The sequence below is a fragment of the Apium graveolens genome, chromosome 6, assembly GCF_009905375.1.
Source record: "Apium graveolens cultivar Ventura chromosome 6, ASM990537v1, whole genome shotgun sequence".
Lineage (NCBI taxonomy): Eukaryota > Viridiplantae > Streptophyta > Magnoliopsida > Apiales > Apiaceae > Apium > Apium graveolens.
In genome coordinates, this window is record NC_133652.1 from 15,389,407 (window position 1) to 15,461,495 (window position 72,089).

General features: G+C 34.8%; 7 protein-coding genes and 1 non-coding gene across 10 annotated transcripts; 4 read left to right on the forward strand and 4 right to left on the reverse strand.

Moving 5' to 3' along the window:
* Positions 1-3,200: 3,200 nt before the first annotated feature.
* On the forward strand, positions 3,201-7,890 carry LOC141668138 (small ribosomal subunit protein uS3y-like). 2 transcript variants are annotated; one of them, XR_012552935.1, is made up of 4 exons: positions 3,201-3,504; positions 3,662-3,811; positions 6,312-6,436; positions 7,570-7,890. XR_012552935.1 is itself a non-coding variant. In XM_074474841.1 (4 exons), the coding sequence occupies exons 1-4, from the start codon at positions 3,525-3,527 to the stop codon at positions 7,573-7,575; spliced, it is 330 nt and encodes a 109-aa protein (XP_074330942.1). In that variant the 5' UTR covers positions 3,201-3,524; the 3' UTR covers positions 7,576-7,890. The 2 variants fall into 2 exon arrangements, 1 of the variants encoding a protein (XP_074330942.1); XM_074474841.1 differs by having other exon boundaries at positions 3,201-3,573.
* On the forward strand, positions 5,784-5,941 carry LOC141669742 (U1 spliceosomal RNA). Its single transcript, XR_012554005.1, has one exon. It is a non-coding gene; the product is annotated as a U1 spliceosomal RNA (small nuclear RNA).
* A 2,107-nt stretch (positions 7,891-9,997) lies between the features above and the next one.
* On the forward strand, positions 9,998-14,152 carry LOC141668366 (F-box/FBD/LRR-repeat protein At1g13570-like). 2 transcript variants are annotated; one of them, XM_074475224.1, is made up of 4 exons: positions 9,998-10,134; positions 10,543-11,392; positions 11,503-11,661; positions 14,016-14,152. In XM_074475224.1, exons 2-4 carry the CDS (start codon positions 10,547-10,549, stop codon positions 14,082-14,084), a joined length of 1,074 nt encoding a protein of 357 aa, XP_074331325.1. In that variant the 5' UTR covers positions 9,998-10,134; positions 10,543-10,546; the 3' UTR covers positions 14,085-14,152. The 2 variants fall into 2 exon arrangements, with proteins under 2 accessions (XP_074331325.1, XP_074331324.1); XM_074475223.1 differs by lacking the exon at positions 14,016-14,152 and adding an exon at positions 13,205-13,698.
* A 4,526-nt stretch (positions 14,153-18,678) lies between these two features.
* On the forward strand, positions 18,679-19,792 carry LOC141668698 (ubiquitin-like-specific protease ESD4). The gene is made up of 3 exons (XM_074475680.1): positions 18,679-18,803; positions 18,913-19,278; positions 19,364-19,792. The coding sequence occupies exons 1-3, from the start codon at positions 18,687-18,689 to the stop codon at positions 19,658-19,660; spliced, it is 780 nt and encodes a 259-aa protein (XP_074331781.1). The 5' UTR covers positions 18,679-18,686; the 3' UTR covers positions 19,661-19,792.
* A 2,143-nt stretch (positions 19,793-21,935) lies between these two features.
* LOC141664665 (protein FAR1-RELATED SEQUENCE 5-like) lies at positions 21,936-23,174 on the reverse strand. Its single transcript, XM_074470617.1, has one exon. It carries the CDS (start codon positions 23,172-23,174, stop codon positions 21,936-21,938), a length of 1,239 nt encoding a protein of 412 aa, XP_074326718.1.
* A 1,748-nt stretch (positions 23,175-24,922) lies between these two features.
* On the reverse strand, positions 24,923-26,329 carry LOC141663976 (S-adenosylmethionine decarboxylase proenzyme-like). The gene has a single exon (XM_074469824.1). It carries the CDS (start codon positions 26,160-26,162, stop codon positions 25,083-25,085), a length of 1,080 nt encoding a protein of 359 aa, XP_074325925.1. The 5' UTR covers positions 26,163-26,329; the 3' UTR covers positions 24,923-25,082.
* Positions 26,330-36,013: 9,684 nt separating this feature from the next.
* LOC141664666 (putative mitochondrial protein AtMg00310) lies at positions 36,014-36,649 on the reverse strand. Its single transcript, XM_074470618.1, has one exon. The coding sequence runs from the start codon at positions 36,647-36,649 to the stop codon at positions 36,014-36,016; it is 636 nt and encodes a 211-aa protein (XP_074326719.1).
* A 1,398-nt stretch (positions 36,650-38,047) lies between these two features.
* LOC141664667 (uncharacterized) lies at positions 38,048-39,109 on the reverse strand. The gene has a single exon (XM_074470619.1). It carries the CDS (start codon positions 39,107-39,109, stop codon positions 38,048-38,050), a length of 1,062 nt encoding a protein of 353 aa, XP_074326720.1.
* Between the last annotated feature and the right edge of the window lie 32,980 nt (positions 39,110-72,089).

Consider the following 72,089-nt stretch of genomic DNA (forward strand, 5'->3'; position numbering starts at 1 on the left):
AAGAATGAAGTTGATTCAATTATGCAGAATCATACTTGGGAACTAGTAGACTTGCCAATTGGTTGCAAACCATTAGGTAGCAAGTGGGTTTTCAAGAAGAAGTTGAAAACTGATGGCACTATTGATAAGTATAAGGCCAGACTTGTGATTAAAGGATACAAGCAACAAAAAGGCCTTGATTATTTTGATACATATTCTCCTGTAACGAGAATAACGTCCATAAGGATGATGTTTGCTATTGCTGTAATGCGTAATCTAACTGTACATCAAATGGATGTGAAAACAGCCTTCCTAAATGGGGACATAGATGAGGAAATCTATATGGAACAACCCGAAGGGTTTGTTGTCCCAGGACAAGAAAGGAAAGTTTGTAGATTGGTGAAATCATTATATGGTTTGAAGCAAGCGCCTATGAAATGATATGAAAAATTTGACGAGGTCGTGCTGGCTAATGGCTTCAAAATCAATGAATGTGATAGCTGTGCCTATTACAAGGATAACGAGAGTGGCTATGTCATGATGATGCTATATGTAGATGATCTACTTATTGCCGGAAGCAATGATAAAGTGATCAAATCTACCAAGGACATGTTGAAATCAAGATTCGACATGAAAGACATGGGACTAGCAAATATAATTCTGGGAATTCAGATTTCTAGAACATCAGAGGGTCTTGTATTAAGTCAACCACATTATATTGACAAGATCCTTGAGAAGTTTCTTAAGGATGACTTTGAGAAAGCTAGGACACCTGTGGATATGACTTTGTACCTATCCAAGAACAACGGTGTAGCTGTTTCCCAATTGGAATACTCAAGGATAATTGGTAGTCTGATGTACCTCATGAGTTGTACAAGACCAGACATTGCATACTCAATTAGCAAGTTGAGTAGGTTTACGAGTAATCCGGGAGCTGATCACTGGAAAGCGATCATAAGGGTACTAAGGTACTTGAGGGAAACTCGAGACTATGGACTGCACTATGGCAGATACCCAGCAGTATTAGAAGGATATACTAACATAAATTGGATATCTAGCAAGAAAGCACTTAAGTCTACGAGCGGCTATGTGTTTATATTAGCTGGAGCGGCAATATCATGGAAATCCTCAAAATAAACGGTGATAACTCATTCCACGATGGAAGCTGAGTTTGTGGCACTAGATAAATGCGCCGAAGAGGCTGAATATCTACGTCAGTTTCTGGAGTATATTCCAAGATGGCCAAAGCCTGTAACTGCAATAGGATTCATTGTGATAGTCAATCCGCTATTGGCAGAGTGCAGAGCACGATGTATAATGGAAAGTCTCGTCATATACGATGACGACACAGTTCCATTAGACAATTGATCTCAACCGGAATTATCACTATTGACTATATACCGTCAAAAGATAATATCGCGGATCCACTAACCAAAGGGTTATCAAAAGAAGTGGTTGAGAAATCATCGAGAGGGATGGGCCTTAAGCCTATTGCTTAACGGCATCATGATGGACACCCAACCATTGCTGACCGGAGATCCCAAGAACTTGGTTCAATGGGACAACTAAATCATGATGACCAAATCACTGTGGGGGTAACCCCTGGCCTGTTCTTATGATGAGGAAACAGTGAGACCCGTAAGGTACGAGGTTAAGCTTTGAGCTTTTAATGATCTTTGATGAATACATGGAGTTCAGGAGTGAACGCATGGAATTCAGTTGAGTAAACGCGGGTTACTCTATAAGATAAAGATCACCTATGTGGGAGAGAAGTGGGGCCGCTTCAAAGGAGAATCGCGAGGCACAATTCTTTAAAAACTCCTGCAGAACCAGGACGATGTTCCATGGCCAAAATGGATATAATCATGAGAACTGAATGAGTCAGGAAAGATATAGTGATGAGTATGTCATCGTTTACACAAACGGTCGAACAGTTCAAGGACATCGCGTCATACTGTCTACCAGTAAAGTCGATATACTTATTCGAGTGAAGGTTCAAGGAGCATTCTCTACCTATCGTATGCTATATCTGACCGCCGGAACTATCACCAAGTCAAGCTTCGCGTCTGTCTGTCTATGTGGTGCGTGCTACTGGACCATCAATCTCATTTGTGGGGGATTGTTGGACAAACTTAGTATTTTAGACTAAGTTGTGAATCATTTTGAGACTCTATATGAGTGAGACACATTATGTGTTAGTGGTGTGTATTTATTGAAACATATTCTCCTCTTCGAGGGGATTCCAACGCATATTTACACGCTCAAAATGAGTAAAAGGTGAATGAGAACTGATGTTCCAAAGTTTTACATTTTAATATGAAAAGTGGTTTTGTACCACATCGAGAGTAGCACAAACATATTCCTTAGTTTTTCTTATAAATACCATGTACCACATCGAAAAGAAAAACAAGTCCTTTCAAGCCTCTCTTTATAAATAGAGTCTTAGGGCATCAGTTTTATTAAGTCAAGGGAATAAGAGTCCTCTCTTTCATTCTCGGTCTCTTTAGTCTTAAATTTTCCAATACTCCGGTGATAGCTCTCGGGCTTAGTTCAAGTTCGCTGAGAGTATATTCGATCTATCGATTATACTGGTATCTCGTTTTATCCTGGGAGGCTATCGACTCGCACATACGGTGAGAGGCGAAATAGCTTTAAGGAGACAGTTTTAACTGGACTCGAGGATTTCCATTTGGTTATATTCAACCTTTCTCTGTTTGATTTCGTTTACTCACGCACACACTTATTTGATTTACATGTATTAATCGCAGATTGTTTTCACAGAAACATCATTGATTTCATTCCATATTGTTTTGATATCTTTTTGTTAATTTTCAACAATTATTAGAATAAAAATGTATTATTGTAATTACCTAAATAAACTGTTATTTATAAGTAGCTTAAATAAATTATTTTTTTTGCAAAACAGAGAGGCAAAAGGCTAGTCCTTCACAATACACTCATGCTTGATACAACTTGAACCCTAAAACCCTTTATTTTTACCGCTACTTGTTAAATATATGATCTTATTGGGGCCTTCCTCTAACACCTTAAGGTTTTAGATGAGCTGGTTACTCAACGTGGTATCAGAGCTTAGGCTGGCGGGAGAACTAAGGTTCGATTCCCAGCCACCCCCAATATTCTCACAATTTATTGTGGACACTAAAGACAATTAATATCCCAAAGATGGATGCCGGTGTTCACCGTATATTCTTAATTAGCTTAGATGGATCGTTTGCAATTTTGCATGTACGGGTCTTGAAAAATGTAGGTACATTATAAATTTCTCTTTTAATCTGATTAATCTCGGTGTTATAAATTTTGAAATTAATTTCTTCTGCATTCATGTATTTGAATAATTTCTTTTGCAATTAATCTTGGCTCCTGAAAAGTCTAAAAATGAAGGTATATATAATATTATGAGGGTGTATGTGATTGCATTTGGTTGCTGATGGAGTATTCTTCGCGGAATTGAGTGAATTGTTTACAAGAGAGTTAGCTGATGAGGATGGACACTCGGCCCTGGAGGTTAGGGTTACTCGTATCTTATGCACACTGAGATTATTATCATTGCTCCAAGCTTTCAAAATATTATTGGTATAGAGTACCATCAATTGATTGTAATGTTTGATTTGGTATCTGTTGTTAAGCAGTTAGATTATCTTTAATTAACTTGGATTTGTAGGAGAGAAAGGAAGAAGGCTTAGGGAGCTGACTAATGTTGTTCAGAAGAGATTTAAGGTTCCGGAGCTTTATGCACAGAAGGTCAGTAACAGGATTTTCTCTGCGCAATTGCTCAGGCTGAGTATCTCCGAAGCAAACTTTTCATTCACAGGTATCTTGTCGTTATGTTCAGATTACAAATGTTATTTTGTGGGGAAAAACTGAATGTGATTGATTGGTAATGCAATAATTTGTATGAGCTGTGTTTTGTTGATCAATAGTAATGCAGAAATGTAAGAAATGTGAAATTTGAGGGAAGGTATATATAACATTTTTATGTGATGTATTATATGTATTTATACAATCTCTTCTGCAGGTAATCAAATTTATTTAATTCTAATAGTACTGATGTAGTTACGATTGAAGGTCCGTTGTTTATAATTCGTTATTTTAGCTGATTTCGATCATGTAATAAATTATGTGTAATTTAGATGTAAATTGATTGATTGAAAACACATGTAAATATACAGGTTCAGCTATATAGGACATCATTTTTGTATATATTGTTGTTTACGATCTTGTTACCTATTCTATCTTACGAGATGAAGTTGAACATTTTAATTTTGGATAGATTCTATAAGGTATCTCAATTTTTTTATATATTGTTGTTTACGATCTTGTTACCTATTCTATCTTCAGAGATGAAGTTGAACATTTTAATTTTGAATAGATTCTATAAGGTATTTCAAAATTAATTTCCGTTGTCCTTATCTTGCTCGCTCTACATCATATTGCAGTGGAGAGAAGATAGAAGCTTCAATGAGATGTGTTATAACTTGTTTGATTTTTTTGGTTAATTCACATTGCTGGCAATATTTTTTAAATTTCAATTTACAAATCTAATCTACTATCTACTATCGATTATCGACTATATATATAATACTGCATCTAAGGGGGTTCAGTGAGCCATTTAATACTGTCAGATGCCACATTAGTGCCAGGTAGGTGCCAGGTCAGATAGCATGTAAATACTGTAAAGTGGCGATGTATCCCTCCCACACACTCCTCCGCTTAACTTCCGTCGGGTTATGATCAATAAGAGTGTATGTGAGGTGTCTTCTTGTAGAAGTACGCCTGATTCTTTCACTTTATGATACAATTCCTCTTGGCTCATATTTAGGGTTCAGATTGCTCTTGATTTTAGACTGCCTACTATTAAAAATGGATGCTTGTGTTTTGATGTCAGTTTTCTTGTGAATTTACACGGATGTAAGGTTTAATCACTTGTGAAATTCTTGGTGAAGGTTTGAATTCCATAATTTATTAATTTGTGAGGTTAACACAAATAACTAATCGTATAGATCTGATCGATAATTTGTTTGTACTGTTTTTACTTCAAGGTTTTTGTAAAGATGTAATTCATATTGCCTTCCATTACATGTATCACTATTATCTGTTTTTATTATCTATTTTTACCCGAGGCTTTACAAGGAATTTGGACTCTTTTTTGTCAGGAAGGAATTTGGACTTTTGATCAGTTTATGAATGTATAATTGTACTAACTTCTCGAAAAGTTCCATCATTACAAGTTCTCTGAATTTTAGAAACAGTAGATTATTTGTCATCAATTTTTTATCTTTAGAAACAATATAATTTACATTTACATCATCGGCTTTTATTTGTGTATATCATTTACAATCAATTTGACATTATGTTATTCATAGTTACATATTATGATATACTAGCTTTACAACCCGTGCGACTTCATTAATATTTTTATATTATTTAAAAATTATAATAAATTTTCTTTAATTCATATTAAATAGTATATAATTGATAAAATTTGGACCATTAATTATTCAAGTTTCAAGTTCAATAATATAAATATTTGTTGTTGGCGGGTTTCGAACCTAGGAGCTTGAGAAGTGTTAAATAATAGTATAAATATTTATTGTTGGCGGGATTCGAACCTAGAAACTTGAGTAGTGTTTACTATTTAGTATTTAAATATAACGGTCCTGATCACTTGATTAAAAAGATCCAACGGTCATAAATGGGGATAACCAAACCAACCAAAAAAAGAGGCATACCAAAATATACCTTATTCCGGTTATAATAGTATAGTATAGATTAATGTCACGATCTAACTTACTTGGATGGGGTCAATGGATGATCAGTAATATCCATGGCCTAGGTTAGTGACCTCCATTACACTACGGAGGGGCTCGCCTAAGGTCTACCCAAGTGGTGGAGCCTGCATCATAATTTGTGACTGGGGTGGTTTGCGTCCGCGCAGCCCCTGGTAATTGTATAAAAAAATTGTATTAATAATAAAAATGTCACGATCTAGCTTTATTTCAAACCTAATCGCCTTCAACCTTATTTAAAACCTTCCTTCAGTTTCCTAGGCACAAATCCTTTAACCTCTCTAATTCCATTGTATAATATTTTGACCCAAATAGTTGTCTATGCTGTATCTTTTCCTCTATGCTGTATCTTTTCCTCGTTTTGGCCACATGATTGCATTGCATTTGGACTGCATATGTACTAGAGTCCTCAACTCCAGTCATATTTGCCTCGACTTTGTGAGATGCTTATCTTTTACCTTACATCAGGATCTCTTCCAAAATAAGGTCCACCTGAATCCCTTGCTCTTTTATATGCCTCCGCAGCGTGCATCCCAACTTGGTTCTCTGAATATGTACACAAATTAGTAGTCTTGTCCTTCATGGCGGAGGAAACCTCCCTCAAATTCTGGTCATTAATAAATGTACTCAAGGTGCCGGGGCATGACAAGGTCAGTGTCCTATAATCAAGTTATAATTAAAAATCAGATTGATTATTTACCAGATGTTTTACTTGTTATGTATTTTTGTTTGCTGTGGTTTAAAGTCCTTAATATATGTCAAGTAAATAGGATGTTATATTAATTGTTATATATCGTCTTTTTCTTTTTCTTTAAACGTAAAGAGTCTACAATATTATTGAAATTTTTGATTTACTTTGATATGAGGCGTTTTGAGTTTGTTTTCATATCTCAGTTATATGTCTATTCTGTCTTTATGTGGTAGAGATTTTGCAGATTCTGAATTCTTGCATTTATTCATATATTAGATTTGGGTTGTTTATAATGGTCATTTTTTAAATATTTTCCACTTTAAACTTGAGGGCCTTCTCTGATTTGCAGCTATGTAAAAGATTAGATGAACTTGTGACTCCCTTTTTTTCCTAGACGAAAGGACTCTTTGAAAGGATATTGTCGCATTGGTTTCACAGCTAGAATTAGAGGCTCCTTATAAGAAAATTGTTCGTTTTGTTACACATTGACCACAACAGTATAGGACAATTAAATTGTACTTATCACCCACCTTAACTGAAATGCTTGATAATAGCAATTTGATGACTATTTCAAGTCAGATTTTTGTGTGCTTAGTGATATTTAGTAGGGTCCTGTTCCTTTAAATGGAAGCTGAATGTATCATTGACAAGTTATAAAATGATGCATAGTGACTTAGTGTTGTCGTTGCTGTAATGCGTACAGAGCAATGCAAGTTTGACGCTCTTGCTTAGTATCAAGACGTGATCATCTGAACAAAATTATACAAACATTGTAGATAATCACCCCTTGATATATAGTTATATATGCAATCTCTGTCTTCCACTTAATATTAGTGTTTTGAGCTTATATTCCGTTGTTATAGGACTAAGATAAAGATTCTGAGTTTCTAGCTACCAGAGACTATTACTGCTTTATTTCATATTTAGTTTTTAGAATAACGAATTTGTTTTTTTATTTTTGTATTTTGCTTATCATGTGTCCAAAAGTTATTGATGCTCTTTTTACCGTTTTAGGTAGTAAAATGCGAGTTTAATTTCTGTCTCAATCATAAGCAACTATCATGGTATCTCACACATCATTCTAAACTGCAGGTTTAATGTAAAGTTTGTTTGATGCAAGAACATAAGTTCTGCTATCTGAGATGTTGGTGGGCAAGATTGCAACAAATACAATCAGTTACATGACAGGATCGTATATGTTGATGCTTGACAGATTACTTGTAAACAAAGCTTATTTCATTTTGCTTCTAGTACAAGTTGATTTTCTTCGTCTAATGTCGATTCTGCAATGCCTGTGCCACTGGGCAGGGGAATCCACCGGGGATCATATAGATCCCAGTTTTAACTTTTAGCTTGTCAAGTTATAGACAACTGTTATTTGGTTCATTTGGGGGAAGTGGTGATGTTTCTTTATTTTGTTCCTGAGTTTAAAAGTTAAGGTCCAGAATTTGTTATTCAGATTCGGTTGACCAAGTAATATGCTTTTGCTAACACAAAGTTGAAGAAATTTCACTTTTCTGAGCCCATCATAGCATGTTGCTTCAGGTTTTAGTTATGCTACATCAAATTAGTATATATGAAGCAGTCAGTTATTCGTTAACATTTTCAACAATTTAGCATAAGGACGACATGTGTGATGAACCGGTTCACAAAATCTAGTATAAGTGCTGACATGTAAGATGTACCATCACAATGTCGCTCCTAAATGAATATTCCCACAAGTTTCACTAGAAGAGGAATTCTGACAAGTTGAGGAAAGAAATTAAAAAAATTGAGAGACCAACTTTGCCTTAAAACCTTATGTAACAAAACTCTCAGGCAACTAACGGAAGCAAAGAAAAGATGGAAATAACACTCAGACAACGTCAATTGGCAGAGAACTTGGCGCTCACAAGATAACATATATTGCATTTTCACCCCACCATTCATATATGCACCAAGTCGATCTAATCCAGAGCAGGGGCTATAAAGCTAGTAATGTAATAATTAGGGCTGTCAAAAAAATTCGAAAAATCCGATATTCGTCCGAAAAATCCGCATTCGTATCCGAAATAAAGCGGATATTATCCGTATCCGACACAAAGCGGATATTATCCGTATTCGAATCCGACGATTGCGGATACGGATACGGATATAGGCATATTCGTATCCGATAATATCCGAATCCGAATAAATATATTTTATATTTAAATATTTAAATAATTTGAAAATATATTATATTAAATTTATAGTGTGTTTATGTATACACACACATACAAATATATATATATATATATATTAAATACTATGTGTATACAAATTTTATAGACATATAGAAAAAAATCATTTGAGTTCAACAATTTAAAGATAACGATTATATTGAAAAGAAAAATAAAATTAATTTTTGAAAAATTTAAATATAATTAAATCACTTTATCACTTATTTTAATTTTTAAAAATGAATTTTTATTTTTAACTATATTTTTTTAATTTTTTTTTAATTTTTTAAATTTTTAATATAAAATAAAAAAATCTGATTGAAAATCGGATTTGGATCCGGATATTATCCGTATCCGGATAGTATCCGTCGGATCCGGATTCGGATATTATTTTTTAAATATTTCCGGATTCGGATACGGATACGGATACGATTTTTCGGATTCGGATCCGGATCCGGATATAGGCAGATCCGTATCCGAATTATCCGTTTGACAGCCCTAGTAATAATCACGTTTTCATGTGTTTGGTATTGCTGTTGCCGACAGCAACAGAAGCTGAAAAGCAGTTAAAAATTGTTTGGTAAAATTCAAAAGTTGTTTTTCGGAAAAGTGCTTTTGGCTTAAAAGCTGCTGTTAGAGAAAGTAAATCCCCGTGCTTTTAGAAAAAGCTGCTTTTCAGCTTTTGCGGGAAGCAGATGCTGATTTTACCATCAAACTTTACCAAAAACATTATTATTTTTAATTTTTTGCATCAAAACATATACATATCAAAAAAATTATCAAACAGTCATCTGATTTTTCCAACCGCATTTTTTCTAACAGCACACCAATCCATAATCTGCTAACTTATACTAATATGTTTGCTCTCTTAATCAAACTTATTTTCAAGAATAAATGGTCTTTATCTTTCCATAATTGAAAAAGTGTTGACAAGGCTGAAAGAGCAAGCTTAGGAAGGTAAAACATAAGAATTTATTATTTGTTTTTGTGCAATTTTTGCTTCGGCAAATGTATTCATCTTCAATTTTTTCTCAAACTTGTAGTACCTTTTTGGTGATTTTGTAAATTACATTAAAAATATTAAAATATATCAAATATAACTTAAAATTTTCAATCAGATACAAACTTAAATGCAATCATAAACACAACCAAAATAATTTCCAAAATTTCAGTACATTTTCATAATTTACAAGATGTATTTTTACAATTATTTTCACAAAAAATAAATTCAAAAAAAAGTATTATTTTCATAATTTCTCAAAATTATTTTTAAAGAATCGGATATAAGACCGGGTTCAAAAAACTAAAAAAGAAACAAAGGCGGAGAAGCCCAGACGATACAATCAAATTTAATGTTTAGTGCAACTCAAACCCTAAAAGGCTAAAACCCTTTCATATTTTCCGACCCTCAGTCCTCCAAGGCCGAAGCTGCTACCACCATTGTCATTGAAAAATTCAGGTATACAACTACTTGTTCACAATATGTATATCTTGGGTTTAAATCTTTGCCATGATTTTTGAAGTGACTTTTTAATACTGTTATTTTATTCATTAGTTTGTACAATTATATAAACTATTAAGTAAACGTGGCGCCGCCAACCTAATCAGAGAAATTTATAATTTTAAGTTAATTTGATTTGTAAAATTTGTGTGAACGCGGGGATCTACCATTATCAGTTATTATCAACAAGAACCAAAATGTAATAAAATTATAACTTTTTGGGACACATTATAATAATAATAATAATTATTATTATAGAAAAACCGTTATATAAATGAATGTTGTTCAAATTTAAAACTATTGAGTTGCTGGTTGTTTGTTACTCCTATATCTTTTTCATTTTGGTTGTTAACTCTTTACCTTCAGAAGCATGTCAAGTGATGCTAAAACAGAGCAATTTGATTGTGGAATTGGAACTGATAGAATTAGCAACTTGCCCGGAAACTTGATTGACCACATCCTAAAATGTTTGCCGCTTCGGGATGCAGTAAGAACAAGCACCCTCTCGAAAGCATGGAGAGATAAATGGGTCATGCTTACATGCCTACGTTTTGATGATGATTTTTTTATCCAGCTGCTTTCTAAGATGACTACGAAAGATGAAGAAACTCAAATATCGGAAGTTTTAAGAATCGTCAGTGGTGTTCTTTTAACTCTTAATGGCCCAATTTTGGAGTTTCGTCTTTTTATTCCTGATGATCTGCCTCTTCATAAGTATCCAGCTTTTATTCATTGGATTAGAAACATATCCAAAAACGGAGTAAAGATATTAAAGCTTCGTAATAAAGGAAGTAGTGCCTATGAAATTCCCTCTTATTTCTTCTCCTGTTCAAAGTTAACTCATTTGAAGCTCGAAAGCTGTATACTCAATCCACCCCTAAAATCTGGAGGTTTCTGTAATCTGATTAGGGTTAAGCTTGTGAATGTCACAATTACTACTGCCATGTCATTTGGGACTCAACTCAGTGAATTATATTTGGAATGTTGTGCTGGAATTGAACATTTGGGAGACCATTTTAAATATAAGAACAATATCACTCTGTTGAGTATCTGGAGCTGTGGAGAAGTTGAATGGAAATGGTTTGAATGCACCCAAAAAGTGGAAAATCTCTGTCTCGCGTTCAATGAAGAGGCAAAACAAACCATGGATTTGGACAAGCTAGTTGATGAAATGCCCAATATACATACTCTTCAACTTGATGGACTTGTCCTCAAGGTTAAGTGAACATCCTACAAATTTTATTAATTGATAATGTGTTTTAGTAATTATATTAGCCAATTCAAACAAACGTCTCACATTTTTCAATATGCATAATGTGTGTGTAGTCTTTGGAAACAGGTGCAGCTGTTATGCAGAGGCCTACAACAATGGAAAAATTGAAAGATATCTCCCTTTACGATCTGGAATGTGATTTGCTTCAGATTCAAAATGTTCTTTGCTTAATCAGAATTTCGCCCAAGCTGCGATATTTGTATGTGCATCTGGTAAGAACTGGTTTGCTCAATATAACCATTATTAAATTGTTGTTATATCTAAAGAGTATTCATTTTTAAAAATTTTAAGTTCTGCCTTAAAACTAAGGGTGAGCAAAAAACACAAACTAAAGCTAAAACTTAAAAATCGAAAAACCGAACCATTTCAATTGGTTAAAGGTTCTGACCGAACCAATTATTAGAATAAATAAATAATATATGATATATGAGTTTTCAAAATTAATAAGTACATATTTATTCTATAAGATTAAAATGTACTGACATAATATGTTGGTCATGGAGGTGTATACTATGCTATGGTCTGTTACGATAATTTAATGTGTTTCAGGATTGTATTCTATTTCATTTTTGTTTATGCACTGAGACAATCTATTTGTCGGAGATTATTGCCCTTATGATAAGATAAACTTGTACATGTTTCTATCCCACTGATAAAACCCAGAACAGTGTTTCACCACTTGTTAAGTTTGTCTGGACTTCAAACAAATCTTGCATTACTATATGCCAGTAATTGAAGTGTAAGTACATTCCTTAGACTAATTACCCACACGAGCATTGCAGTGATTTGAAGTCATTGGTATAGGCAATGGCTACAGAGTGGAATAATGCCATCAGCCATCTGACCTTCCCCCTTCCCTTTATACATTGCTCAAGGCGTACAAATGGACAATTTATATCTTCAAGTGACATTATTCATGCTTAAGATTTTCAGAATTTCAGTTATGTAAACTTGGATGGTAGAATAATTCTTTAATGGAGTTTTACTTATTTAATTTATAAAATTTTCTCCTTTTTATTTAATTCAATTTTTTAATCAGAATCAAACCTAGCTTTTTCAAAATCGAAATCAAATCGACTGTTGGATTGCATTTATATTTTGATTTTTAAAACCGAAGACATATGATTCCGGTTGTATTCTAAATTTGAATCAATTTTTTTCTTATTTTTGTGCTCACTTCTATGACAAATCTGAAACTCTACTTTCTAAAAAATGTGTAGTTGTTTTCTAAAAAGCCTTACTTTTCTCCACTTGTAAGTAATATTTTTTTTCTTAATTATGTTTGTAGATGTAATTGTTGTCTTGTTTTTCCTTGTGCAACATCTTTCTTTCACTTTTTTTCTCTTCTAAATTTTGTGTGTACTTTCTATTTAATAATCACATTATATCCAAAATCTTCTCATGTTATCTATAATAGGATTTTATCAAGTCCTAACTAAAATTTGCATGATTTTTATATTCATCAATATATTTCATCGTGATGTTTAGTCTTCTGACATATGAGGCAACTTGTCAATGCTAAAGATTATTTCACCATTTGCTATAATTATTCACTTTTTTTAAAAATATTCTGACAAGTTACAATTTATTATAAACATTTAACTACAGTTATCTTATATCTGTCGTAATATCCCAATTATGATTATGTATATATATGTTTCTCCTAAAATAAGATCTTGTACCGACCAAATTAGTTGAATTTTGCATGTTTATCTATACTTAAATAGTTTGATCTTATTTTTACCATGTATGTAGAATTCCGGGAATTATACGAACGTGGCTCCAAGCATGGAACTTAAGGTGTTACAATTTTTGCAATCAACACACTTGATTGACTTCATTCCAAATCAACTTGAAACTGTGGAAATAGATGGAATGGTTGGGTCCGTTGAGCTTGAGTTCATAAAACTTTTGCTTGCATCTTCTCCTTCACTTAGATGTATGAATCTTCTTAATCCCAGTATTGATGATTTCGAACAAGCATTTAGGATTTCACGAGAGTTGATGAGGTTTCCTAGAGCATCCGCAGCTGCTCAGATTATATGGCTAAACTGATGGTGGTTGTGGTAGAGTTGTTTTGGAAGCAAATATTTTTCCTCTTTTTTTGTTAATTTTGGGAAACAAATGTGAAGGGTACGGGCTCCTTAGATCAGTTTGTGTTTTTTCAAGGGAAGATCGGTTGTGTATTTTGTGGAGCAACCAGACCTCTTTTCTTGAGATTGGTCCAATTGGACCTCTTTTTATAAATTCCGTGGACTTGTATTTTATTTTATTATTTCGGGTCACGTTGCCCATTGATTCCTTAACATATTATTATATCTTACTATGTGATGTAATGTATTATCATATAAGTTTTAAATTTTTGCTTAATCGAAATTAAAATGTAATTGACTTTTCATCTATATTCGAGAGAGAGTGTTCGGTACACATTTTAAGGTGTATATAAGTATAGTTCAATAAATTATTTTTTTCTAAATAAAAATTTAAACATTTAATTTTTTTTTGAAACGTAAAATCTTAATGGAATCAGGAACATGCCACAGACCTCATCCTATTATACTTGCAGGTTGGAGATGCAGTAAGAACAAGTCTCTTGTCTAAAGCACGGAGGCGTCCAAGAATACTTGCAGGTTAGATTTTGATAATATCCATGTGAAATGCTTTCTAAGACGTTTTCTGCTAGAGATCAACTCACGTATTGCATGTTGCAATAACCATCAGTAGTATTCTTTAGCTTACACACCGCATTTTGAAGTTCAATCATCTTTATCTATGTCTGGAAATGGTTTTGATGGATTAAAAACATATGAATTAATGGTGTTAGGAAAGTGAAGCAACCAATGGTGTTAGGAAAGTGAAGGTTGTTTAAAGCAAAAATTGCCTACACAGTACCCTCTCATTTGCTGTGAAAGTGGAATCACTCATTCTAGGCTATTAACTCTGTACTGAATCTACCCCTCGAATTCGGGGGCTTTTGTAATGTGATTAGTGTCAAACTTGTAAATGTCCTAATTAGTGCTGACATGACATTTGGGACTCAAACTGGATGAAATGGATTTGGAACATTGCAGTTGGGCTTCACATGGGCTGGGTTGGGTTAGTTTAGCGATTTTAACAACCCCACCCATTTAAAACGGGTTATAAAAATATCAACCCGTTAAACTCAAAAAAATTATACAACCCAATCCTATTAATTATGTGATGGGTTGAGTTAATTTGGTTAATCTAATCAGCATAACAAACACCAGCCAACCTAATTTAATGAAATTATCATGTATTTGCAGTGGTAAAATGATAAGGCGTTGTTATTTAATTGTTTTCGGAAATAAAACTATCAATAAGAAACAGGAAGAAAGGACTGGTATTATTTAAAAATCCTGCTTATTACAACTGATCATCAATTATCTTCCAAATGGATGATTTTAGGTTAATTAAGAATTATTTTAATTACAAAAGGGAAAAATGGGACTCCCCTAGTACATCCTAAGAACGAATCAAGAACTGTCTGTGATCAGTAGATCTAATAACACAAACAGATAGCTGGACTGCAAAGGAAACCAGTACTAAAATGGTTTGGGTGTATATAGTAGAACCGGGTTATGTTGGGTTAAGATTTTATTTATCAAAACTTTGACCCAACTCATAATAAACGGTCCAACTAAAAAAAACCTAATTAACCCACGATCCCGAATGGGTCGTTTTGGTCGGCCAAATTAAGGATTGGGTTGGTTCGATTTGGACGGGTTGGACAACCCATGAGCAGCCCTGCATTGCAGTGGGAGTGGGATTGAACACTTGGGATGCCAATTCCAATATAACAATGATCTTGATGCGTTGATGATTCATTGACAGTGGAGAAATCAACTTTGTAAAGTAACTCTGTCTTTAACCCATCTTTATACAACCTACTCCACACAAGCACCAATTTATACAAGGGGGCCGGTCTACAACAAACGTTTGTTGTAGACCGGTATACAACAAACAGTTTCTCCACCGTTGGATGGTGGATCTAACGGTTGGTAATTAAAACAGCACCAAAGGGACCGCGAAAATTTTCAGCGGTCCGTGGTAATTACCAAAATACCCCTCCGCACGGACCGCGGAAATTTTCAGCGGTTGGTAGCGTTTTTTGTTTACCTAGTTCTTGACAAACACAGTCTCTCTCAAACTTATATACATAAACACAGCCGCAACCTGCAAACACAAACACAAACACACAGCCAGCAGACCCAGCACAAGCAACAATCACAGCAACCCAACCTTAAATCATTCTCCTTTTCCGTTATTAAGGTATATAATCGATTCATTTATGTTCTTTACAGTTTTATTGATATAAACTTATGTTTTTCTTTTGTTGTAGATCTTATTTTGTGTATGTAATTCAAAATTTTAGAGTTAAATAATGTATGAATTAATATATGAATCGTACATTAAATTCAAATTTTTAGAATTTCTAGGGTTCATAATTTGGACATGATTCAATACGATTTTTAGGATAAATTAGTGTTAATTTAGAATTAATTTAGTGTATTAAATTCGAATTTTTAATGTTAATTCGAATTTACAATTTCCATTCGAAATTTTAATAATCAAATTTATTATTTTAAATCGAATTTACAATTTTAATTCGAAATTTTAATATCCTTGTGGAATTAAAATTAGTGTTAATTTAGAATTAATTTAGTGTATTAAATTTGAATTTTTAATTTTAATTCGAATATTAGTGTTAATTCGAATATTTTGGAATAAATTTAGGATATTTTGGAATAAATTTGGAATAAATTTAGGATAAATTCGTGACAATTTATGAATAAATTTAGAATTATTCGTGATATTTTAGTGCTAAATAGTAAAATCCATTTTTTAGGATAATATTTAGGATAATGCGAATTATTAAACCTTATTTTATTTATAAATCGAATTTTAGTGTTACAATACAATTTTAGTGATAATTCGAATATGTAGGGTTAAACTTATGTTTTTAGGATATAAACTTATATTTTTCTTTTGTTGTAAATCTTATTTTGTGTATGTAATTCAAAATTTTAGGGTTAAATAATGTATGAATTAACATATGAATCGTAATATGATTAAATTCGAATTTTTAGAATTTGTAGGGTTCATAATTTGGAATTGATTTAATTCGATTTTTAGGATAAATTAGTGTTAATTTAGAATTAATTTAGTGTATGTAAAATTGAATTAACGTAATATGATTGTTTTTATTGTGTACGTTGTGGTGTTTTTATTGTGGTGATTGATGAATTTTGTTGGCAATATTTTCAGGTATGGATAATTTTGATGATTTCGAGAATATGTTGCCGGGTCCTAACGCACATAATATTATTTGGGACAATCGGTATCACGTCAGTGAGGATGTTTGGGATGGTGCAGGGAGAGATGAGTTGTAGAGCTATTCGGGGAACAAGTCATTGCACTTGTGGAAGTTAAGAAGACCACAACGGGAATTGCTACACATGCTTGGGTTTGGGATTTTTGCAGACCCTGCTGTTGTCTTGGCTACTGACACTCGGTTGATATCTGCTTTGGTGGAGCGTTGGAGACCTGAGACCAACACTTTTTTCACGAGGCAGGGCGAGATGACTGTTACATTGGAGGATGTGGGGTTTATTTTAGGGGTGCCAGTTCAGGGGGATGCGCTGACTTGTGGGGTGATAGAGAACAAGGCGGCGTATTTTGCTAATAATTGGTTTGAGCCTTTGACCGAGGAGGAGGTGAAGGAGGCTTTGTATCGGAATAACATCAAGCTGGGGTGGTTGTTTGAGAGATATGGTGCACAGAAGCCTGAGAAGAACAATATGAGGGCCACGGTTGTACATACCAAGGCATATCTGCTATTCATTATGGGTTGTATCCTCTTCCCCAGCATCAACCGCTCTTTTGTTCATGTTCGGTATATGCACCCGTTGATTAATATGCGGGAGATTCCTTATTATGCTTGGGGTGCAGCTGTGTTAGCTCATATATACCGGGTTTTGGAGATTGCTGCAAGGAAGGGCAGCAAGAGCATTGCTTGTTGTGTCTGGGTGTTACAGGTTTGGTCTTACGAGAGATTTCCTCGTATTGGCGTGCCTTTACGATCTCCCGGTCAGGAGGATTATCCGGTTGCTGAGGGATGGGCATATGCTAGTGATACTCATGTCGGGGTTTCGAAGAAGCGCAGGATGTCAGGCCCTCACCACAGCTTACCGTTCTATAGGGGTGAGTTTGATGGTGTTGCTGGTGATGAGGTGGTCTGGAGGCCGTATGCTAGGTTCGAGGATGTTATGGACAGCGAGATGATACAGGCACAGTTAGCTGGGTGCGGTCGAGTTCCCCTTGTATGTTACGACGTGGTCGAGTGGCAGCATCCGGACAGGGTGTCGAGACAGTTTGGTGCTAGTCCCCAGATTCCACGGGCACCGGTGAACATGGTTGGTTACAGGGGGGCTAAGGATGCCACGTTTGCATGGGAGGATTGGCTGGTGCAGTGGTTTATTGATATTGGCAAATGGGCCAGGTTCTGTTCAGATTTGGATGGCCTTGTTGATGACTCGGTAGACATAGCTTCGGAGGCTGATTACATGGCGTGGTATGCTGATATATCTCGTATGCGCATAGGGAAGCCCGATCCACAGCCTCAGCAGCAGTACAAGACGAGGGAGTTGTATGATAGCCTCGAGGGCTATGAAGTTGTAAGTGTTTTACAAATATGTATATTTCATATTACACACCCACACAATACAAAATTTGCATTCACATGTATTTCATCTTGATGATATGATATTCTTGTGGAATTAATGAAAAAATGTTTGCTTGTTTTTGTTTGTAGATGGTTGTCGGGCTTAATATGTTGAAACAGCTGGACGCTAGGGTTCCTCCTGAGTTTGTGGAGGAGTTTGGGAGGATTTCTGCTACCTTCCTCACACCATTCTCTCGGTTGATGAAGAAGATCAAAGGACCCGCCTACAGACCTCCAACATTTCAGAACATAAAACCAGATTTCATTGCACCTTTGGCTGACGACTTTGACATTCCAGCCATTCCTGCCCAGGATGTCGTTGACATGACACAGCCATCCCAACATGTGTCTCAGCCACCCCAGGCTATTGCCTCATCTAGTAGGCCCGCGAAGCTTGCATCCCGCAGGATGAAAGAGGAGAAGTGGAGTATCACTAAGAGTCTCAGCATGACAAAGAAGAATGCTATATATTCAGATTAGGGATGGGGCTTTGGGATGGCGCCGAGGAATCCCGGTGGTCTTAGTGTTCAGGACTATCACGTCCATGCATCAGCTATGCAGAGTCTGGCTCCAGGAACATGGGTTGATGACAGGATCATATACACTTATATGGTATTGTTCGTTGTCTAATATATTTTAGTTTTTGCATTTATTTTACTTGTTGCATTAATTTTACTTGTTGCATTTATTTTACTTGTTGCATTCATATATATACTTGCAGGGATTGCTAAGGACTCGGGAGGAGGAGATTCACACTGGAGGTATATGGGAGAGGAAACCCGTCTATTATTTCATGGATCCCTACTTCATGGTTCTTGGGAAAGGACATGTGAAGAAAATTAGAAAAGCATCGAGGGTCGGTGGAGATACATTACAGAGGGCATGGAATAAAGCATTACGTAGCTTTACCGGGTTTTCCAGTGCTACTGTTGGTCCTTCCGTTCTCGAGGCGGACTACATATTCATCCCATGTTGTGTCGGAGATGTGCATTGGGTTTTGTTCATGTTCGGTACTAGACGATTTGAAGGTCTTATCATAGATTCAATGAATGACGAGCCGGATTATCGTGAGGATATACGAGTGGTGGTATGTTCCTCTACTATTACTGTCTTCTATATAGTCCTTACCAATTGTATATTATATTCATTCTCGGATCATAATTTCATTGCAGTCATGGTTGTTGCCGAGGCTATTGCATATGGTACACCCAGTCGAGGGGCTTGACCCTACTTCAGCCGAGGTCCTAGCTCTACCGTCTAGGCCAAAGCAACGAAACTCTAATGATTGTGGTGTTTATGTGATGAAGTACATGGACTACTTCACACAAGGATATGACTTAGCTGAGGTACCAAATTGGTCGCAGGAGGAGGTGGATACCTTTAGGTATCGGATAGCCAGGGAGCTTCAGTTAGGGAAGGCAAGGGGGATTCTCGGGATTCGTATGCGTAGGCGTCACGAGGCTTCGTAGTTGAATTTCATAGTGTTTTAGTTTGTCGGATTATGTAGTTGGATTGCATTTCATTTTAGGTTGTCGGATTATGTAGTTGGATTTCATTTGATTTTAGGTTGTTGAATTATGTAGTTGGATTTCATTTTATGTTGTCGGGTTTTATTTGGTTTATTTGGTTTGTTTGGTTTGACGTTGTTTAATTTTGTTGGTTTTTTGTTATTTTTGAGCATTTTGGGTTGTTGTGGATTTTGGTGGAATTTGGTAGATTTTGGTGGAATTTGGTGGATTTTGGTGTTGTAGGTGTTGGGATTTTGGTGGAATTTGGTTGTAGATTTGGTTGTGAATTTGGTTGTGAATTTTGGTTGTGAATTTCCTGGCTGCTCTGTTTTCAATCTGCAAAAAAAATAATTTAATGGCCCCAACCACGGAAAATTTCCGCGGTCCGTCTACAGCCCAACCGCGGAAAATTTCCGCGGTCCATCAGTTTTGTTTTTTGCACCTGAAAACAGAGCAAAATACAGGGGAAACAGAGTATGTGCAAATTAATCTTCTGTTGAAATTGCTTAATTTTTGGAAGTTAGTCCTAAACTAACTTCCACTAATCCAAACTAATTTCAAAAGTCTTAAAATATGGTAATGAGTGATTTTCAAAAAAAAAATTATTTTTTTTCATTTTTTACGATAAATTGAAAATTCCTTAAAAAAGTCAACGAAAGTCAACGCTTGTCCAAATATTGAAAAAAACTTTTCAATACATTTCATAACAATTTGTAATGTATAGTTCGACTTGTAAACTTTACTTTTCAATCTCAAATTTTTAGGTACACTTTCAATCTCAAATTTCATACTTTAATTCATAGAAGATTCATATAAATTCATATAAAATTCAATGAAAATACATAGATTCGAATGAAAATTAGACGATCAATACAATCCACTAAATTTTATGAAATATATTGGTCCTAACCAAAAATACCTAGTATATTAGAAAGACCACCGGATAACCGGTGTTGAGCAACTCCTTGCGTAGTATCCACGAAGCATGCAATATGGTAGAGAACAAGTACACAACCATCACGGATATGGCCTTCCGTAAGTTTCCAAGGGTAAGGGTTGGAGTCGTTCCAAATGGTAACCGGAATCGTATTTGAGCCATCGTAGAGACGAAATCTTGCAAAACATGTCCCGCGTTCCCTCTCCGTCCCTCCCGTTAGGTGTGAAACCCAACCCTTCACATATTCGATGCGTATTTGGTCCATATTACAACCCTCACGAGGCCTCAAGTTTACAATATCGGCAATCCGATCACATTTAACAAGCTTACCGCCATTCCATCCGGATTTTTTCCATTTTCCATCGGGCGTGTTGTTGCCCAAATTCAAGATCGGAAGGAAGTACGGATCCGGATGAGAGTTCACCAATCTCCACGGTTCAGTACCCTCCATCCAATTGCATGCCTCGATCCAATTTTTGGCCCTATAAGCCTCCTCATCGGGTGGGTACAAGTCCGTTTCCTCTTCCTCCACATGGGGCGGCTCGTCATTGTCCACAAGGGGCATCAACTCGGCACATGCATCTTCCATCTCACTAAAGGTTGGTGAGACCACATCTTCCTCGTCATTGTCCTCATACCACGAGTCGCTTGGTAGGGAGTCCGAGAATGTGTTGCTAACGTGGGAAACCGAATCACAACTATGATCGGAGTTGTTCTCACCACTATACTCGCTAGTCATATTACCTATCACAATAAAACATAATTATATGACAATAATTGGCAATTATATGACAATAAAACATAACAAAAAAGAAAGCAATGTTAAACACTTAAAATTGAAATCCATTTAAAGATTACAACATTCGGTTACAAAATGGTACACCACTAATTATATTGCGATTCTTGAACATTTTTAAGATCTTCTAGTCTACTAGCACACTTCCTTTTATCATGGCCTTCCATTTGACAATAAGTGCACCTTCTTGGCGGCTTCTCCTTTTTACCAATCGATTCTATTGGACTTTTGAAACGAACGTCCTTCTTCCTCCCTTTAGTTTGGGACATAATAGGGTCAAGAATTGTTTCTTCATGAGCACTTGCATTTGGAGCTTGCGAATTGCTTTCGTAAGATTTAATTCCATCAACGCTCATTTTTTCGAGAATTGGTATTTCTCGATTCATCACTCTAACGGCATAATCATACCGTTCCTTGGATGCAATGCTACTTTGACAAAACATTGTCATGCTATTAAATCGATCGGTTGAGGTCATCTCATGACTTTGTCCAACATCCAAATTCTAAGGCAACACACCATCAACTCTATTGGCATGCATTGTCCACCTCCGGTTTATGTAATACGGGGGAATTTCCGAAACCCGTTTCTTAGTGAAGACCGCCAATAGGTGTCTACAAGGTAGCCCCGAATGTTCAAGCATTCTACACGTACACATTCCTAAAGAGCTTGTTTTCTCGAATGCCACAAAATAAACATTTCTTCTCGTAGGCTCGGACATGGGCCTATAACAACTATAGTACGTATAAACATCCCCCATTCTCTCCCCTTCTTCACTAGCTTGTCGGTCTTTTTCAACAAAGTATTTTGAAGAGTCGACCAATTCATCTTGAAATCTTCTAAACATTTCCTTAGTGTAGATACAAGAAGCATGATACTCCAATGTGGTATGCAATTTCATAGGACGTTTTAGATTAATGGTGACATAATCTTCTTCCTTCTCCCTCATGAATTGCCTTGCCAATGCTTTTTGGGCATTTTCAATGAATTCCTTCAAACCCGTTGCCGAACTCACATACTTATCAAAGAAAGAATTCATCCCCTCACTCCTCGATGTACTATTTTGAAACGCCGAAAATTTGTTTCTAGTATATGTAGGAATCCACTTGTGCTTCAACTCATATAACCCCTTTAACCATTTATGATCTTGCAAGTGATACTTTTCCACAAACGACGCCCATCTAGCTTCAAAAACACATTCGGTGAGAGATTTATAAATGCAATTGTTGAAGTCCGTCTTGAATTCCGGAAAAGCCGAATAATAATGAGCTAATTTCTCCGGGAATTTTTGACTAATGTGCCAAGAACACAATAAATGGGTAGTATTCGGGAGTACAACCGCAATAGCGCTTGCCATGGCTTGATCTTGATCCGTGATTATAGTCAATGGAGGATTATTCCCCACACCTTCAAGCCAAGTACGAAGAATCCACTCAAAAGTCGACGCGTGTTCATCCCGCATCAATGCAAACCCGAAAATTACCGATTGATAATGATGATTGACTCCGGTAAATGGGACAAATGGCATTGCATACCTATTTGTCCGATAAGTGGTATCAAAAGCCATAACATCGCCAAAATTTTGGTAAGCCATTATACATCTCGGATCAATCCGTACTAGACACTTCAAGCGATTCTCTTCATCGACTTCGGTCCTAATAAAATATTTAGAACCACTTTCTTCATTCAACCTATGCAACAAGTCCAACCCCGCTTGGGCGTCACTAATCTCAAACCTTTTCATCCTCTCGTCTCTTAACACATTCCTAACATGTTAAACATTGAAACCAACTTTGTCATTACCTCCATGAATGTTACCAATCACATTCATCACTTGACAATTACGAACCCCCGAACCATAAAGCGTTTTTATCAAACTACGGGTCGCGGTGTTGACATGTCTTTCTCGTTGTACCAAATTCATCTTACTAGGGGAAACAAGACCGTGGTTGTGTACCAATTCAAGGCTAGTTACCTCCCAGTGACGTTTTTTCTTTTGATAATTGACATACATCCTCACCTTGCACTCGCTTTTAGGAAGAACCTCTCTACGCCGTTTATTTTGACTACTCTTGGCGACGACACTTTTTCCATAAAGCCTACAAACATATAAACGACCATATATCTCGTTGTCTTTATTACGATGGCTAGCTTGAATTTTAATCGCAAATCCATTTCGTAAAGCATAAGCCCTAAAAAAATGACCGGCCTCATCTACACTTTGAAAATTTTGATTCAAATATGGAACTCCCCCCCCCCCCATCAACATTTTCATACAAATTTGCATCCTCTACATTATCAATTTCATCCTCACCCTCAACATTATCACTATCATTTTTGACCTCATTTTCAACCTCATTTCCATCACTTTCATCTTCAACATCAACCAAATCGTCATCTAAATTAATAAATTGCTCATTTCTATCTACAAAATCATCATCTTCAACATATACAGGGGTTTTAGGTTCTTCACTACTATTTAAACTATCAAGATGTAAACTACAATCAATAACCTCTTTTTTTTCATTTTGACGTTTATGACGAAACATGCGAGCAAATAATTTATCCGCCATGAAAATGAGAAATTTAAGACAAGAAATATACCTTGAATTGACAAAACAACTTGAAGTTCTTGATGAAAATCGCCTAAAATGTAAACTTGGAGAGAGTAGAATTTTTCTACAAAATTTTGGTGTTTTTGTGGTGAAATGAGGTGTTGTTGGGATGTTGGGGATAAGGGGACAGCACCCAACCGCGAAAATTTTCCGCGGTCCGTCCAGACCAACCGCTGAAACTTTCCGCGGTTCGGGTACCATCTCACCCGTTCATCCCCCATCCAACGGCCCTTAAACTGTTTGTTAACAACCTAATATTAGCAAACAGTTGCTACAGATTGGTCCTCTTTATACAATTGCTTCCCATCTTTACCCCAAAAGCTCCCTCGCTTGGGAAAGCACAGACGCCTATCAGTAAAATCAGAATTTCACCAGAGCCAATTAGAGTCTCTATTTTCTGAGAACTATCCCATTTATCTGTTCAAGCATTTCTGACACATTAGGTCCATGACATTGTAAAATTTTGATGCGAGGTAGAGCCACCTGTACCGTTTCTCTGAGCTTAATTGTAGCATATCTCCTTCGGGGTTTGTTGCTTTTCCAATTCAAGAGCTTGCTAGCTGGGTGATTAGTTATTGAACTTTAGAATAATATTTTTAATCCCAAAACGATTGTACTTTTTCTTAAATGACTGTCATGCAAAGATGATCGGTGCCGGAATTTCTGTAATGAGATGCGAGTTATTGTGGTTTAACAAGTAGTAACACTGTCCTTAACTTTACACGTTTTGGTTGCTTAAAAGGATTATTATACGTGACCATAAAATTCTGGTTCAGCCAAACACTACAAGTACTGACAAATTAGATAAAAACGTCAGGTAAACAATCTGAAATATTATGATAATTAAGTTAATCAATAGAAAACCAGACAAAAAGAATAGTAACAAATATATGAACTTATAAAATTTATAAAATATAATTGAACAAGAAATCCCACACAATACAACTCAGAATGTAAAACAGTTCTGTATCAGAAAAAGCAAATTCAGCCACAAGTCTAATAACATATTTATTTTATTGTTTTATTTAGAACTTCAATTAGTACTCCTTTTCTTCCTTCTCTTCATCCTTCCAGCAACACTTTAAAACAGATCTAGGAGATCCACAGCTCTCAGTCTTCACAAACTTTTGGTAAACAATGGAACCATCCATTCCAAGCTCTTCACAGCTTTTCTCTTCCAAATGATACCCCTTAACCTCCAAGGAGCTCGTCTTCTCAAGTAAGCTAGATGAAACATCAGCATGCAAAGCAACAGAGAATTCACTAGGTTCAAAACACCTCAGCACCCTCGAAACAAGTCGACTAAGGTTAACGTCTTTTGGATCATATCCAGCAGCTTCAAAACTTGCATAGCTAAAACCATCTTCAGGTGTGATGTGAATCGTAGAAATTGCATTTCCTTCAATGGCATTCATTGAGTATCCACAAGGATCAAACTCAAAATCACAGATGTTGGAATTTGGAAGAATTTCTCTAATACCAGAGCTATCGGTCATTACAGCTGCTGAGTTTGAATTAGTTTTGTAAAAGACAGATGCTTTTGACCTGTCTAGAGAAGTCATGCACATTTCCATTGTATACATAGGGTCGGAGGAGTGCTGAGAAGCAGCACATGCAGAATAGACATGCCATTTCTGCTGTTTGTCGAAACTGCCCATAACATAAGCTTTGCTTCCTAAACCAAGTTTTCCAAAATAACTATCAAGGACTGTAACTTCTTCTGAGAAATTCCGATGAGGGTATGACTGAGCTCCAGGAAATATGAAACTCCCGCGACTATATCTCACAGAACGCACGGTGAGGGAGATGGATTTAGCCAACTTCAGAATGGGTGGAATTGACTTGAGCAGCTTGGTTGTTCCACAAGTTTTGATAATGATCTTGTATGCATAGACGAAAAGACTCGACTCAGAGAGAACATAAGAGTCGACATGGTCATTTGACAATGAAGCAACTATAGTGCATTCCGCAGGTCCTAGTATCTCATCCAACTGAGTTTTGGAAAGAGTTCGTAGACCCATTCCTTCGGGATCAGCAAAAAAGCTGGGCTCGGAAAAGCAGACTTCGAGCCTCTTTTCGTAACCTTCGAATCCAATTGCAGAGACTTCGATTGCCATATCTTTGAGAGATATGGTTTACAACTAGAAATAGAGTAAACAAGAGATGTGCCGAGAGCAGAAGAAAAGGAGTGAATGGAAAGAAATTCAGAATGTAAATAAACTTAAAACACCTAGTTACTATTAACGTCGTCAGACGTTATTGCAGAAAGACTTAGGAATATCAGGATGGTTTGCGAGCGCACTGCACAAGAACAAAAAAAAAAGCATTTAAGCTAACACTTCAATCTTATGATATTATCGAGTATTTACATTAATCGTAATCCAGAAACTTACGTTGGAGTATGCAGCAGATTTGAATTTCTTGATTCCTCCGTTTGGTCGAATGTCTTCAATGCTGTATCCGAGGGGTGCTTCGTATGATAAAGATTTACTACTACTACTAGACTTTTTCCCACCTTTGGTCTCCATTAAAACATGAATTTGCCTAATCAAATAGAAACAGAACAAGAAATTAATCACCACAACAGTTGTACCATATAGAAATAACATGTGACAACAAGCATCCCCCTCCCTCCTAACACAATTAAAACAATGGATTATGGATCTAAACATCTAAAACCCTCAACACATCAACTTACTAAACCTTAATAGTTACAGTGCCTCAAAACAAAATATCCCCTTAACATATGACGAAAAATAGAGACTTTAATCTGTTCAAAAAATACTAGCAACAAAATATTAAAGGCAGAAAAGCACATTAAAGATTATAGTATCCATCGTAATATATATTTCAGAAAGTCAAATTCATATAATTACGAATTTCACACGAAACCTCAACATCATCATATTTCAACCAAAATCCCTAAAATGATTTCAAAACTTCATAACAATAACACCAATACAACAAATAACTAAGTTTTATTTTTACAGTCAAAACAAAATCTTAACAAGCCTAAACCAGTACCTCCGAAAATATTACAAGGATACAAATATAACATATCCGTACAAAATCATCCTTAATTAGACAACACAAAAATACATGAACAAACCTCGTAAATTTAAAATAAAATCAAAAAACACAATTGAACAGTTCGAAATCAAATTCAGAAAACAAGCTTCTACATCAATACAATTCTAACACCTAATAGAGGCGTGTGTACCGTAAACAACACAAATTCAAAAAAAATAATTATATCGAAACATCAAAACATTAAATTCAAAACATCTCATAATCATAATAAAACAGAAAATAATGTAAACTTACAAATATTAAATTAAAATTCGTCGAGATCCGCGCTTGTATTATCACGATCCGCCTCTATAAACTCCGTACAATTGATCTAAATCACAAAACAAACAAATTTAAAACAATAATCGAACAAACAAGACAAAAGCATCAGTATATTCGCATGTAATTGCAATTATATAAATTTAAAATAAATAAATCGAACTTACGAGATGAAAAAATCGCAGAAGAAATTGAAACCCTAGAGAGATTGGGAGGGATGATAATTGTGTAATTGAGATTGTGAGAGACGTAAGCGAGGGCTGTTATGTGTATTTATAGAGTTATATAGACCGACTATATATTTAGGTACCCTTTAGGTGGAATTGTTTTTTTACCCTTGTTTAGTCCAGTTAATTACATTTTGTGCCATTTTTCTTGGAAATTTCCTATATTCTAGTGTCGTGTTTGATTTTGTTTAAAGATAGCTACCTAAAATATATGTGTGGTTTAGATGCAGCCAAACAGCTCAAAATTAGCAAATGCTTTGTTGTTCTTTTTTATTATTTTTGGCTTGATGTGAGGGGAGGGAGTTGAATTTGTTGATGTTACCTAATTTAGAATATTGTATGGATGAATATTTTAGCTTCTTTTGTTATTCAACTTGTCTACTTTTAGATTTTAGAGAATTTTAATTTTGGGTATTATTTATTAAAAAAATTGTAGTATTCTTAAGAAATTTAAATGAGTGAAATCAAATATGTTATTTCTTTGATGTGTGATTCAATTTATATAAAAATCAATATCACTATAACAATAATTCAAGCTAAAGAAAAGAATATGCTTTTAAAAAAGTAATGGTTCATGAAAAGTTAAAGAAAAGGAAATGAAGGTTAGAGTGGACCACAAAAGGTTAAGTGAGAATATTTGGATTGTGAGGCAAGCCCACAAGGGATAAATCAATATGAACCGTACTAAAGATATCGGCTCAGATTGGTGGCTGTCACTTAAACCTAAATATGCACAAAAAATCCGGATCCGAAAATTTGACCCGGCCCGATCCGGTTAAGTCCGGCCCAGTCCGGCCCGACCCGGTTAAAAGCCCGGGCTTCGGCCCGGCCCGGCCCGAATAAAAACCCGAAAAAATCTGGTTATAATCTGATTATTCTAATATATTTTCTTATATATTTATAAATTCACATTTACTATAAATATAAATAATATTTTAAACACATATATATTTACATATTTGTGATTAATAATATTATTTATATACTTCGTTGCATAAATAATGAAATAAGATATAATAAGTACACTATATATATTTGGATATCATTGTTATCGTAAAAATGATAAAACATATTATTCTATAAACATGTTTATTTTTTGTCGAACTTAAATGTTTTCAACGAAGTAATGTTTTCATAAAATATTTCATGTAAACTAATACATTTTTACGATAATCTAGTTGCTAACATATATATTCTTCGGAATCTCTAATAATACTCTATACGATTTAAATTAGAAAAAAGTCCGGCCCGAAAAAAGCCCGGTGAGACCCGTCTCGAGGGCCCAAACGGGCTCTGACATTTTTTGAAAACCCGGTCCGGCCCGGTCAAAGTCAAAGCCCGAAAAGTCCGGCCCGGTTAAAGCCCGGGCTTTTTAAGACCCGGTCAAAACCCGGTCCGGTGGACATTTTGTGCGTCTCTAGTTAAACCCGATCATATGCTCCACAATAAATTTAGAAACCCGAGTTACCATTATTTTAGGGCCCTCTCGATAATGAGCCACAAATTTCCTAGCCTTAAAAGAGAAGTACATTTCAACATGGGGTGTCAAATTCATGAATGAACAAAATAAAGCCCAAAGGAATAAAGGTGCGCACAAGTTAAATACTTCAACTGCATTGAACCGCTCAACTGCCAGTAATCGAATCATATTTTATAAATAATCGTAAAATACAAAATTGATTATAAATTTAAATTTTAATATTCACTTATTTACAATTTAAATGTGATTTTAAATCTATATATATTTATAATAAAATATATTTTCAAAAATATACTTGATATCATATAAATTATTAAATAAACACTCTCATTTTTCAGAAAAGTTATGACTTTCTTGATACTTAATTGTCGGAATTTTAAAGATCCGTTACTTCAAGCCCAATTAATAGTCCAGTAACTATCCTCACTTTTGTCTCAAACCCCAATAATTTATCATCTATCAGTATGAAGTTTCTCACTCGTGTTAATATGAACAACTCCAGGGGGCGTCAGAAGTGTTAACATATCTTATAAACATTACTCCCTTCATTCCCTTCAAGTATCATGTTTGAACTATTAATTTTATCAAATTGTTATCGAAAATTACACTTAATTATTATTAAATAAATTTAAAAACTTATTTTATTAGAAAATATATTTAATTTTCTTTAAAATGTATTTTTTAATTTTTTAATAATATATATATATTTAATTATCAGTCAAAAACTAATCAATTTATTACATAAAAGTCAAAATAGTGTCATAAAATTTTAAGTCATAAAAATAGTGACAAAGATTTTGATAACTTTGTGAGCTTATTATTGGAATAAATTAAGTAACAAAAGAGCAGTGTTACGTGTACAGAATTTTATACAAAAAATTGTACTTAATAACATGACACTTGATGTGGGGTGTTTTAATTGGTGTTGTTGATGTAAATGTAGGAAATATTCCAATTAAAATCCATCACATGTCATTATGTAAGTCAAAAGTACGGTCCCAGAAAAATAAAACATTTTATTAGGATCGTTGTGGCCCGATAACCTGAGTTGCATTTGACTACATATATACTATTTCCGTCCTTTTCATTTTTTTACACTTTTTATTTTGGATCGTTTCTTTCATTTTTTACATTACTCTAAATAGCAAACTTTTATTATCAATAAACTCAAATACTTGTTCAGTATTTAGATAACCGTGACAATATTTTTAATATGTGGCTATGGTGTATCCAACATAGCAATTTGTGTATTATTTTTATTTCTTTACTAACCATGTCTCTATTTGGGATTGCTGTTAAAAATTACTGTACTGTTAGAAAAAGTGCTGCTGAAAAAAATGACGTTGTAAAAATCAGATGACTGTTTGATAATTTTTTTGATACGTATATGCTTTGATTTAAAAAATTAAGGATAATGATATTTTTGATCTAGTTTGATGGTGAAATCAGAATGTGTTACCCCGTAACAGCTGAAAAGAGCTTTTTCTAAAAGTATGGGGAACTTAGGGCCTGTTTTTTTCAACTGTTTTCCAGAAATTTTTTCTAAGAAAATTGGGAAAATTAAAAACATGTTCAAAAGCTAAATTTTCAAAATAAAAAAACTGAAAAAATAGAAAACAAGGTTTTCCTGTGTTTTCCAAATTATAACTACAGATGTGAAAAGTGTGGAAAACGACATTTTGATGTTTTCTAAATCTAGAAAAGTGATAAACACGACTTCTGGTTAAACACCTTACCCACTTAAATACTTACCACACAAACATTTTTATTTTTTTATCTTTGTAAATTTATATGATCAATTGACAATTTTGTAAGTTTACTTTAAAAGTTAACAAAAAAAAATAGTAAACAACCAATATACTACTAATTTAACTTATGAAGCTTATAATTTTTTTATAATCTAATATGATATTTTTTAAATTAAGTATAATACATATTTATAATAAAAATTTCAAAATAGTTTAAGTTTTAACAAATATTTTGTAATTTGATTAATATTAAAATTTACATTATAAGAGGAAGCTTAATAATATTATAACTAAGAACTTATATGTTGAAAAATAAAGAAGAAACTCTTGATTACAACTTAGTTATGAGTTATTTCGTATAAAATTCTTTAAAAAATTTGTCTATAATTATTAATTGAAATATTTAATAAAAGCTACAAAATTTTTATATATTTAGAGTCCTATAATTAGAAAGTTTCAATATTCAACCTAGTTTAAAAGATTGCTTTTATACTTTATTTTTCATCTTTAATTATATTTTATCTAAAAAAAATCTTTTAAACATGTTAAAGAAATACGTATATACAATTAAAATGTGAAACGTTAAAATTATTTTATTAGTTGCTCTTTTATATATTTACTCAAATTATCTTGTCATCTATATTATATTTTTAAGAAGACAAAAAACTGACCATGTATTATTTTACCATTTGGAACATATTCTCTCAATTTTCAACTGTTTTCTTAGAAATGATAATTTCAGAAAATTTTAGAAAAACAGTAAACAAAAAAATGGAAAAATTTTCTACAAGTAAACAGCCCCTTACTTTCTCTAAGAGCAGACCAAAAACACTTTTCCGAAAAATATCTTTTAAATTTTACCAAACATTTTTTAACTACTCCCTCCGTTTCCTATTTGTGTTGGACACGTTTGTCAATGCACACTTTTGATTATTAATATCTTTAAATTCGTATTAGTATTAAATATAAAAATTTCACTGTATTAAAGTACTGATAAATACGAATCCAACGAGATCACTCCTGACTATGTTTGATATTATAGATTAAACGTAAATTAATAGTCAATCGATTACCGTGAACAATAGCGAAAGTCAATATAGGAAGAACAAAATGGGACGGAGGGAGTACTTTTTAGTGAAAAGCTTTGTTATTGTCTGCAACAGTGGTATCAAATACATCCTATATTCGTTTAGTAACTATATTTGTCTCCGTGCTTAAAACAAATGATAAACTCAAATAAACAGAGGGAGTACATAATTCATCTATCATACCTTTATTCTTTTAAACCCCATTAATTCGTATTTACTAATTGTGAAGTTCTTATTAAAGGTAAAATACCTTTCCTTAAAATCTCTAACATCCAGGAGCTGGATTTAAGTTGTTAATAACCACTGTGAAGATGAGCTAATCTTCGGTCTCCGCACACGACACATCTACAAGTGCATTAACACAACTCCATTCTTGGAAGAATTCAGCAAAACATTCCCACTGTTTACTATACAAGAAAACAGGGTTGTAACCGGAAATATGGGGCCAAAGGCTTTGGTCGGGAATTATGTGTAAATTGACCGCGTAAATCCGACAAAATTCACTTGGTCAGGGAACATAACTTTCGCATGAGAAGCACAAGTCTTAACAAGCCTGAATCTCAAATTATTATGATCCCCTTCAAACCCTGGAGCATACAGAAAAAATACCTACAAAAAAAGTTTACTGCAAAACTTTAAATGAGACATGTATGAGTAAATACAAACGTAGACGAACACAGTATAATTGACAAGAAATTTCAACGACAGCTTCAACAGTTCAATATAGGCGTGCCGCCGCTTCTATGCATTTGTTCTAGAATGTTCAACAGCCCACGTTGTTGCCGGGTGCGGATCAGAAATATATTTTTAAGAGGACATCAAACAAATTTTTAAAAAATACTCTTATGATTTTAAATTTTATGGAGGTACTTTCATATATTTTTAAAAAATTTAATAATGAAAAAAAAGTAAATTTTGATTTTAGGGGGACACGTACCCCTGGCCTTACTAGATCTCTGCACACTGCATGCATAATGGAATTATGCCATTCTACATACTATTTTTTGACATGTACTGCTCTGTAATTGTATAGATACTTCCATCAACTCCTTAAAAAAAATTAAGAACCGATAATCTAATAGGATTGGTCGGTTTAACATTTGTCTGATACTTAAAATGTTCTAATTAAAAGATAACAGTAGTACTTAAGCCTAGATTATATATATATATATATCCAAGATTAGCCAAGACACAAAAAGATTGGTACTATGCTTAGTTATGAATCTTGAGTAATGGCTGCAGGCCAAGGTTACCAGTTAAAACAAGAATTAGCGATGATAATCAAGTGTAACTTAAATAATTAGTAATAGATACAAAAAATAGATGCATATATATGGATCATTGAAAACCAATATAGGATTGAATTATTGATTAGTATATTCAAATTTATTAAATTTCACATTCGATGTCAAGTAGTCACGGAAGACCCTATTGAAATCTTTCACTGATTCGAGAAGACGAGAACTTGAAGAAGAACACAAGTTGATTACAAGGAGCAGCTAGAAAGCTTCTACACACAGGACAAGTGGAGTGTCGATAAGAAATCCACTTATCTAAGCAATCTCCATGAAAATAATGTTGACATTGAAGCTCTCTAATCTCATCCGCTTCCTTTATCTCACATAAACACACTGCACATTCTGCAACACAACCGTCTACTGATCTTGCTTCAAATTGCTTCCGCGCACCGAGTCGTTGATCGAGATTTTCGTGAAAACTGCTGGAATATTGCAGGCTGATGAAGAAGGCTCTCAACGCTATGTAGTTTCGGTCGAGAAAATGGCCATCAAATTTTGGCACAAGGTTATGGCGAACGCAGATAAGCAGTACCCATACAATGAAGAGAAAGTTTACGAAAGACAGTTCGAACATGATTGCTGCGACTGATTGTCTCGTATCTCACACTTGTTTAATTGATCGGTTTTTCTTGCAAACGCCATTGAACTTTACTAGTACCAATGTAATATTTATGAAATCAGTTTGGTATTGTTCCTGATATTATTATCAGTTTTGTACTGAAAAGCATAGAAGATACTCTTTTGGTAAATAAAAAAACAGTTGTTGACTTTGGTTTAAAATCTATTTATAAGATAAACTAGGTGGAAAAACAAATATAAAATATAAAAAAAAATTGGAGCAATTTTGTGAAATTTAAGAGTATGTATTATATGTATATAATATATGTGTGTGTGGGGGGTTTTAGAAAAATCCATTTACATTTTAATGCAATTATTTCCTTTGAAGTTAAATAATTTTAAACATGAATAGTCAAACATCGAAAAGGGGTAAAGTATCATAAAACTAAAATCTGAAACAACTTTATCTTATATTCCTTTTCCTTACCATTTTATTTTATTAACATATGAAACAACATTATTATTAGATAGTTAAATTATTAAATATAACTAAAAGAGTTGTTAAAAAGATAATGTGAGAAAGAGAATAACATGTACTTAGAACGTTTAATATTGTGCACCTAAAATTTTTAAACAATTGTACACTATGCTAAGGCTTGATATTTGATGTTCCTTTTATACTTTAGAGATTTGCACCCTTATATTTGGTCAAAAATCAATTTTATATACCTATTTCATAAATTGCAGTTTACATCCCCTACTTTGAAATCCGCTTCAAGTTGCACCTGTTTTGTCAAATTTTGTCAATTTTTTTGCCCAAATTATTGTCTTCAACAACATATATAATCTATTATTGAAGAAAAAAGATGAGATATATTGTCAGAGGCGGCAATTTGGGCTAAAAAATTAAGCAAAAAGGGTGTATGTTAAAGTGGATTTCAAAATAGACGGATGCAAACTACAATTTATGAAAATAGGTATACAAAATTGAGTTTTTGTCAAATATAAGGGGTGCAAAATGCAATTCTCTCTATACTTTAATAAATGTATAAAGAGTAGTGGTAGAGGTACCGGGCTGCCAAAATTTGGTCCCAATATAAATTTGATAACTTGAAATGAATTTATTGATTAAATTTATTTAAATATGATTAAATTTATTCAAATAAAGGAGACATAATTTTTAATTAATTTATAGTCCGTCACGTGCATGTCATTTGTGATTCATATCTAAACCTTTAGAATTTTTTTTAAGGAAACGAACTTGCATTACTTATAAATTATCATAATTCAGTACATGGTAGATGAAATCAGGAGGGGTATTAACCCATTCCCTAAGATCAGACATAGAATGAGTATCTAATAAGTGTGCTACGCCATTCGCAGATCTACGCACATGTTGCACTATAACATGATTAAAGTGCTTACACAAATCAATACAATCCGAGAGAATTGTGTGAAAATAACTCGCACCATCTACACCTCTGCATGCCTCGACTAGGAGTTTGGAATGTGACTCAAATATACAATAATCATACTGCAAACTTTGAACCCAGGATATAGCATTCCGTAGAGTCAAGGCCTCAGCCTCTCAAGGCTGCCAACTCCCATCCAAACGACAACATCTTGCTCGAATAAACTGACCAGCAGAATCTCGAATCACTGCTCCAACTCCAATATAATTATCCCAACACAGAGCAGTATCAACATTTATTTTTATCCATCCTCTAGGTGGCTTGATCCAACCTATACTTTGAACACAATTTAATGAACTTTTTCGGCTAGTGTCAAGGACTCGAGCACGCCTCCATTCAGATAATAAGCTTATGGCAGCAGAGTTAACACCAAAGGCAGACCCATTTACTAGGTTCCACACCCAATTATTTCGATGATTCCAGAGACTCCAACAAACCATCCCAAACAAAGCACATTGGTCACGAGTAAGAGATTGGAAAATACGAACTAACATAACAAGACAAGTTTCATTCAGATAACGAACTGCATAGTTCTGAATACCGGTCAATGCCCACACAGTTTTGGTGAAATCACATTCAAATAAAATATGAGCATCGCTTTCAGTATCCCTATGGCACCATGGGCAACTCGTGTTTACCTGAATTTTCCTCGAGGCTAAAGCCAACATTGTTGGTAAGCATCCCTTGCAAACACGCCACAAAAAGCACGTAACCTTACTTGGAATTTTTAGAGTCCATAATTTATGCCATTATTGTTGGAAAGACATATCATAAGGCCCCTGCAGCTGTTGATACATACTCTTCACTATGAACTGACCTTTGGGATTAAGTAACCAGAACCAGGAATCACATTTTGGTTGAAGTAGGATTGGAACTCTTCGAATTAATTGACGATCACGGTCGTTGAACAACTCATCCAAAAGATCAGAATCCCATGTATTTGTGTAAATATCGATTAAACTTTGAACATTTATATTATGCAGTTCAGGAATTAAAGTTGTAGACACATAACCGTTTTCTTTGCAAGGTAACCAGGGCACTTTACAGACCTTAGTTCTAACTCCATCACCAATTTTCTTTCGACAGCCTGCTTTAATAGCATCTTGAGCAGATAAAATACTACGCCACAAATAGGTTGGATTCGCACCCAACTCGACATTCAGAAAATCAGTACGAGGAAAGTACCGAGCTTTCAGAAGATTAAAAACCAAAGAATTTGCTTTAGTCAAGATCCTCCATCCTTGTTTGGCTAGCATAGCTGTGTTGAAGCACCTTAAGCTTCTAACTCCCAAGCCTCCCCCATATTTTGAAACACACAACTTATCCCATGTCATCCATCTAATACCGCTACTCTTCGCACCTTGTCCCCACCAAAACCCATTCATTTTCTTTTCAATATTATCACATATACTAGCAGGAATTAAAAAAGGCTCATCCAAAAGTTTAGAATGGCCTGTTCAGCGGTTTTCAAAAGAGTTAGCTTCCCACCTTTTGACAAGGAGACATTTCCCATGACTGGAGCTTTTGAGTAACTCGATCAGCCAGGAAACCAAAAACTTCATTTTTATTCCTTTCTACGTACAAAGACATACCCAAGTATTTGCTAGGTGAGCTAATTTCTTGCACTTCTAAAGCAGAACAGATTTTACGTCGATCATCCACCAGTGTATTTGGACTGAAGGTAACACTCGATTATTATAATTGACAGGCTGCCCAGACAAAGTTTCATATCTATGTAAGATGCTTTTCATAGTACAAGCTTCAACCTCCGTAGCCCTGAAAAATAAGTAGCAATCGTTCGCAAATAAGAGGTGGGAGATAAAAGGCGCTCTTCTAGCTATGACGCATCTGTGGATCAAACCAACATTTTCATTTCGATTAATGATCGCACTTAAACCTTCTGCACATATAATATACAAATAGGGTGAGAGAGGATCCCCTTGGCGAATTCCACGCTGCGGTATAACATCACCAAACACCTCTCCATTATGCAAGAAGCTGTAGAAAATAGTTCTAACACAAGCCATAATTCGAGAAATCCATAAAGATTGGAAGCCAAATTTTATCAACATATTTTCAATGAAACTCCATTCAAGTCGATCAAAATCTTTCGAGATATCAATTTTTAATCCCACAACTCCCTACTTTCCTTGAGTTTTCCTTCGAATGTAATGATTTACTTCAAAAGCAATTATGGCATTATCCGTAATAAGGCGTCCTTCCACAAAGGCACTTTGTTTATCTGAGATGATCGAATTCAAGCAAGGTTTCAACCTATTAGTCATGACTTTAGAAAGAATACGCATAAGAACGTTACACAACGAGATAGGTCTCAGCTCAGTCATGTGTTGTGGCTGCTTAACTTTTGGAATGAGGCAAATTAAAGTGTTGTTTACCCCTCTTGGAAGCTCTCCAGTTTGAAAGAAAGTTTTACAGAAGTTAATAATGTCCTTACCTACGATGTTCCAGTAAGTTTGAAAAAATACAGGGTTAAGGCCATCTGGCCCGGGTGATTTACTCGGGTGCATAGCGAAGACTGCATTTTTAACTTCTTCACCTTGGACTGGTAACATTAGGTTCTGGTTCCATTCATCAGTAACAATAAACACTCTTTCCCCATCTGTCAACATCCCATCAGTTTGTGAGGACTGAAACAAGTTCGAGAAATAATCTGCAATGATGTTCCGAACATCTTTGTTTGATTCTCTCCAGACCCCATTCGCGTCCATCAGGCCCATAATATGATTGTTACTTTTCCGTTTTGAAGCATACTTATGAAAATACTATGAATTTTCATCTCCCTCAGCAAGCCAAATTTGTTTGGCTCTCTGCTGCCAGAATATTTCTTGTTTTTCAATAAATCGGAGAAAATTCCAGTGAGCTTCACTATATAATTTTAGACCCTGAGCATCTCTTCGAGCACAAAACTTCTTCATTTGATTTCTATACAACTTCAGGTTCTCTTTCATCTCTTTAACCAAACCACCGCCCCATTCTTCAAGCTTCAAACAACATTGTGCCAGCGTTTCTAATAAATCACTAGTGGCCATGTCCGTCCAGAAATTATTAATCACATTAAGACAATCTCTCTCACGAATCCAGATGTTTTCAAATCGAAAACATTTCGCTTTAGGGATATACACTTTTTTACTAAGGTCAAGAAGAAGAGGAAGATGATCTGAAGTCGGCCCATCTAGCACTTTTACTACTGCACTCAGGAATAATTCCATCCAATCTCGAGTAGCCAACCCTCTATCTAGGTGCTCCTGAATCCATAAATCTGTACCACGACATCTTTCCCAGGTAAAACACTCCCCTTCATATCTGAAATCCATCAAACCACAATTAGCTACCGTATCCAAAAATCCTTGCAATAGAGCTTGAGGATGATTTCGCCCCCCTCGCTTCTCACTATCAAACATCAGGTCGTTATAATCTCCAATCATACACCAAGGGAGAGATGATTTGTTGGACAGAATACGGATCATATCCCATGCCTCTACTCGCTTGCTTCTCTCAGGGTAGTCATAAATCCCCGTGTATCTCCATCTACCTTCTTGGTCATTAAAAACTTCGAAATCTATATAATTAGAACAACCATCTTTTATCTGAACCCCACTTTCATTTTTCCAAAACAGAGCCAAGCCCCCTCCATGCCCTTGCACATCAACTGCGAAGTAACCAGCAAAACTAATCTTTTTACAAACGTCGACAATTTTATTGGATTTAACCAAAGTCTTAAAAAGAAAAACAACACTGGACCTATAGAAGTTATTGGTTTCTTTTAGAAACTGAACTGCCCGTGGTTTGGCCAGCCCACGGCAGTTCCAGGCTAAAAGACTCATAATATTTGGCGGGCCTGGAAACTAGAACCCGCCACTTCCACATTTTTTGGCCCGTTATCATTTCTAAGACCATCAGCCTGCTGACTATTTTGATCGATATCTAATGCCTCTAAATCAGTTTCTACATGCCTTCTTTTCGGGTCTTGAATAACTCTTTCATTTAAATTCAAATTGTTGTCAGTTGTCTCCTGATTTGGCTCTAGATTTAAAATATCATTATCCCCATAATTCTGCGTGACAACTCTAACTGCCTCCCGATTCCCATGAATTTTGCAAAAAACACCATCAACCTCCATGAATCTTGGCTCCGCTCTTCCATCACCTCGAATGGTGGCTGATACTCCAGGACTAGTATTGCTCGTTGTCCACTGAGTTCCTCCGTCATTAACATTACGAAGCCACCTAGCACCTGCACCAATTTTATTAGTGCGTGTTGGTGCTCTCAACCAAACTCCATATGCACGCTCAATCAATTTGTCCGGGTTTGCGTACACCACAATGCAATCTCTATCTGAATGCCCTATTTTCCCACAAACGAAGCAGAAAGAACTCAACCTCTCGTACTTAAAATTGATCCAGTTCCAGTTGTTGTTATCTCATTTTAACTTCATTCTCCTTTTAAGTGGTTTATCAATATTCATAGTAACTCTAATCCGCACATGATCTTTCTAAATATTGTTAAAATTTGAAGGATCAGACTTAATATAACAACCAAATGAATCTCCAATATTTTTAAGAACAGTCTCAGATACAAATCCCTTTGGAATATTGTATATCTGAACCCAGATGTCCACCTCCTACAGGGTTACCAAATGTGGATCTTCATTCTCTAACAAATGATGAAACACCAGCATACTTTGCTCAAAGGTCCAGGGGCCACCCTCCATCACTTTCTGCAAATCCAACATATGAAAGAAGACAAACGAGTACCGAAAATTTCAAAGATCATGAACCTCCATCCCTTCTTTTTGCCTCCAGAGTGAAGCCATGACATTTTGCATCGCATTGAAATTGATATTCTTAATAGTTAAGAATCTACCCACTAGAATATACATTTGCACATTATTTGTTACAGGCTCCTCTCCCACTAAGACACCTCCTTCGTCCTCCTCTTCTAATGTCATTTTTGCATACATATCCTCCAACGACTGATTAGATCTCTCCATGATAACAGTAGAAATGATCGATATGAATGATTGATAATGAATAAAAAGACTCACAACTTGTCAAGAAGACAGACAAAAAACTTGCCAATCAGCAAGACAACATATTGTTAATAATTACCTTTGATCGTTGATGACCCGGCTGGACCCGAAAAAAATCCTAATGCTTCAATAGATCCGGCCATTGATTAATAACATACTCCATCCTTGTTAGTAACAGTGTAACACATGATGATGCAACAAGACATCTAATGGATTTGGTGGGTTCACATGTTGATGTTGGTGGTGGAGAAGTTAGTTGAGGGTAATTGAAAGAAGGGTGTTTTGATTGGTGTGTATATTTAGGTGTATGACATTTTATCTATCTAAATGAATACATTTTTTCTTATCTGTCGAGCTCTTTCATTGCACTAAATATAATTTGATCAAGGGATATATTTCATTTTTCTAAATATATGTTGATTAAATAAAATATAAATATTAGGTAAATAAAATATTATAATTACAATTAACGTTTGCATCATTCAAACCTAATCTATATATTCTTAATGACTACTCCTTAATTTACCCAATGGGTAAAAACTTTTACCCATGACCCATTTTGCATATAAAACCAGAGATTCATGGATTATCCATCTATTACCCATTTATGACACATCCTAACACTAAATTAGTTATATTTTGAATTTTAAACATCTTATCTAAGGAAACTTACAATTTTAAAAAGATTTGCATGATTTTCTCACATCTGTTACATCTCTTATTCAATGATAACATTAGTTTCCTTTCAGTATTTGCAAGCATAACCTAATTTTCATAACATTCATCGTGGATCATTGGTTTGTATCATGTTCTTCATACAAATGTACATAATATATTGATAATCTATTATAAACTTTTTCATGATTGACAGAATATATGCTGATGGATTCTCAAGGAACAAGTACATCAGGTTTTAATCTCCATTGACAGTTTATTTACAACATCGTTATACATATTTCTGATGTGTTCATGATTTTCTTATAGGTTTAAAATGACGTGTTCGTGGACGTAATGTTGATAATTTGTTAAAAAATCTCTCAGAACCAGAGAACCAAGGTATTGTACACTGTCAATCGTTCTCTGTATCATTCATTCAAATGGATAATGATATTCATCTATTAACTCAGTTGCCAAACGTCGTACGCGTGGAAAAAATGTGGACAAGATTCTCTCAAATACAACGAACAGATATGATGCATGCAAGTATTTTGTATGATTTTCTGATTAATTCGTATGTATATATGTTTGACAGACCATTTTATGTAGTGTACCATGTATCTTCTCCCGTATGATTAATGATAAAGAAAATACTACTCTAAATTTACGTAACAACGACGAGAGTGTAAGAAAGATCCCGGAGAATTTGGTTTAGCACACTTCCGTGCTTAATATGCAGAGCAACTGTAATACACCAAAACAAACTTATGGTAATATTCTTAACCATTTTATTGTAATGTACATTGTTATTCAGGCTATCTGATTTGTTAACCTTAATAAAACGGGACATTTTGTGAGAACTCCGCTATCAAGAATTGATCAAAGTGTGTCAGCTATGTTAGGATCAGCAACAGGTAGTTTATATCGACATCTTCTGTGAATACCAAGTTTGTAATATGAACAATAAAATTTGTTCTTATCTTCTTTCAGGTAATAATGCAAGACAAATTCCACGTTTAAGACAATTTCCACAAAGTGTGTTGCAGTGCCCGATTGCAATAAATCGTGAATATAAGAGAATGACAGCAGAACAAATTAATGGTATTGTTCTTTGTCAGTTTAATTGTTGTTATACATGTTTCTCAATTGTCTTCTCAAGTTGCTAATGAATAGATGGATTTTGCAGCAATGAACAATACAGCAGTCCAACCTAATGGTAATCTTCTTACGAATATTATGATAACATACATTGTTATGCATATATCTGATGAGCTTGTGTTAATAAATTCTGTAAGAACTCTGTTATCAAGAATTGATCCAAGTGTGTCACCTAATATTGTGTTTGGATCATCAATTGATAAATTTATATCAAACTTCTTTTGTGAACACTAAGTTTCTGACTTGAACGGTAAAATTTTGTTCTTATCTTTTTTCCAACTAATAATGCATTTCAAATTCAACGTTTGAGACAATTGCCACAAAGTGTGTTGTAGCGTCCGCTTGCAGAAAATCTGGAAAGCAACAGAATGTTACCAGTTGAAATTAATGGTATCATTCTTTATCATTCTGATTGCTCTTATGCATGGTTCTCAATTGTCTTTTCAAGTTGCTAATCAAAATTGTTTTACAGCAGCAGTGAACAATAGCACCTTGAAGCAGCCTGTTGGAGTAAATAAATCACAACCATCTCTAAGAAGTCCTCTATCCATGATTGATCAAAATGTATCTCCTAATTTTTCATCAACCTCAAAAACAGGTTCAGTTATGCAATTTGAACAACCTATTAATACGGTCTATTTGAAAATTTTTATCACTTTGCATGGTTTATATGTTTCCAAATTTGTTAGTAGTGCGAAAAGTCAGGGTACGTTCAAAGAATGTTAAGAGAGAAGAGGTAGGGATATTTCGTAGCAGCTTACCAAATGTTAAAAAAATCACCGATAAAATTACGTCAACTCCAAATATTCAATTGTCATCTGCTACTACATCACAACCATCAGGCAATTATTTTGTTTAATAATGCAATACTCCCTACATAAATTGGTTAGCTAATCCATGTTAGTATATGTAAATGTTACTGCATTTAAACTTAATTTGCAGGAATATATTGCAGTTCTCAGACAAATTTGCAAAGTAAAACTCCATTTCAGCGCAGATTACCAAGCATTTATCTCACAGGTTATCAATTTGTCGATTTCTTTTTTCCAATACTCAAGCTTCTTATTTGAACAATGTGTCATGATTAATATTATGCATAACCTAATCTATATAATGCAAAATAAAATCGTGAAAATTCAGTGATTCAGAATTCTAACAACTCCAGAAATAGTACTCTCACATTCTCAATGTCTGCCTCCCGTGTCTCACCCGTTAAAAAACAAAGGAGTTTGAAAAAGAAGCTTATTGATGATGATGAAGAAGAAAAATATCATTTGAAAAAAATGTGTGAAAAAATTTCTCCAGGTCCTTCGTCGTGCAATACAGCAAATGTAAAAAGTACTTTTGAAAAAGGTGAAAGTTCAAGGCCTAAAAATTTATTGAACAAGTTCAACGATGTTGATGACTATGTTAACATCGATAGTGATACAACATGTGGAGGTAGTAATTATTTTATTTACTAAACATCGCATACTTCCATTAAAGTAGACGTTATAAATCATAATATATTGTTGATTCTAATTTTTTTGCAACAGACGTGGCAGGTGATCTTTAGGATTTTGATAAATATTTTATTTACTAAACTTGACAGACTTTCAATAAATCGGACAATATAAATTATAGTTTGTTGTATTTTCTCATTTTGGTGTGACAGGCATGTCAGATGATGATTGGGATATTGATCAAGAAGATTTAAACAGTAATGAATCTATTTAGAATGGATACTTGGATCTCGGTCCTAATAAATATTGTTCGAAGTGTGAAGCTGTCATGTGGAACCAAGAAAGGAACAACAAGAGTGCTCCTAATGGTCAGGTCTTTCTGGACAAGGAGAAACAACCTCCCGAACCTCTAGCTACTCTCCTTACCGGTGGTGTTCATTTTAAGCATTTCAAACAAAACATACGGATTTACAACTGCATGTTTGCTATGATTTCTACCGGAGGAAAGATTGACCACTCAATAAATAGAAGTGGAGCACCATATTGCTTCAAGATTCAAGGTGTTAATTACCATAATATAGGAAGTTTGGTAACAACTGATGATAACAGTCCAAAATTTTGTTAGCTTTATATCTATGACACAGAGGATGAAATTAACAATAGGATTAACGTAGTTAATGGTGGCAGGGATGCTGTTAATGAAGAAATTGTACAGTCTTTGTTGCATATGTTGGATCAGCATAACAGGTTGGTTAAGGGTTTTCGTATGGCTCGCGAAAGAGTTAGGCAAAATGCAGTAGATGAGTTTAAATTGGTGCTTATTTTATCGAGTTCAGTAAGTGGCCGACCAAATCACATTGCTCCATCAAATGAGGTTGCAGGATTGATTGTTACTACTCCTTATGCAAAAGGCTTTAGAGACACTGTTATAGATTCTAGAGTTGATGGATTACAGAGGATTTATGAGACAGATCCACGTTTCATGCGGCTTCAATATCCATTACTTTTCCCACACGGAGATATTGGATTTTACCGCGAGATCCCTTTAAATAAACCTGTCAACTAATCTAAAAGAAACGTAGAAGTTACTGAAACTGAACATCCTGATGAAAGAGGACCTTGAGAACATATTTCGATGAAAGATTTTATAATTATAAACTCATGATACGTCCATCAGAAGGTACATATTTTTTTAGAACTAAAATACAATTGCTGTAACAGTTTTATGCACATAATGATTATCTCCGTATATGATTCATTAATACCTTTTCCATTAATAGGTTTGACACCGCATCTCAGAGGACGTTTATGGCGGCAATATGTTGTTGATGCTTTCACTGCAATTGAGCAATACAGATTGGACTGGATTAGAGACCATCAAACTACCATACGCTTTGATCATTACCATAATATCAGAGATGCAATGTAAAAGGGAGATAGAAATCCATCTAATATTGGTAAAGCAATAATTCTTCCAGCTTCATTCACCGGATGTAAGCGGTATATGACTCAGTATTTTAAAGACTCATTAGCAATTTGTCAAACATCAGGACATCCTTCGTTGTTCCTTACTATGACCACTAATACAAAGTGGCCCGAGATACAGCGCATGTCAAAATATATGCCTGGTGTGGATGTTGCTGATGTTCCCGATGTTGTAGCTAGAGTCTTTAAAATGAAGGTTGATCAGCTTATGGATATGATTAAAAAAAAATGTTTTGGCAGATGTATAGGAAGTAGTACATATGTAATCACTACAAGAAAAAAGTCCATAGACATCGCTTTTTGGCCGATGTCTATGCTGTTTCCCAACCGATGTTGATGTCGGTGATGTCTATTCTAGACATTGGTGAATATCCGATGTCTATACTCGATTAGACATCGATTTTAGTTAAAAAAATAGATGTCTATGTGTTGATTATTTACATAAAATGCTATAAATAAATTATTTAATAACTAAATTACACCTAATTAAACATGTTAAACATATCATGAGCTATGTTTTTTGTCACAAAAACATCGATTTTAGTGAAAAACACTGATGTCTATGTGATATTTTTTACAAAAATTGCTATAAAAAAATTATTTAATAACTAAATTACACCTATTAAAATATATTAAACATATATTGAGCTATGTTTTTTGTCACAAAACATCGATAATTTTGACAGAGGTGATGTAAAATGACATATTAAACATCTATTTCTTTAATGAAAGGTGATGTATAATTTAGCGTATAGACATCAGTGTTTTCTAGAATGAAGTATGTCTATGTATCATTTAGACTCGAACATGTTAGTCTTTGACATCAGTTGTTTGTCTGAAACTGATGTATATTGTGTTTTTTGACATCAGTTTTGTTTGGTTAAAAGTGATGTTTATAATGTTACTTGACATCAGTTTTATTTTAAACAAAGTGATTTCTATGTTTCATTTAGACTTGAACCTGGATTTCTCTGACATCGGTTTTTTACCTTAAAGTGATGTACATTATCTTTTTTGACATCAGCTTTTCTTAATTGAAAGTGATGTGTAAGAAGTTTATAGACCAAAGTGTGTAAAGTTTTACATCACTAATTTTCTAAAAAAGCGATGTACTCGTTACTAATAGACATTTGTTATAAATAAAACCACCATCTGCATCAATCAACACCAACCCCATCATCTGCATCAATCATTCAAAAACTACAGAATCTACATTACCAAATGTACAACCCCCAGCATTTTCTAAAAAAACGATGTACTCGTTACTAATAGACATTTGTTATAAATAAAACCACCATCTGCATCACCAACACCAACCGCATCATCTGCATCAATCATTCAAAAACTACAAAATCTACATTACCAAATGTACAACCCCAGCATTTGCAAACCTATACACCAACCCCAGCATTCATACACTTACATTCTTACTACACCAAACCGTCTAAATTACCCAATGTACGACTACGCAAAAGAAAAGACCTGGAGTACAAGAATTGATCATATATGCTCTTGGATGAACTGCAGGGCCTAAATGCGAACTTCATCTAGCTGTTCAATGCTGTAACACGATCGAGTCTTGGCCAACCACTACAAATTCCAAACAAACAAAATTCAGTACATGAATGAAAAGTAACCATATCGAAAAGTAACCATATCTCAGTATATAGCAAACTGGAAGCGTCAAAGTAATACCTTTTTAACAAAATTCAACTTGTCATCATCGATAATTTCTTTCATGTATCGTATTACATATGCACATAAAAACTTTCTGGTGGATTTATATTTTCACCAGAGATGTATATATTGAGAAAATATTTGTGATGCAAGAATGCACACAACTTCTTATAAGTATTTTACAACTTAGAACTTGAGAGACTAAAGATACATCTTGCTTGCTCTTGTTGTTCTAAATCTTGTAATTTTTAGTTCTAAAATACTTGCTACACTTGGTTTATATATCACCAAGTTACATATGCAATAAGATAAAAATATTCCTATCAGCTAAATCCAATTCACATGTTTCTTCAGTTCTCTATCCAATGCAATCCAAGTTAGATACAACATCTTTGAACGAGCTTGTCTTTCATGGAAATGGAAATGCTTTATTTTCTTCTAACACTTGCAAACAGGCTGCCACATCCATTATGTGCACTATCAACCCATGCGACTCTGTCAGCTTCTGTCAAGTCCCTTTCAACTGCTATTGTAACGACCCATACCCGAATTACTTATAAAAGACAAATTACTATACTAATATTGCATCTTCATTATATAATTTAAATACATATATTTTTTTTCTTCAAGCCACATACGATTACACACTTATAAAGTCTACTTCCATTCTTTAATACAAACCATACTTAAAAGCGTACTATAAAACATGTCATTACTAGGTGACATATAGCAAAACATATAGATAGGCCATCCCATAGGTCAAAGCAACCATATGTACATCATCTAGGCAAGGTTCAGCTTCAGCTCGGTCCCACTTCTACTTGCTTTTATCTTTACCCTTACCTGCAACACAAGATAACTATGAGCTATATCGCTCAGTAAGTAAAGTAACTGAAGATAACTAAAACACATATATAATTCATCATGTATGAATGCATTTTCTCTTATCTTTATTCTTTATGATCCCAATACATTTATTTAGTGCACACTGTTCGATTCGATATTTGCCTGCAGGGCTTTCTTATCACATAATATCCCATGGGAAACCTCCTCTGGCGCCATTACCAACAGAGTGTCTCGTTGTATACCTTATTCCATCGTTGCCCCGTCGAGCTCAAGACCTAAGGCGACCTTGCTCTGTGGTATCTGATCACATAGATCTTAGATCACATAGATCTTAACAACATGGAGGAGGCAAGATCAACTCATATTCAATAATCGAACCTGGTCTGCCCGTAACGGGCTACCCTTACGAGCCTACAAAAGGCTTAATATAAACTCGTCTTCTCATAACAGTGGCACAATTCAATATACATTCACAGTTCCCGATTAATCATGTGTATAATTTCATATATATATATATATATATTTAGCAACGTATGCTATCAAACTTTCACGACAAAACGTACATCAAGTCATGTAACCACAACTATTTCAATCATTATGAAGTGATACAAAGTTGACAATTACCAAAGACAGGTTCAAATAAGAAATCTTGTGTTGCGGTTAAGTACTTTACTTACCTCGGATCCAACTTAAACAACAAGATACTTTCGATCAAGGTCTTTTATAATCACCTAAAACCATACATGTTTTCTTTTGTCAAACTTAGTTTGGTACATAGGTCGTTCTCTATGCCACTTATATAAATTTATAATCTTGGTTGAGTTAATTAATCCATGATTCAACCTTTAAATAACTACTTATAATATTATAAGTACTATCTAAGAAGTTAATAAAATATTAAAATATTATTCAATAAATTAAGTAGAAAATACACAACTTAAAAGAAGTGAGATAAGTAGTTACCTCAAAGTTGAGCTTAACTTTGATTCCTACCTCTCTACTAGGGGATGACTTCCCTCACTTATATAGATGAGAGTTTGTCCCTACTCACCTACTAATTCGAATTCGATGTGGGACAATTTAGTGATTTTTATAAAACACAAGTGATCAGACAGACGCTCATGACAAGTACGTAATTCTTTGTTGTCTCATGTCGCCGAGTTTAAAGGAATTGCTTTCGTCGCCCAAACATTTGCACAAAAGATTCTATACAAAGAAGATGTTCAAGTTATTGTATAAGTAGCAACCTAATACTTATATTTGAATCGATGTAGGATTCTAATATTTTTAGGAAAGATGTTAAGTGTACTTCCCATCTCCCAGCATACGAGTTAGTTGTTTCTGATCTTTTAATAAGGTTTCGAACAAACCCTTTTATAGAGGCAAGTTTATATTCTATTAATCGTTATGGTATTTTAGGTAGAATATTTCTTACATGGACAACTCTAGTTGCCTTTTATTTTCTTTTCTTGGATTTATAAATTTATAAATATTAACTATATAATAGTATTAGTGCTATAGAAAGCCCAAAACACAAGTACTTGCATGCCTCTACAAGTACCTTGTACTCTTATATAGAGTAAGAAAATTTTCAGATCTTATTCACCTCGATGTGGGATTTCAAGTTAGAGTTAAGCACAAAAACATTCAACTTCTTATATACACAACCCAACCTGAGTTACTTGCTTTATTTTACTCTAAGAGGAAAATTACGGACACAGCAAATGCTTCAAATCCTCATTCACTCGAAAATTATGAAAATAAATGAGTTTAAATATTTAGTTTGATGTTTTACTTCCCACTTCTCCTCAATATGGGAAAATAGAAAGAATTTTTTTTTAGACTAGGAAGTTATCTATGTAAATCCTCAAATGCTTATAAACTCAGCATCTTTCTAGTTATATAGACAAATGGCTAGCACTTTCACACTTTTGTCTCGATGTGGGACAAAAGCTAATGTATTAGAATTAAACATTAAACTAGCACACTTGTAAGTCCATCCCACTTGTAAGTCCATCCCATAAGTATGTGCCTTCATTTATAGCTTAAGGATACTACTTCACTCTCATTCTCACCAATGTGGGAAGTGAGCCAAGTACCTAGCACACAAGTTAAACACAATACACTACATACATTATATAGTGAAAGAAGAGGTTCCCCTCTTATTTCTACTCAATGTGGGACAATAGTCTAAATGACCATGCATATAAACACCCTTATATCAATAAAAAAAAATTATAAACATATCTCACATGGTCAATTAATTTAATTCACATATATCTCAAGTAAGAATATAATAATATAAAATATCTTATATTTTATTTTATTGTCAAACCTGGATATTACAGCTATTATTGTTGATTATCCGTTGAAGCCTCTTATATATTATCCGTTGACATTATATTGGTGTCATCCATTGAAGCTTTCTTGGTAAATATCCATTGATAGCTTTATCTAGTTATCCGTTGAGGGCTTGACTCATCCGTTGAAGGCATATTGAGTTATCAGTTGAAGCTTGTAGAACCTGAGCATACTCATTCACCAATATATCTTTATACCACTACACCAAATCATCAGTTATGTTTTTCACCATACATATAATATATGAGTGTCATTTAATACTGAGATATTTTGTTTAACTTTAAACATAAATATCGAATTATTTGTGGAGTTATTTAAATAAATTAAATTTAAATATAAGTTCAAGCATAATACATTAACAAAATAATTACCTTATTAATAATTTTATATTTAAAAATATGCTTTAAACCTCTTTACATAAATTAAAATCTACAGATCCCTATATTTTTTTTAAAATTTACTGAAAGGAGTCGATATATTTCAGTTGAATTCAAAATCATGATTTGTCCCAATTTTTTTTAAAAAAACTTGAAATACTCTAGCTTAATTTGAATTCGGAATGTGACCCTTTTTTGAAAAATATTCGTCACTAGACTATGTGAACAGATTCACTGAGTAAGTTTAGGCAATTCAAATTACGAGCCCGATGAAGACATATGATCAATAAAATATCTTTGAATTTTTTTTATAAGATCAATTCAATAAATTATATGTATCAAATTACTAAATTGAACAAAAATGGGTTATTTTATGACATGACATACGTGAAATTTAACATGAGTCATCACAAAATCTGTTGATCACCTAAACTTTCAAGATGTGTGCTTGCCAGTAGAAACTGTGAACCAAGTTGATTTCGATGTAGTCTCTATCATATCAGATCAGATAAAAGGCTTGGGGTCGAAAACTTATTGAATTAGTATATGTAAAAAGGTTGAAATCATTCACTAATAAAAGACGACGGATTAAAATTACGCTATATTAATCCATATACTATAAAATAATCTATGTTTGACCTATGTCAACACGACCAACACTATTATGTAATGTATATATCTCATTTGACATAGCTATATTTTTAACTACACGTCGCTGCTATGAATATAACAATCTTGTACCGACACTTTAATAAGAGATCACTGAAGCTGGACGAAGGCATTGTCGCTTCCAAATACAACAAGTTTTAATTGCCTTAAACTCATTAATATTGGACCTACACAAATTATAATTAGTATCGACATATCTTGTTGTGCAAGACATGCTTGTGTTATGACAAGACTAAGTCGCATTGATAACCCTAAGATTTAGTTGTATGATAGTCTAAATCTGTATTTTGTATTGTATTACTTGAGTCTGTAAAAATATTAAAGACCAGACTGGAGTATTTTTCTATGAACAGTCTCAAGCCTAAGAATAAACTATGGAAGAAGATCAAGAAGGTCATGCCTCAGAGAAAAGGTCAAGAACCCACGTATGTGGCAAAATACGGGGATGACTTGTGGCTTGGATTTGAATAAATCTGTTCTAGGAAAAATGTTCTAAGTCAAGATATCTACAAGTCACAGATCAAGTCATATAGAGAAGTCATTCGAGAACTCCAGAATGACTTATCGAGAAGTCCAAAATGGTTTATATAGAAGTCCCGGAGATATCAACAATTCATTTCTACATGCAGAGTTTTGGAGACCTCGATGAGCCAAATTCACTTATAGAGAACTCAGAGACCTCGACAAGTCAAAATACTTATAGAGAACTTAGAGATCTCGATAAGCCATTATACTTATCGAGATGTTAGTTTTCTTTACAACAAATTGGAGATCTCAATATGAACCTCAAGTACAGAATGCAGACAAGTTAAAGATTCAAGATTATCAATCAACAAACGATCTAATCACTTAGATTGAAAAGTTTACAAAAGCATCTTGAAGAGTGCAAGATCAAGGGCCAAGATTAACTGACAAAGGAAGGTCACAGACCTACAGGTGTTGCAAAGATTCACTAGGCCAGAAATGGAAAGCTTTAGAGATAACTTAAAGTAGGGTTTAATACATCTTATTGCATGCTGTGTAAACCTGTGTTTACTAATCTAAAAAGTAAACACCGGTCCTTTATTTTAAAGTGTAAGAAACAGATCTAGATTGACTGGTACTCTCTCAAGATAGAAGCTGAGTTCTTTACTTACAAAGAACCCAGAAATTTGTAGCAAGACATACTTAATTTTAATACAAAGTTAAGTGAGTTTTGAAAATACTGTGTTTGTTGTGCATGCTTTATTAATTCTATTAAACACAATATTTCTACAAGTTAGATTGTTTTGTTCACCATATCCAAATAGTTTGAAAAAGCTTAAAAATCAAGAAAACACATTCACCCCCCCTCTATGTGTTGTACTCAATATCTAACAAGTGGTATCAGAGCAAAATGTGAAAGAAAATAGATAAAGATCTTGGAAGTATGAGTGCACAGAAGATAAACAGTATTAAAATACCAGCCTTTGACAGAATCAACTATACACTCTCGAAAAAGAAAATGACGCTACTCATAAGGATGGCCAATCCATTGTATATCCAGATTCTCAAGAATGGCCCTTTCACCCCCATGGAAAGGGTAGATGAATCTACAGATGGAGACATGGTCATCCAAATTCATTACACACCTAAGGACCCTTCAAAATACTCTGAATCTCAGAAGAAGAAAGTCTCTCTAGATAGTGGCCTGCAATTAATTCTGATAGAGTCACTTGACAATGTCATGTACAACAACATTATCAAATGTGACACAACTAAATAGATCTGGGAGAAAATAGAGATTTTGTGTGCAGGTACAGAGGAAGTTAAATCCAATCAAAGGAGGATACTGGTGTCTCAGTATGAGGGATTCATGGCAAAGCCCAAAGAAGGAATTACTGAAGTTTTTTAGAGGTTCAATAAATTAATAAATGACTTGCAGCTACATGATAAATATTATGAAGCTGAGGAGGTTAACCTGAAGTTCCTGCTAGCTCTTCCTGACCATCTTGAACATAAGATATCAGCCATTAGAGTAGGAAGAGATCTAAGAAGAATGACACTGGAAGTTCTGTATGGAATCTTGAAAACTTATGAACTTGAGATGCTGCAAAGAAAGTCATTAAAGGCAAATCATGGACATGTGGTTGATGGTTCTAGTGCCTTGGTTGTACATTGTGACGGCCTCAACCCTGGGTCAGGAGTTGACGTCACTAACAATAATAAACTATAATTATAATACAATCAATCATTCTTATTTCAATATGAACACAACCCCTTCACAAGATCTTTTCCAGGTTCAAGTATGATTTAGGTTACACACTTAATACAAACTAACTTATTTAAAACAACCTGACACATCTCACTTTCTACAGCAACTCACAGACCACACCTGGTCTGACACAACAAACTCAGAGGAGCTCGATACAAGAGAACTGGAATCTGGCCCTGCCTATGACCGTAAGGATCTCCTAGGCATCTACAATAGAAGGATATACAAAATATTTTGCAAGAGTGAGCGATCAATCGCTCAGCAGTACCACAATATGAATAACTGGTAAAACAGTTTATGATAAACAATTATAGGAACAGAATTCATAACTCGTTTATGAAAACAAGTAAAATAGGTATAAACTGGATATCAACACTAGCATGCTTTGTAAAAACATAACATCAGTTGTGTGTTGTGCAAATACCAGAGTCAAATCATCTGTTCCAATACAGGAACTATAAAACCAATTATCCCATTACGGGGACCCAAAATCATTTGTTCCGTTACGGAACCACAAAACCTCGCTTATATATATATATTGGATGATCCCTGATGAGACAGCTGATCGGGCTATCTCCATCGGACGGCTCTATCTTCCATCCCACAACATTTGTTCCGGAACTCAGAGACTAGCTAAGTCTCTGTCATGCTGGACTAAGTGGTTTAAACAGGGTGCGCAACCAACTTAGCCTCTTACGCTACCTTCCTAGCCGTTATGGGCCCTTGCGCATGCTCATTCAATTATCTGATCTATGTTATCCAGTTTTCAAACCACTTATACCTATCTCTCTTCAAAATAATTCTATCACAGCTCACTTTTCGAAAAACCTTTCCAATTTTATTCACAATTTAGAGATAGGCATTTTCAGAAGTTACTTTTCCCCCAAAACATAAGTTAGCAAAACATTTTGAACCACAGGGGATACGTAACTTAAAACGTCTGGTTCCAGTACATAATTTAAATCAACAGTTATTCATATATTACTGAACCATAAAGATATGGCCAGGGGTACTTTCCTTAATACTCTTTATCGACTATTACTGGCTAGCCTTGCTCCGACCGGGATGCTTGGGATTTCGATTGGAACCTACAGAACCGAAATACCCTAAATTAGATGTCCGAATATGCTTGACATATCATCGCTAACAATATACCCGTATGTTATTCAAAACCCGACTCGTAACATACGCATTATTATAATACACGTATCAATTAGGGTTCACGTCCTCAAAAGTCGGTTCAGTATTCGTTTTAGGAAAATATGTATATTCGTCATTTTTGGAAACTAGGGTTATTGATTATTTTTGGCAAAATATTTCACCACGATATCCGATCAAGTTTCGTATACGATATTTATATATATATATATATATATATATATATATATTCGTTCGACGTCCCGACGATTACAGGATACATTCCCGTATTTCCGTAATTCGATTTCTCGGAAATCGGGTAGTATTTCCTTTATTTATCGGACTAACCCGTTGAAACATAATCGACGTCAACCCAATCAAATCACAACAACAATCCACTCTCGTAATTCCCAAACATCGATACAAATTCACTTATTAATTATTACAATTCATATTTTATGTTTTTATTCATAGGAATCAGAAATATTCATCACTGTTTACCGTCGGCTCGCCGAGGCTCATCGCCGATGACGGTAAAATTCGCGGGTTTCCGTTTATCGGACGTCCTACGCGAATTTTACCAATTAATTATTATAATCCCGCATGGAAAAATTTATTTATATCACGAATATTTCTACAATAAATTCCCTACAAAAGATTATTAATATTAATAAAATATTCTTAAATTATAACCGGAAATCAGAACACAGCCGAGAATCAAGTCGGAACACAGCACAGGAACCACAAACACTACAGTCGCACACACACACCCATCAATTGCACACACGCATACACAATAACTAAAACAGGCCAGAAACCGATCAACACAACCGGATAAAATAACATCGCGGCGAATTAACCGTCATGCGCCACCATCCTCACCGGAAAACGGTGAGGGGCGGAGATAACAGGGAATAACACGGCAACACTCACAATATCACAGCGAATATACACACACATGCGTGTATAATCACGCCTGAAAACAAAGGAGCAGCAGCGATGCTTACCAAAATAGGGGGCAGGAAAGAGAGAGAAGGAGAGTGAGAAAAGAGAGAGGGAGAAGAAGAGAGACGAAAGAGAGAGACTCTAGGGAGAGACAAGCCGAGCGAGAAGAGATTAGAGAGAGAAGGTGAGATCGAGAAGAGAGAGAGAGAGAGAGAGAGAGAGGCTGGAGGGATAAGGAAGGGAAAGGGAGTAAGATTTGGGGAATTTTATCATATTTTGTTGCGTTATTTCTGTTTCTGACACCGCATTTAACAAATTAATGGGAAATTTACGAATACAGATAGTTCCCAAAGTTTAGCAAAATAATCTTAAAATCCCCGGAATAATTTAAAGTTAATAAAATAATAATTTCAAAAATTTTAAAATATTTTATGAAACGCGCCACGTAACCGCATTTTACAATTTAACGAACAAAAGTGCGGGTGAATAAAAGCCAACGAATTTTCAAAATAATTTTAAAATTCTCGAAATATTCCAAACTTAATAAAATAAGAATTTCGTAATTTTTGAAACATTCTGGAATTTAATACTGAATTTACAATAAAATACAATCAGAAAATCATTCAGGGCTAAATAATTAATGAAATATTGATTTCTCAATTTTATAAACTCCTAAAAATAATAAATAAAATTATAAAGCAATAAAAATAATTTTAGAGATAACCCAAGTATTTATGAAAATAAATCCTAAATAAAATCACTTATAAATATAAAAACAAAACAACACAACTCAACAACTAATTACACCAATGATCCTCAAACACCAATAATCACATATAATTAATAATAAAATAGTAGCCAGCTAAAAGAACCCATACACATAATTAATTTAATTAATTAATCACTAATTACATTTTTAATAATACATAATTACGAGTCATTATATACATGACAGTGAAGAAAGTGAAGATGAGCAAGATGATCAATTTCCAATTATTCAAGCTGTGGAACAAAAAACAAAGGACCTCAGAAGCAAGTTGTTTTGGAACTGGAGGAAGATGAATACTACAACTTGGATGAGCTAGATGAAATGGACCAATCCATGGCTTACTTGGCTAGAAAATTTTCTAACATAAGAGTCAAGAAACCAAGATTTTTCAAGAACAAGGGACAGTCTTCCGACAACAACAATTGAAAACCAAAAGCTCAGTATAACTCAGCTAGCAAAGGTGGCTACAAAACTGGATCTGTAGACAGATCAAAGATACGGTGTTTCAACTGTGATGAGTTGGGTCACTTTGCTACTGAATGCAGGAAGCCCAAGAAGGTGAAAAAGGACAAGGAATATTTGGAGTTAAAGGCAAAGTATGAAGCTCTCTTGAAGAAATAGTCTGGAAAAGCTTATATTGCAGAAGGCAAAAGTTGGGATGATACTGATAATGGTGACGAGGATGAAGAAGTTGGAAACTATGCATTAATGGCTCTTGAGCATGGAGAATCATCCACTTTAAAATCAGAGGTACCAACACTAACCACTATTGATTTAAACGCTAGTCAATATAAGGAGACTGTTGAAAAGATGAGTGTAAAGATGTTTCATATACACAAGCATGGTGGCAGCTACTGAGAAAGTGAGTAGACTGTCAAAGAAAAATGAGGAGCTTGAGATTGAGAAACAAAATTTAGAACTGCAACTTGTTGAGCTTGAAACTGTCAATCGGGATAATGAGTATCTAAAGAACAAGCTAAAGTGTGCTAGTGAAATAGAAGTTGTGTTGAGGGAAAAGATAGAAAAGAATGAAGTGAAGTTGAAATCTTTCAGGATTGCTTCTTAGTTGGTCGGTCAGTACCATGAGAAGAACAAACCATGTGCTAATATAGCTATTGGCCTTGACTATGATGCCTTGAACAGTAACAAGAAGAATGAAGTTGACAAGGACAAAGTAACTGTAAATGAAAATGTCCCAGCTATGCTGGGAAAGGTTGATTCACCATTGTTCAAGGAATGTGAAGTAAATTTCAGTGAAGAGGAGTTGGTCATCAAGCAAGAACTTGCAGATGAAGATAAAGAAATGAAAAATGAAGATAACACTCCTACTACTGAAAAGAAAGAAGAAGCCCATGGTCAACCAAGTTCCTAAGACACCTGTCAAGGAAGTCAAGACTGAGATTACAGAATGGAAGAAAAAGAACAGAAATGGCAAGATATGAGTAAACAAGATCAATAACTTTGCATTTGTTGTAGATTCCCCTAGAAAGCAATGTCAGAAATGTGGCTCAACAAATCAGCTAACTCACCTTTGCCAAAAGGATGTTAGCAAGCCAAAAGTGGGTGCATGCAAGTACAGTGAAGCAAATACAGAAGACCCTTACTCCTTTTATGACAAATTTGACTGCATACCTTGCAATATGAAAGTGATGACAAGTTGTCATAAACTGAGAGTAGATTTGAAATATGTTAATTTTGAATCTATAGACAAATAGGAAAATGCAAAACAATTTGTGTACATTTTTCCTTCTGAATCAACACATTCTAATTTCTGCAAATTCTGTCAGCAAGAAGAAAGTACCCAACACTGCTTGGGTAGCTAAACACACTTAATCCTTACTGTGTACATGGCAAAATGAAGAGATTCGTATGGATCATAAATAGTGGATGTTCAAGATATATGACAGGTGATAAGGCCCTACTATCACAGTTTGAGGAAAAGGTTGGCCCATTAATGACTTTTGGAGACAACAACAAAGGTTTCACAATGGGATATAGCAAGTTAATCTCTGGAAATATTGTCATTGAAGATGTTAGGTCACACAACACTATAGAAGGGGGTTGAATATAGTGTTTATATAATCAAGTCGACTTAGAACACAAGTATGTAACAATAATCAAGTTTATTCAATATAATAAACTCTGTTACAAAGTAGGTTAAACTACTCTCTCAATGATGTATGAATATCACTAAGAGCTGCTAGGGTTACAATGAATAATCTTTCTCGTGAATGATAACACTTATAGTGTAAACCTTAAGCTGTGTTTATATAGTACACAGTTACAAGATATCTTCTAATTGATATAAAATATATCTCTTCCTAAAATATATCAATCAGATATTATCTTTTGTAGTCCTATAACTGTCCAATTCTTCATGCATATCTTTACTTTGTTTAATCCAGATCCTCTCCTGTAAATCAGCCGCTTTTCATCCCTGAAGTGTATCCGCACTTAAGTTCTGATATAAGTTTTGACGCCTTAAGTTCTAATAACTTCGTGTCTTCAGTAAATTCTGATTTCCAGTTAAGTACTAAACAAATCAGATTAGACATGACATCACAAATATATCTAACAATCTCCCCCAACTTGTAAATTATGAAAAATATACAAGTTAATAGATTTGATGATGTCAAAAACATTTAAGTACAAATGCAATGAGAGTTTATTTAGACAACTAACTATAATTTACAGTCCTTGCAGCTTTTACCAATCTTAGTGAATCAACCTGAATCCAAAATGATTTTTGACAAAGTTTGATATCAGCTTCTCTTCTGCAATTCTCAGGACTTGAGCTAACTGTGCTTTGACTTGAATCAGTTCTTCATCTTGACTTCCAATCTGGTAGATGGCAGTCCTAAGTGCTGAAATATGATTTCTTTCCAATCCATCACCAAGTCTGATTACCCTTGGATGAGAGGAGTCTTCATTGTAGCATAGACATTTCTCTTTCAGAATAACTTCCATCTTAGCAGAATTCTTCTTCATTGGAATTTCTCTTCCATCATCTTCAACAATTTTTGGAATAAATTATGCAACCCTTGATCCAGAGATTCTGGCTTTATCCCTTATGGTCTTCATCATAAAATTTTACCATCTTCTGGTAACCTCAGACTTTATCTCCAAAAGATAATGAAAGAATTGAAGTTCTTAAGAGATTTGTTCAGCACATCTGATTCTGACATTCTGTATGTTCTTCCATCTTTAAGAAATAGAATCAGCTTTTCCTTGATTTTACTCTTATCATGAGTATCCAGTACCACTTGAGCAGATATAACCTTGTCAAGGTGTTTCTGTGTAACTTCCTCAAGTGGTTTGTCAGTTAATAAAAATGGATCTTTGATAGTTACTTCAACTCCTATTTTGATCTTTGCTTCGCTTGATCCTAACCCAGATCTGTCTGTTGCTTCTCTGGCATTCAATCCAATAGTCATGAAATCAGATAGTAGTTGACTTTTCTTAGGATCTGATGGATTAACATTTTTCCATAGGAGTTTCTTCTTATCAGCAACTGCATCTTGTTCAAATCAACTTGAGCTTTGTCAGAGGTTGATGTCTTGATGATTGTTCAGGATTTACAGCTTCTTTTGTAGCTTGCTGTTCTGAAATATCTTCACTCTAAACAACTTGAGCTATGCCAGAGGTTGTCTTAGATTCTTCTGTCATCTTTCTTCTTTTCAGAGTTTCAACAGTTTCATCTTCAGCAACAGTATCATCAAAGACTTGAACCATCTTGCACACGGGATTCATCAGAATTTGAGGAAACTTCATTTTCTACTTCTTGACTGTCTCCCCAACTTTTCCTTTTCCCTTGTCTTTGGGATCAGTAGTAGTTTGAGCTCTAGTACTTGATCTTGGAATCTCTGTGGAAGATCTTTCTTTTATCAAAATACCTTTCTCCTTAGGTCTGGGAGGCTTCTTTGAATTAGAAGCTTTAGATTTAGGATTTGTCTTCTCAACAGCAAATCTAGCTTCTTCCTCCTTTAGAGTCTCTAAATTCATTCCAGGATTATGCTTGAGAAACCATCTTTTAACAATCTCTTCATCAAGAGTCTGAATCTTGGGATCCTGATAGTAGACAGTAGTCTCCCTTCCCTTAAGCTTCAGAGTTTGTAAAAACTTCTGAGAGTCTTGACTTCCAGACTGAATCAGAATATCAGAACTTGATATCAGAGTTTGAGTATTCACAGCTTCAGAACTTGTATTCTTCTGTGTAGAAGATTTGCTAGAATCAGAAATTAGTTTCTGTGAATAAACTTTGCTGCTTTGCTTACTTTGACCTTGACCTTTGCCCTTGCTAGGGTTTCCCTGATCATCTTCAGAATCATCCTTTTTCTTAAGTGATTTTCTAATTGAGCATTTGGACTTAACTACCTTCTCCCCCTTTTAGGCATCATCTGACAGGAGTAGAGAAAGAAGGAGTTCCACTGAAGATTTGATTTCATTGAGTTATGTTTGTTGAGAGGCTTGATTCTGCAGGACCTCATCCAGTTGGCCTGCTGCTTTTCTTGAACCTGCTCAATAGCTTCAACTTTCTCTTGAATTGGTATGATAAACCTATTCTTGTCTAGTTTGAGCATCAGGTCTAGCTTATCAGCTGATTCCTGAAGTTTATCAACCTTTTCATGAGTCTTGGAGTGTAGACCTTGAAGAGATTTAGTACTGAGAGCTGTGACTTTTAGTTGGTGCTTGAAATCAGAACTTGTCAGCAACTCATCAGCTTTTGAAATATGTTCTGACATAACTTTTGAGCTGGGAATGAAGTCAGGTTCATTCCACTTCTTTGTCCATTCAACTCCTCTGTGAGTTTCCTCCCATGGAACATGAGCATCTTCTTCAACAAATTTAAGCAGTGCCTCCTTGCCAAGAATTGGAGCATTTACTGGAGCGCTTGCTGGAGCACTATCTCCAGAATCTGATAAAATCTCATTATTTTCTGATATAACCAGAGTGTGTGTTACTGAAGGAGATTCTGGAGCTTCTGTTTCCAAATTCTGATCTTCAGGTTCCAAATTCAGAATTGGTGTAGTAGGAATTTTAGCCTGTAGAATTGGTGAAACAGGAGATGTTGGCTGGTTTGTTGATGGAGCTTCCAGACAGAGAATAGAAGGTATATGCAACCTGTGAATGTCAATTTCAGGACTTAACCCTGAATCTCCAACTGAGGCAGTTTCTTTGAATGGAGAAATAGAAGGTGTGATCACTGTGTCATAAACAGTGTCTTCAGGTTGAGGTGGAGCTGTCAAAACTTCAATGACTATAGGATCTGATGAGATCCGAGATCCCTGATCCCCTTCCTCAGCATCTTCAGCATCCTCAAATTGAATTTGTGCAATATGCACACCTGCTCTAGTCTTCCTTGATCTTCTAGATGGTGGAGTGACATGATCTGTATCAGAATTTGAAGATCTTTTCCTTTTCAAAAACCCAGAACCCTCAGCTTCATTCTCCTTCTGAAGAGTCGACTCTTCAGCTTCTATCTCCTTCTGAAGAATTGATTCTTCGGCTGTTAATGTCACAGGTTCTGATGCAGGAACCTGGACTTGTTCATCCTCATCAGATTCATCTCTCAGAATCATTCTTCTTCTTCTCCTTGGTGGAGACTTAGGCATAGAGATAGTTCTTTTGGTGTTGGGCCTAGAGGATGTGTCAGATTTTACAACCGGTACCTTTTGAGAAGTACCAGAGGTTGGTTTGGATTTGAGAGGTGAGGTTTTGATAGTAGGTACTGATGGTTGTGGTTGAGAGGATTGTGCTGGTTGAGTATGGGAAGGCTGTGATGGTGCAACATCAGGATATATGGTTGTGTATGTGTGAGGATCAGAATTTACTAAGAATTGTTTGACAGATTGGGAATTTGGAGGGATCTTAGTATATCCTTCTTATTATCAGCATATAATAAGTCTGTGAAAGCTCTTTTGTGAAGTTTAAAGGGTTCAATTAACTCACTAAAGTTTTGAGGTGCATCAGAACAACAGAAACTATATATAAGCTGACAGAATCTAGCAAAATATACTATGTTGCTATCTTCTTTCATCCTATCACCTATAAAACCCAAAATAGCAGTACCATAATCAAAATGAGTTTGATTAAGAAGTGCATACCCTATTTGCTGACTCATGATTGGAATAGCATCAAAATTTAAGCATTTGTTGGCAAAGGCTTTGGTAATACAATCGAAAAAGAAGCTCCACTCCCTCCTGATGTAGGGCCTCTTCAGTTGTCCCGGCTTGGAGAAAGACTTTTCATAGCCAAGATTTGCCATCATGTTTTGAAGATATAACTCCCCAACTTGTAAATTGTAAGTACAGTTCTCTGGTAGATGCAATGCTTGTCGAACAGTTGACTAGGTAACCAGGTGCTCATCTTTTCCTGTTGTAAAAATGATGCTTGGGGACCCATTTTCACCACCATCATCATAGACTCCAGACCTCCAAAACTCCAGAATTTGCTTGACTGAGAGAGTCTGTGGTTGAGTCAAAGCATATCCAATTTCACTTCGAGCGAGAAAATCTTGAATGAAGTGAAGTTCTGAAGGAGCCTCGTTCTTTTTGAGAATAGCCATATAGTTGTTGGGGACAAACTTGGCTCCATCATAGATAAGATCCTTAGGTGCCATTTCTGTGAAATTAAGTGAAAAGTTGTGTGTACGCAAGGTGTTTGATAAATTGCCTGTGAGAAAATAGCTTTAGTGAATAATAGAGAGTGAGAGAGAATAAGAGAGATTAGAAAAGAGTAAAAGTAGGTAAAATATTGTAAAATCTTTTAACTCTAGTATATATACTCTCCATATGACAACGGCTATATTTGTGAAGCAGAACAAATATTTTACACCTGGCAGTATGTAAACAGTCAAAACATTATTAGTGGGCTCGGTAAACGTGCAGTAATTATTCCTCACATGCGGTTACCAAAACAAACATGCAACCCATTAACCAAATGATTATCACTATTTTTATCTCACTTAATTATTTTCTGAGAAATATAACCGTTATAGTAAAAACTAAAGATAAGTCAAGCAATTAAAATGTGACACGTAAGTATCAGAGTTTGTATCAGAATTTAATGGCCATCAGAACATGGCTTCTGTACTCAAAAAGTGAATGACTATTTATGTGATTCTTCACACAAATACTGACTGGTTTCTTCAGAGTTTAATCATCAGAACTTGTCCTCAGAATTTATACAAATAATGCTTAACTGTTTATCTAAAACAACTTTATCACCACAGTAATTTTCATCATTCATATGGAGTGATAGTGTGTGTATGTGCAAATGATCAGATAATGATTAAAGTCTGATAAACTTCAGTATATCTTATAAATAAGGCATAACTAAGAAAAATGCTTAAAATCTATCTTTAATTGTGAAGTCTACTGTAGAATAAATTTATGCAAGAATCCACCTCAACTGTTTGTGCTCATTTTATGCATCTTGTGAAATTCTTTAGACAATGGCTTCTCAGTGTAAATGAGTTACAACTGCCATCAAAATTTATGCTGTTATCAGAGTATTTCTCCAATAATCAGAGAATATGAAAAGTCACCAAGAAAAATTTGCTTTTCTAATGTATATTACTTTATACCATCAATGCACTTGGGTCTTCCCTTTCACATATTTACTTTAGATCTCAAAGGAGTACCTGATTTCAATTTTTCTTTTATTTTCTTCAGATAAGTGAGGCTTATCAAGCATGTAGTTCATCCTTAAGATTTACTGACATCAGAATTTGACAGATAAAAATAAATAATCTAGTTTGTGACTTAGTAAAAAGATACACAAAGTAAATTTGACTAAGATCAAAATTAGAATTTGCTTGTGTTATTGATTTCCACATAAACAACTAATTCAAACATGGGATACATAGTTTGTTAAAGACTACTAAGTCAGCATCTAACAAGATAATCCTTATTGGATTGAATAGTCATAGAACATTCAAAACACTTTCAGGGTTTATAGAATCACATCAGATAATAAACAGTGTTTAATATGTTATAATTTAAGCACATATTACATGGAGATAAGAAAATCTGTAAACACTGATCATAAAGTCTGATGCATGAGAACAGAAACTACACAGATTTTGAGAAAGAACCTGAAACCATTCCAAGTTCATTTACGAGTCTTGTAAAGGTAACTTCACATAGTGGTTTTGTGAAGATATCTGCTAGTTGTTGATCAGTTGTAACAAAATGCAATTCCACTGTACCTTCCATCACATGTTCCCTTATGAAATGGTACCTAATGCTGATGTGCTTTATCATTGAGTGTTGAACTGGATTTCCTGTCATAGCAATGGCACTTTGATTATCACAGTAGATAGGTATTTTAGAAAATTCTAACCCATAGTCCAGTAACTGATTCTTCATTCAAAGAATCTGTGCACAATAATTTCCTGCAGCAATATATTCTGCTTCTGCAGTTGATGTGGAAATTGATTTCTGTTTCTTGCTAAACCAAGAAACCAATCTGCCTCCAAGAAATTGACAGCTTCCACTAGTGCTTTTCCTGTCAATTTTGTATCCTGCAAAATCTGCATCTGAGTAACCTATTAGCTTAAAATCTGATTCCCTAGGATACCACAATCCTAGATCAGCTGTACCCTTGAGGTACTTGAAAATTCTTTTCACAGCTATTAGATGAGGTTCTCTTGGATCAGCCTGAAATCTTGCACAAAGACAGGTAACATACATGATATCTGGTCTACTTGCAGTTAAATAGAGTAAAGAGCCAATTATACCTCTATAGTTAGTAATATCTACTGATGCTCCAGTATCTTTATCTAACTTGGTGGCAGTGCTGTCTTGCATTCTAAATTTCTTGAGTAGATTTCTGGTGTACTTGGATTAACTGATAAAAGTACCTTCTTCAGTTTGTTTGACTTGAAGTCCCAGAAAATAACTCAACTCTCCCATCATACTCATTTGATGTCTTGACTATAATAATTTGGAAAATCTTTCACAAAGTTTTGTATTTGTAGAGCCAAAGATGATATCATCAACATATATCTGTACCAAAAGTAAGTCATTTCCATGGTTGAGGTAGAATAAAGTCTTATCAATTGTGCCTCTGTGAAATCCACTTTCCAGAAGGAATTGTGTCAGAGTCTCATACCATGCTCTAGGAGCTTGCTTTAGGCCATAAAGTGCTTTGTCAAGCCTGTAGACATGATTTGGAAATTTTGGATCTATAAAGCCTGGAGGTTGTTCAACATATACCTCTTCTTCCAATTCTCCATTGAGAAAAGTACTTTTGACATCCATTTGAAAGACTTTAAACTTCTTGTGAGCAGCATAAGCCAAAAAGATTCTTATGGCTTCCAATCTAGCAACTGGAGCAAATGTTTCATCATAGTCAATACCCTCATGTTTAGAGTAACCTTTAGCAACCAGCCTTGCTTTATTTCTTGTAATTATGCCATCACTGTCATTTTTATTTCTGAACACCCATTTTCTACCAATAATGGATCTGTTCTTTGGTCTTGGTACTAGGGTCCAGACTTTATTTCTTTCAAATTCATTTAACTCTTCCTGTATTGCTTGCAACCAATCAACATCTTGAAGAGCTTCTTCCACTTTCTTTGGTTCAGTTTGAGATAAAAAGGAATGATAGAGATATTCATTTATTGTTGCTATTCTAGTTCTGACACCTGCTTCAGGATCTCCAATTATTAAGTCAGGTGTGTGTGATTTAGTCCACTTCCTTGCAGATGGAAGTTGATCTTTAGAACTGGATCCTCCCCCATGATCCATGTTGTCTCCATCAGTATTTTCTGATGCTCCCCCTGAAGTTATGCTCTCTGAGATTCCAGAATTTGAGTTGGATCCTAAAGGAATTGAAGAATCAGAATTTCCAGAATTGTCAGAATTTGGCTGATCAGAACTTGATGAATCAGAACTTGAAGAGCCAGTGACTGGTTCTGATGCTTCTTGAGAGTCTTGAGATGTGATATGGTCATTAGCTTGCTCCCCCTGAACAGGTGCATTTTCCTTTGGAGCAGTTACAACAGTTTCAATGACATGAGAATTTAACCCGTCAGAACTTACAGGATCAGGATTTAGGTCATCAGAATTTACAGAATCAGAATTTACAGCTTCATTTTCAAATCTCAGCTGATCATGATCATTGAAATCTTCAAGTCCAGTAATCTTTTTATCATCAAAAGATACATTGATAGATTCCATGACAACCCTTGTTCTTAAATTGTAGACTCTGAAGGCTTTTGTGGAAAGTGGATATCCAACAAAAATTCCTTCATCTGCTTTTAGATCAAATTTTGACAGCTGTTCAGATTGAGTCTTAAGAACAAAACACTTGCATCCAAATACATGAAAGTATTTCAGATTTGGCTTCTTTTTCTTTACCATCTCATATGGTGTTTTTCCATGTTTGTTTATGAGTGTAACATTCTGTGTAAAACAAGCAGTCTGCACAGCTGCAGCCCTAAAATAGGTTGGTAGCTTTGCTTCATCAAGCATAGTTCGTGAAGCTTCAATAAAAATCATGTTCTTTCTTTCTACAACTCCATTCTGCTGTGGAGTTCCAGGTGCAGAAAATTCCTGCTTTATTCCATGCTCTTTGTAGAACTCTTCCATGATTGAATTCTTAAACTCAGTGCCATTATCACTTCTTATTATTTTAACAGAATCTTTGATCAACTTATCCAGCTGTCTAACATGATCACTTAGAGTAGATGCAGTTTCATTCTTCTTGTGCAATAAATACACCCAAGTGTATCTTGTGAACTCATCCACTATAACCATAACATATTTCTTCTTTGCAATAGACATGACATTGACTGGACCAAATAAATCAACATGCCGTAAGTGATAAGGCTCAAAAATTGAGGATTCAGTTTTGCTCTTGAATGAAGATTTTCTTTATTTTGCCTTTTGACATGAGTCACAAAGGCCATCAGGAGCAAATATTGATTTTGGCAGTCCTCTCACAAGATCTTTCTTTACTAGCTCATTTATGTTGTTGAAATTTAAATGAGAGAGTCTCTTGTGCCAATTCCAGCTTTCTTCAATTGATGCTCTGCTTAACAGACAGATTACAGAACCATCAAAATTTATTGAAAGTATGGCTTCATAAATGTTACCATGTCTGTAACCTTTCAGAACCACTTTACTTGTAGAATTACTTACAACTCACAGTGTTCTTTAAAGAAATCCACATGATAACCTCTGTCATAGATTTGACTCACACTTAGCAGATTGTGTTTAAGTCCTGAGACAAGAGCTACTATTTCAATTATGACATTCCCAAGATTGATATTGCCATATCTCAGAGTCTTTCCTATGTTGCCATCTCCATAAGAAACTCCTGGGCCAGCTTTCTCCACAAAGTCTGATAGCAGGGCTTTATTTCCAGTCATAAGTCCTGAACATCCACTGTCCAAAACCAGGATGTTTTTCCTGTTACCCTGCAATCACAAAGACCACTATTGATTAGTTTTAAGGACCCAGACTTGCTTGGATCCTTTGGCCTTATTAAGTTTGATGGCATTTGCAGTGGATTTAGTTTCAGAGTTTATGCTAACATGCTTTTTATCAGATTTTATATCAGACTTTACATCAGAATTTACACTAGAAGGAATTACGCTAACTTTCTTTAACGAAGGTTTTATTTCATAATAATCATAGTACAAACTATGATATTCCTTACACATATAAATAGAATGCCATAAACTACCACAATGAAAAGCAGGATTTTATGGTTTAAACCTAACAGACGGACTCTTAACTCCTGCTTTAGGAGGTAAAGAGTTTATATCTTTATTTTTCCTACAAAAAGAAGCAAGATGGTTAGAGTTTCCACAATTATAGCATTTCTTCCTAGGAGCATTAGGAATAGACATATAATTATTACTTTTATTCACACCTTCCTTTCCATTCCTATATTTCCTAGCTTCCTTTACCTTGTTCATATTTTTAATCTCTTTCAGCTTATACTTAAGCTGCTTCTTTGTCATTAAGCCTATGTTTACTACAGCTGGTTTATCCTGTTTTAATTTGTCAGAAGTTGACTTTTCTTTGACTTCTGTTTTAAAGTCTTTCATCTTTTCAGAATCAGACACAATAGTTTTTGTAACAAATTTAACAGGATTTACCTTTGGCTTAATTGGCAAAGTCCCTTTTCACTTTTGCCATCTTTATAACCTAACCCCTCTTTCCAGTTTCCACTACTTAGAATATTCTGAGTTGTTTTGCCTGAGTTAGTCCAAATCCTGATGATTTCTCTTTCTTTTTCTAGTTTAGTTTTTAGATAATCATTCTGTTTAAGCAATTCATTCTTAACATACACATCATTATCTCTCTCTGTCTGAACAGTGTTATGGTGGACTAACTCTTCTTCAAGATATCTATTTCTATTTTTGTACTTTCGATTTTAAGATTTTAATCTTTCATTCTCTAAAGTCTGGTCTCTATAGCTAATATAGATGTTTTTCAGAAATAATCTCAACTCAGTAATATCATCTGTATCAAAAGCAAGAGTTGATAGAGGTACCTCAAGTTTAGCAGCATTAGAACTGCTATCAACATTTGCCATTAAGGCATAGTTCACCTCTTCTTCAGATTCTGAAGTGTCTGCCCAATTTTTCTTCTTTGTGATAAATGCCTTGCCTTTATCACCTTTTCCTTTCTTGCAATCAGGAGAGATGTGGCCTCTTTCACCACAATTGTAGCATTTGACATTTGAGTTGTCTCCTTTGTCAGACTTTCCTCCTTTGCCTTCAGACTTTCTGAACCATTTCTTTTCAGAACTTCCACTTTTCCTGGAAAACTTCTTACCCTTTCTGAATTTCTTGTAGGCTATCTTTGTGATACCCTTCACCATAAGAGCACACAGTTGCATCATCTCTGCATCAACATCCACTTCAAATAAATTTTCAGGTTCTGAATCATCATCATCAGAATCTGATGACTCTGAATCAGACTGTATGATGAGAGCCTTTCCTTTTACCTTCCTAGAGACAATTGGCTTTTCTTCAGCCTTCAAAGCAACTATCTTAATCTTCCCTCCATGCCTCTTCTTTCTTTGCTCCATCTCAAGTTCATGAGTCTTGAGCATCCCATAGATTTCATCAAGAGACATATCAGCAAGTTCATAGTTGTCTCTTATTGTAGTAGCTTTCAAATCCCACTTTTCAGGAAGAGCTAGTAGGAATTTTAGATTTGAATCTTCTGGATCATATTCCTTATCCACTAGTGACAGATCATTCAATAGCTTTGCGAATCTGTCATATGTCTCAGTTAGTGACTCATCAGATTTTGAGTCAAAGTGCTCATACTCCTGTGTGAGTATTGTCTTCTTGTTCTTTTTGATGGCATTGGTTCCTTGACATCTCACTTCCAATGCATCCCAGATTTCTTTTGCAGTCTTGCATCCAATCACCCTGTTTAACATGACATTGTCAAGTGCATAATGGAGCAAGTGTCTTACTTTTGCATCCTTGTCTATTGAAGAGATGTCTTCAGAGGTGAATTCTCTCTTTTCTTTGAGAATCAACTTTTGTGGCTCATTCCCAACTGCAACAGAAAGCTTTATGGGCTTGTGTGGACCATCATTAATTCTGTCTAAATATTCTGGATCCGTAGCTTCCAGAAATATGGTCATTTTCACACTCCATACAGGGTACTCAGACTCCCTAAGCATGGGAACCCCGATGGTTTCATATCTACTGGTGTTATGAATGGGTTGAACCTTTGCAGGTTCTTGAGGGTCTTGTGTTTTTGATTGATCAGACATGATTATTATTTAGATCTTACTGTATGTGTGTTAACAGAAAGGCTCTGATACCACTTGTTAGGTCACACAACACTATAGAAGGGGGTTGAATATAGTGTTTATATAATCAAGTCGACTTAGAACACAAGTATGTAATAATAATCAAGTTTATTCAATATAATAAACTCTATTACAAAGTAGGTTAAACTACTCTCTCAATGATGTATGAATATCCCTAAGAGCTGCTAGGGTTACAATGAATAATCTTTCTCGTGAATGATAACACTTATAGTATAAACTACTTAAAAGAACAGATTCAGAGATAGAAAAGGCTTTATTCTGTTAAGTCTGACAGCATATATGTTCCAAAGTACAGAGATCACAATGGTGATATTGTTGATATGAAGCCTAATACTGCACAGATCAGAACGTATCTTGGTATTAAGGGACTTGAATTCAATCTAGAGTCTGACAAAGCTTATGTTATAAGACTAGATCAGGAGTTGAGAAAAGCAAAGATCAATGATCTCAGAGCTGCAATCTTTCAAACTGGTGAAGATACTGCAGAGCTTAAAGATGTTAAAAGGAGAATGATTGATGAACTAAGATATGCTGAGAAATGTTTATTGAAGAACTATCTCAGAACAACTCCTGACATTAGAGAGATCAGAAAATGAAGAAGCCAAGTCGAAGATCTACAACTGCTTAAATTCTGATATTTATACAGACTGAAGTTGTTATCAGAAGTTGAAATTGGTAAAAGCTTTAAGGACTGTAAGTTGTAGTTATCTAGTCTAATTCTCATGCATTTGTACTTAATGTTTTTGACATCATCAAATATCTGTTAAACTTGTATATTATGTTAATTTACAAGTTGGGGGAGATTGTTAGATATATTTGATAATGTCATGGCTAATATGTTTTATGTTTAGCTTTCAGATCTTACTTGAACAGGATAAATCAGTACTTAACTGTTGATCAGTACTTATACTGGAAGTTAGGACTTAAGGATATCAGTACTTATGTTATCAGGAGATAATCATCAGAAGATAGATATCAGAACATAAGTGCTGAAGGACAATCAGATAAGGACAGTAGCTGATTAAAGGAAAAAAGATCAAGATAAACATAAGAAGAGATATGCATGAAGAAGGAATTCTGTAAAGAATTGAATACTTGGAAGAAAAGATATCTGATTGATATATTTTAGGAAGCAGAATTATATTCCATATCAATTAGCGATTATCTTGTAACTGTGTAGTATATAAACACAGATATAGGGTTTACACTATAAGTGTTATCATTATTAGAAAAGATTATTCATTGTAACCCTAGCAGCTCTTGTGATATTTGTTCATCACTGAGAGGTAACAGTTCCATACTGTAACAGAGTTTATTGTTTCAATAAAGTTTGTTTTCTGTTACTTAAGTTCTTAAAGTTCGATTTGAGTGTACTATACACTGTATTCACCCCCTCTACAGTGTGTGTGACCTAACAATTGGTATCAGAGCCTATCTGTTAACATACATACAATTAAAGATCCAAACACAATCATGTCGGACACAGAAACTCCAACTGAGCCTACCAAAACTGAGGAACCACCAAAGATACAAATTCAGAGTCGGTATGAGACCATCAGAGTTCCCATACTGAGACCATCTGAATATCCCATATGGAAGGTAAGGATGACCATGTTCCTGGAAGCAACAGATCCAGAATACCTTGATAGAATCAAGGAAGGTCCTCACAAACCAACCAAACTCGCTGTTGCAGTTGCAGGTGAAGCAGCAAAGACCGTACCAAAGGAGAAGAGTGATTATACTGCTGAGGACATAGCATCAATTGCTAAGGATGCTAAGGTACGACACTTACTGCATAGTGCCATTGATAATGTAATGTCAAACAGGGTAATCAATTGCAAGACTGCTAAGGAGATATGGGATGCTCTGGAAACAAGGTGTCAGGGAACTGACATAATTAAGAAGAACAGGAAGACAATACTCACTCAAGAGTATGAACACTTTGACTCAAAGACTAATGAGTCATTGAATGATTTATATGATAGATTTGTCAAACTTTTGAATGATTTGTCATTGGTTGATAAAGAGTATGATATTGAAGATTCAAACCTTAAGTTCCTGTTAGCTCTTCCTGAATGCTGGGATTTGAAGGCAACGACAATAAGAGACAACAACAATATTGATGAAACAACTCTTGACGAAATCTATGGAATGCTCAAGACTCATGAGATGGAGATGGAACAAAGAAGCAAGAGGAAAGGAGGAAA

Excerpts from the sequence above, each read along its gene's own strand:
- LOC141664666 (XM_074470618.1), bottom strand. The coding sequence starts at position 36,649 with ATGAATGGGTTTTGGTGGGGACAAGGTGCGAAGAGTAGCGGTATTAGA.
- LOC141664665 (XM_074470617.1), bottom strand. The coding sequence starts at position 23,174 with ATGAAAAGGTTTGAGATTAGTGACGCCCAAGCGGGGTTGGACTTGTTG.
- LOC141668138 (XM_074474841.1), top strand. The coding sequence starts at position 3,525 with ATGCACACTGAGATTATTATCATTGCTCCAAGCTTTCAAAATATTATT. Across the intron at positions 3,574-3,661 it reads AAGCTTTCAAAATATTATTG|GAGAGAAAGGAAGAAGGCTT; the intron begins GTATAGAGTACC and ends TTGGATTTGTAG. Across the intron at positions 3,812-6,311 it reads AGCAAACTTTTCATTCACAG|CGTGCATCCCAACTTGGTTC; the intron begins GTATCTTGTCGT and ends ATGCCTCCGCAG.
- LOC141668698 (XM_074475680.1), top strand. The coding sequence starts at position 18,687 with ATGGCGCCGAGGAATCCCGGTGGTCTTAGTGTTCAGGACTATCACGTC. Across the intron at positions 18,804-18,912 it reads GGATCATATACACTTATATG|GGATTGCTAAGGACTCGGGA; the intron begins GTATTGTTCGTT and ends ATATACTTGCAG. Across the intron at positions 19,279-19,363 it reads GTGAGGATATACGAGTGGTG|TCATGGTTGTTGCCGAGGCT; the intron begins GTATGTTCCTCT and ends ATTTCATTGCAG.
- LOC141664667 (XM_074470619.1), bottom strand. The coding sequence starts at position 39,109 with ATGAGTCTTTTAGCCTGGAACTGCCGTGGGCTGGCCAAACCACGGGCA.
- LOC141663976 (XM_074469824.1), bottom strand. The coding sequence starts at position 26,162 with ATGGCAATCGAAGTCTCTGCAATTGGATTCGAAGGTTACGAAAAGAGG.
- LOC141668366 (XM_074475223.1), top strand. The coding sequence starts at position 10,547 with ATGTCAAGTGATGCTAAAACAGAGCAATTTGATTGTGGAATTGGAACT. Across the intron at positions 11,393-11,502 it reads TTGATGGACTTGTCCTCAAG|TCTTTGGAAACAGGTGCAGC; the intron begins GTTAAGTGAACA and ends ATGTGTGTGTAG. Across the intron at positions 11,662-13,204 it reads GATATTTGTATGTGCATCTG|AATTCCGGGAATTATACGAA; the intron begins GTAAGAACTGGT and ends CCATGTATGTAG.